This window comes from Dipodomys spectabilis, unplaced genomic scaffold (genome assembly GCF_019054845.1).
Source record: "Dipodomys spectabilis isolate Male_0828 unplaced genomic scaffold, ASM1905484v1 ptg000028l, whole genome shotgun sequence".
In the NCBI taxonomy this organism is placed as follows: domain Eukaryota; kingdom Metazoa; phylum Chordata; class Mammalia; order Rodentia; family Heteromyidae; genus Dipodomys; species Dipodomys spectabilis.
In genome coordinates this window covers 2,985,975-3,058,063 of record NW_024870705.1, presented here as the reverse complement: position 1 = coordinate 3,058,063, position 72,089 = coordinate 2,985,975, and positions in this window count along the sequence as shown.

Here is a 72,089-nt window from a genome sequence, read left to right as displayed (position 1 = left end):
ATTGACGATTGCCCTAATATAGTGTCCTTGAACGGTATTGATTTTGCTTTAATACCCGAAGCAGAAGAAAAAGTGGAGAAACACAAGAAAAGTGGCAACTCCAGGTATCTCAACTCCCACTCATGATAATCAGGCAATAGAGCAGTTAAAAACCCAAGGGGCCTTCCACAAATGGTCTACAACACTGATAAAAACTAATAAAAATGCTAAATAAAAAGATTGAACACCTGCAAAAGACTCTGGGTAAATGTGATAGGAAAAGGCGTGAGTGTGATAGGAAAATTCATGAGCATGATGAGGCTAATCAAAGATTAATTGAGGAATTGTTCAGGTGGGATGGGAATAGATACAAATTAATATAGCATTCATGGAGTCCACAATCAGAAATCTGGAAGAATCCGAGGCCAGAAAAGGTATGCTGAATGAAACCCAGCACATGGAAAGAGAGTCCAATGAAAGTATAACCCATCCTTGCATTCACGTGATATATACATGGTAATTGTCAGACATAATTGCAGATAATCAACAATCCATGCAATATAAGCATATTTATAAAAGCTCAAGCAATACTTCTATCAGAAAATACTCATTGATAGTGATATTGACTATAGAATTTCACCAAATCTGAAATTAGGAAACAGATAATTCCATTGACAACTCTCAGAAATCCACATAGAACATCAAATTGCAATCATTTTGAGGAGAGAAATTTAAAAGGTATTTGAATAGATGCACATTCTTCATATTCTGATTTCATATAAAGGCTTGCTCTGTCACGTCTTTCTTGATCTACCAAGATTCCTTAATTTCATGGAACAGTAAACTGAGATGGAACAAGATAGTTAACTGTCAATCATGAGAGGGCCAAGAATAGAACTTAGGTTTGTAGAACCACTAAAATCAAGTTTTTTACGTTGGGAGAAGTAGGCAAGTGTAAGAATCATGGGTAGAAAGAGGTGGCTTCTTTTTTCAAGCAACTCTAAATTCTATTGCTTGTATAATAATGAAAGGGCTATGTTTCATAAAACCCTATATGTCTCAATCAGTGTAGATTTTAAGTCTTGGCAGCCAGCTCCCATGAATGTCAGAGATAATTTGTTCAAATTATATGACTTTTTATGCAATGCTCTGGATATTCTTTTTCCTCTCTCATAAATAACACCTGTCATTTCCTGTTTGGATTCCTTTATTCACTTGTTAATTTTCTTGACCAGGAATCTGCAAATAGTAGTCTATGATCTTTATATCGTGCTTTGATTTGGAGCTAAGAATGTTTTTCTACAGTTTTACGTGATGAAAAAAATAGACAAATAACCGACAGTACTAATTATTATAAACTATAGGGAATCTGTATCTTTTATTACATTTTACCATGCCTAGTTTTATCCTCTTTCAGGTTGTCTGTAGCTGCTTTAGCACCACAATGTTCAAGACTGAGGTGCAGGTAAGAGACTATGTGGCCTGCCATCCCTAGATTTTTTACAATCTGCATCCTCTATAAAAAGTTCATTGCCTCTGCACTCTGTTCTCTTCTGTTTTCACATTATGCAATTCCAGAATAACCACTTGATGTAGGTTCTTGTCTCTATGTATATAATTACTTGAGTTTTCGCTTTGAACCTTCACCAACAGAAGTCCAGAATAGATCAAATCTATGCTGAAACCTTTTTCACATAATTAAAAAAATTATGACTTTTGAAATAAATTCCCAATTTAGTAAAAATTCATTCACTTTTCTATTTAAAATATAGTAGTTACTTTGTAAGTAAAACATGCTTCCCCAAAAAATTATGCCCTTATATGGTATTGTTGAAAAATCTGTGTTGGTCTGGGAGCTGACTTGACCATCTCCTCTTCTAACTTTTCTCTCCTATATTATTTCTTAACATGCTTCTTAGCATGAATAAACAATTAATTGGTTATTGCTGACACTTAATATAGACCACATTTGAAATTATTGGTAAGCTTGCTGCTGTTCCCTACCTGCCTAAAATAACTCAGGAAATTCCTCTAGCAATTTTTAGACACAAAGAGGGAAATTGGTTGATTGGAGAATACTGAATCAAGCTTTCAAATACATTGCTTGTTCTTAAATGGGGAAGCTTTATGTCTTAACTCTTCTTTATTAATTTCATTAGTTCCAATACTGCTCAAATTCACAAAATTTGGGAATTGAAGGAATTAAACATATGATATTAAAAATTATATTGATTACAAATTTGATACTTCCATTCATAAATTTACAAAAAAAAAAGCCCTTAATAGGTTAAAGACCTCTGGTTATCTAAAAGAAACAACACAATAAAAACTCCACTATGGGAAATTATGCTATGACATACTCAAGACATAAACCAAAAACAGGAATGGACATGTTTTAGATATAAGAGAGGATATTATTTATGTCAATGTACCTCTTTATTGTAAATCCAGGTTGTACCAGAGTTTGAGTGTTCCTGAAAATAAAATTAATCACAAATTAGTCTTGGATTTCAGAGGCTTTACAGTTATTAAGAAATCCCATAAACTGATTATTGTTTTGAATCTGTTATAGATCAAAGGGGTATGGATAAAGACAGTGACAGAGAGAAAGACAGAGATAAAAGGGAGATAATCGAGGAAAAATTGACACAGACGATAGTGAAAAAAGAATTGAGAAGGAGAGTTAGAGAGAGTCTACTAAATTGGGAAAAATTAGAAATTTGTTCAATTCAAATTTAGGATTACTATTGAAAGATAATAATCTATGTTTACTCTGACAATTTTATAAAGCTAACAAAATACTGCTTTTGGAAATCCAAACCCTCCAGATTCTATAACAAACCTGCTATGACCAGCTAAAACTATGAGCACCATTTTGCAGAAAACATAAATTGAAATCCAGACAATAGACTAATTTACACCAGCTAGTCAGTGGAGGGTTCACAATTTGAAGATTTAATTTCAGTATCCCTACTGTAAATCACCATAAGATGCTTCTTTGTCAACAAAGTAATCACACTCAGGCTTCAATTAATGTAATCTGTTTTTGTCACAAATAACTTTGTATTTTTAATACATTTTGCAAATACACACCACGAAACTGTACATTTTAAAAACATTTTTCATAGCCAGCAAGCTTTTTAAAAAATAATATGGAAGATGGTAAATGAGGGTGGCAATATTATAATGCATTTAGTATATCAACAATGTTTTATTATGAACTAAGGGATAGTATGTGATACATTGACATACTTAAACACTACTGTGATAAACACAGAAAAGATCAGTCAAATATGGCTTTTGTTTACCTCACGTAAAGTTACCAAAAAGCTTACTAAATATTACCACACGTAGTATGATTGAGGAGAAAGATGCAAATTTATTAATTCATTCTGAAGTGGAGAGAGTAGGTCTGGCCAGAGACATCTTGGCCACGTGGTGGATGGGAGGGTCTGGCTTCTTGTCTTCATAGTGAAGGAAGGAGAAGCCCCTACCTCCTACATGATGTGCAACCTTGAATTCCTGGAGACAGAGGCTGGGACCTGAATGATAGTTACTAAACCTGTCAGGCCCAGTTCCTGGAACTGGGAGTTTCCTGTGACTCTGCTCCTTGACCTGGACCAGCTCAGGTGCCTTTATGTCATTCCATGTGCTTCTGTGTTTGTGTCCTGTGGCCTGGTTCCTGGCTCCGTGCATTCTCTGGTCACCCTGGAGTCCCAAATCAGTTCCCAATTGGATCCTGAATTGGTTTGATGGTATTGTTGTTGTTCTTTTGTTCCTCTCCAGCCTTCAAGGCTTAGTGTTAAGTACATTTGCTTCCTGCTGGTCTTTGAGACATTAGTCCACCATTCAATCACTGGCCTTTTAATAGAGACTGAGATTTAACATCTCAAAATATGGCTTCTCAGTTTTCTCACTGTATGAAAGTTCCTAAGAAGGAATAGGAATTCAGTCTATATATGATATTCAGCAAATGAAAAATTAGGAAGCCCAGTCAATCTAAAGATGAAGGAAAGAAATCACTAGCTGGGATATCTTGCTTTGGAAATCAACACTGGCTAATTTAAACTCATGTCCGAACGATTCTGGCACCAAACATCCTTACCATTGGAGTCAGTACTTAAAAGCATCTTCTGGTTAGTAGAGATGCATGAGGGAAACTTGTGAGATGCCAGAAAGGCATGTCACTTATTTCTTACTTTTTCCTTACACTGAGTGGGAATATCAAGTCATGGTAAATGTATTATGTAAAATATCAAAATCACGAGTTTATATTAAAAATTGTCTTAGTTATGCTATTATTGAAAAGAAATAAGACAATGTAAAAAATATAAAACTTTAAGTATTTTAAAACTGTTTGATTGAGGCACCCCTCAAGCACTATAGTATAGCTTAGTTCAGGCCCTCTACCATGTTCTCCTTAGACACAAAAAATGAAGGAAAAAAGAGAGAAAGAAAGAGAGAGGGGGAGAGAGATGAAGAAATGAAAATAGACAGGAAGGAGGGAGGGAGGGAGAAAAGACAAAAACAATGTATTTCTGTTGATTGTGTATTAAAAGGATATTATATAAAGAGTTCAGATGGAAATGTCTCTCAGAAAATGTATGTTGTTATGTTATTTGGAAATATTTTTCTACTTCCAATTTTTCTCCAGACTTCATGAATCATATTCTTCTGTCTTCCCTCAATCATTATTTGCTTTTACTCTTTCTGACAGGAAGTTTCCATTTTAACTCTAATACCTCCATTTCCTTCCTAGCAGCTTCCACTCATGTGTAGTCTTATTTTCCATGATAGCCTCTTGAGCTATCAAGGCTGCATCTCTGAAAGGATGAATTTTAGTTTAGTTTGTTTGTTTCTTTCTTCTCAACTGAAATATTCCCCCACAATTCTCACACTTGTATCTACAACTTGCTGGAAGGCACATCTGTGTTATTTGTAACTGTTTCATCAATTCCTACCAAATTTACCTCTATGAAGTTTTCTCAGCTCAATCCCTGTGTCAAAGTAATTTAAAAAATATATGCGATTTTTATTGTTCAATCTTCATAGTACAGTTATTCACAGGAAAAGCATAGTCAGTGATCAAATAAATGCACATTAAAAATAAATGACATCACAAAACATGTATGATAATTAATTCACATAATATAACAATGACCATGTTAAATGCAAGAAACAGACAAACTGTATGCTGACAGGAATGTCAAATAGAAAACACAGTTCTGAAAACAGTTTGACGGGACCTAGAATATGAAGTATGCACCCACTGTATACCACAGAAATTGAGCTCTTCAGGCTTTCTCTCATATAAATAAAATGTAACATTCAGCAAAAGTCCAAAACAGGTTTAAACAGGTTTATATAGCATTATTTCCTCTAGACATAGAAATGGAAATCAATTCAGGCTTTCTTCAGGTGAATGGGAAATGAATTGTGCTACATTACCTAATAACAGAACCAAAAAGCAACTCGAGTTGCCTTACGGCATACAACTGAGAAAAATCTATCATAGATTTGAATCCTAAAAAGTTATTTACTGCATGACCTAGAAGTTGGAGAAAAGCTATCCGTTGCCAGGACGAAATAAGTTTTAGATGGAACCAAGAAATAGGTTTAATTATAAAAGGGGAGCATGAGAGATACTAATTTTGGGGAAAAATAAAGTTTCTGAAAATATAGAGTTGATACAAAATTATATAGGACTTAATATGTGCCCAAATAAAACAACTGAAGTCTGCATAGGTACTTGTGAAATATTAATGTCCTCCTTCTGATATCATACTATAAACATTTAAAGACACTCGAAAAAAATATTCAAGGCATTTCTCTATGCTCTTCTGCTAACATCAGAAAAATACAGAGTAACCTCAATAGAATTTAAGGATATCTAAAAAACAGAAGTCAATATTGACTGTTTCATTGAAAAATAGTCTGGGTCCAAGCTTGAGATGAAATATGCCTTCCTAATTAGAAGGCAGAGATTTAGAAGACTGAGATCCAGGGCCAGTTCTGACAAAAAAAATAGTGAGAAACTATAACAACAGAGAAAGTTAGATTTTGTGTAATTTCCCTGTTATCTCACATTTGTGGAAGCCATAGTTAAGAAATTATTAAGGGAGGTTTGGCCAAAAAGTAAGACCACATCTGAAAAATAGACTAAAGTAGTCAGAGACTCAGCAACTTCAAGCACCAGTCATAACAAAGGAAAGAAAGAAAGAAGGAAACAGAAAAGGAAAAGAAAGAATAGACAAGGCAAACTATTTCCTCTACATTCTTGCAGTTTCATTTCATTGGGTACAAGAGTTGATATTATTTTGTTTACTGTTTGAGGATTCAGGCCTCCTTAATATGAAAGCATTTATTCCAAGTAATTATTGTATTCATTCTTACAATTTATTAACTGATTATTTGGCTTTCTTTGGGATTGAACCCATGGCTTTGTACATATTAGATAATTCTATAACAAGCGTGAGTGCATCCGCCAACATGTCAAAACTTCCAAAAATCCTGAATCACAAAACTCGCAGTAAATCTGGATAAATGGGATTACATCAAACCAAATCAATCAGTGTTTAGACTCTAAAGCCATGGAGGAAAAAAAACCAGTTATTGTGTAGCACAGATTTACTAGGGAGCAAACCTACACATGTGAGCCTCGGCCAATGCTAAACCTTTACTCGCTTTTATAACTAGGATATTTTTAGTGGGTTTATATGAACATAAGAGTTTTCCGGCAGAGATTAGTAAGAAAATAACTGATGGTAAAACATAGATAACATGTGAAAAGAATTGAAGCACAAGAAAGGAGAGATTAAGGCAGGGGCTGAAGCTCGAAGCCTTGCTAGGTGCCAGCTAAGGAAGGTATAGTTACACAAGGGAAGGACAGTAAATCAGGCCTGTTTATCAATAAAAGTACTGGTCTGAAACCTCAAAATAAGGACCTCTGTCTATGTGGACTGAACAGTCTCTAACATGATGTTTCATTTAAATTAAGAAGCACGATTTTAGATTTTTGCAGTATGGGATGGTGCATAGTCACAGGCAATCTCTGCTATGCCAGCTAATCCAATCTACTCATTGGTGTGTAACCTAATAGCCAGGTTTCAACACAAACCAGTACAATGAGATTGTACAAATGAAACTTTGACTTTTCCCTCCACTGAATGAAAATTCTGCGAAATAATTTATCTTCCATGTATTTACAAAACATTTGTCATGATCTTTTCTACTATTTTGGCTTGATTACTGATGTTCATAGAACTTTTCTTTGCTGGGGGCGGGGGAGTCCGATCCTGGGGCCTGAACTGGGCCTGTGCCAGGTCCCTCAGCTCTTAAGCTCAAGGTTAGAGCTCTACCCCTTTAACCACATCGCCACTTCTGGTTTTTTTCTTTCTGTTTATGTGCTGCTGAGAAATCGAACCCGCAGCCTCATTCATAAAGGCAAGTGCTCTACCACTGAGCCACATTTCTGGGGCTTAAACTCAGTGTTTCATGGTCTCCTTAGATTTTTTTGCTAATGAATGATGACACTCTATTCTTTGAGCCATATCCTCACATTCTTCTTCTTGCGGGATAATTGGAGATGTTTTCACATTTTTGTCTGTTTAGACTGACATTGAACAAAATCTTCAGTTCTTATCCTCCTGATTTACTAGGAGTCTACACAAGAGGCCACTAACATCAAGCTTTGTGTTACTGTTCTTTAAATTATGTAGTAGAAGAATGTGGAATTATATTTGTGTTAAGTATGTAATTGTCAAAAATAAGATTGAATCACCTTGTTATAATGTAACTGTTATCAATTTTAAGTGTTAAACCAATTAATGTTTCACATTCCCACAGAAATATAATTGAAAAAAAGGTATATTTGTTTTCTTAAAACAAGTATTGGACCATGAATTTCTTTCACATTACATTCATGCTTTATACCTTAATTAGCAGTCTTCAATGAATAAAATAAATATATTAATTGTATACCACAATAAGCAAAGTGATTATAGTTAAGAATAGATATTTCAACACAGCCAAAAGACAAGTTTTTTGAGCAGTCTCCTAAAAATGTAATGTGACTTAAAGCAACTAATTGATATTATATAGTTTGATCATTACACAACATATAAATGTATGGGCTACCACTAAATTCTTCATAACTATGTAAAAAATTATTATGTAGCTAGGGGCCATTGGCTAATGCTTATAAACTTAGCTACTATAGAGGCTCAGATCTGGAAAGGCCCAGGCTGGAAAGTCCATGAGACACTTTTCTCCAATGAACCACCAAAAAACTGGCAGTGGCTTAAGTGGTAGAGCACTAGCCTTGAGCTGAAAAGCTGAGGGAGAGCAACCAGAGGCAGATTTCAAGCCGCATGACTAAAATAATTAAAATTAAACAATTAAAATTAAACTAATATTTTGACATGAATGTTAAAATATATATTCTAAAAAAATTTAAATCCTCACTAGATATTAGTTTATATAAATGTAGAGATGTGTTTTCCGGTTTTAGTTGTCAGTGAATTGTGTAAATCATACAATTCTCACTCAATTCACATTTATTTGTTTATATGCTATAAGTATAATTGTTAAGTGATAGGCAGTGCTGTTTTAGGAATCTCCCTTGCCTTTCTAACATTAACACTTCTAAGCTAAAATGGATATACCCTCCAACCTTCTCAGGGTTTTCATTGACTGTAGTCACTCATCTCATTGGAGTAGGAAAGTATAAGCCAAAATCATTGTTTGGAACAACTGTCATATTTTACAGGCTTTTCACTTTACCCAAATGACCACAAACAAGGCCACACTAAAGCTACCAGCACAACTATGTATATTGCAGCATTATTTACCATAGCAAAGATATGGAACCAACCCAGATGCCCCTCAGTAGATGAATGGATCAAGAAGATGTGGTATATATACACAATGGAATTCTATGCCTCCATCAGAAAGAATGACATTGCCCCATTTGTTAGGAAATGGAAAGGCTTGGAAAAAATTATATTAAGTGAAGTAATCCAGGCCCAAAGAAACATAGGTCCCATGGTTTCCCGTATTTGCAATATCTAGTATAGGTATGAGTCAAGTGGAAAAAGTCAGAGAATGTGATGTTAGGAAAACGAACCCTCAAATATGTATTTTAATGTTTTTGTTTCATTCATGCATGTGTTTCTAACGCATTTATAATATTATTTCTTTGTTGCTTTGTATGTCCCTCCCCCACAGTGTAACCCCCGCTTTCACTATATTTGATGTCAGTATAACATGTGGAGGAGACGGGGACAAACAAGTCGTTTAAGGATTCAGGTGGACCTGTTGCAACAATGAGAAGTACAAAATGTCATGTCAAAACCAGCTTTACAATGTCGGTGGGGGGGAGGGAGGGGGGGTATGATTGGGTGGGGGGGAGGGGGGAGGCTGGGAAGGGAGGTGAAGGGTAAACAAAGGAGGAGGCTGCAATGCTTGGTAAGAAATGTATGCATTTTCCTGCCCATGTAATTGTAACCCCTTTGTACAGTATGTTTTCAAATAAAATAAAATAAAATAAAATAATAAAAAAAAAAAAGATCTAAAATATCGAAGTCATCTTAACTATGCCAGTAATAGCAAAATGTCTTCTGAGCCTTTCAATCTGTTAAGAGATGAAACTCTTTAGTTATACATGTATTTTTTTTTTATCTTCCCTAACATCCTATTCCTTAGGATACTCTTTTTATTTAACCCATTCCTGATTAGAAGACTGGAATAAAGGCAATAATGAAAATAGCCAAGGCAACCTGTTGCAACAATGAGAAGTACAAGGTCATGTCGAAAATGAGCTTTACAATGTTGGTGCGGCGGGGGGTGGGGGGGGGCGGGATGATTGGGTGGTTGGGAGGGGGGAGGCTGGGAAGGGATGTGAGGATGTGAAGGGCAAACAAAGGAGGAGGCTACAATGCTTGATAAAGGTACGCATTATCCTGCGCATGTAATTGTAACCCCTCTGTACAGTATGTTCACAAAAAAAATTAAATTAAATTTAAAAAAAAAAGAAAATAGTCAAGGCAATATGTGAAACCAATTAAAAAGCAAACACAGACACACCTGATTTCACTGACAATATACGGTAAAATATGACTTTTTTGTTATCATTTAAAGAACAACAAATGAACTTTAATTAGCAGTGAAGAAGTGAAAAGAAAACATTTGAAGACAGTATGACTTTGAAAATTTTAATATAGGCATAATACATTTATCTTGTTTTTCTATGTCGTTGCCAACATAATAGAGAGCAATACCCAAAGGGAGGAAAGCACCTAAATCACAGCAGTAAAATTTTGTCTATAAAATAAATGGGAGGGTGTGAGTCTATTAAAGATCAGGCTTACAAAGAGGAAAAGTGTATTTGCTTTAATTTAAACAACACAATATAAAATCATTTATTAATGTTTTACATATCTTGACTAGGATTTCTCCTGTTGGAGAAGAGGAACGATACGAAAAAGTTAAGTATTTTTTTTTACTGTTTCCCAAGATCATTCTTATTTATCAGTTATAGCAACAGAATTAATCTTGATGACTCTTAGTATCATGCTTGTTTACATCTAGAAACATTATTTGTTGCTGAGGTACGGGGTGCAAACACTTGCATATTAATAAAGAGTCATTTCCTTAGGAAGGACAGTTGTTGTGTAAAGAAACCTAATAAATAAAAGGCAGCATACTGGAAACTATTTTCTAGCAATATCAGTCTGTAGGTGTAGATTTTGTTTCCCATTGTTTCAGGGGCCACATTTTTGTTATCTTCCTTTTCTCCATCTGGTGAACCTATAATATCAAATAACATCTTGGAATTGATGTATCTTCTCTAGATTCTCTCATTTCTGTTGGAAGGGCTGGAAGGATAAAAAATAAATTTGTGTTGGTTTTACCTTTTTTTTTTATTATATTAGGAACTGTCACTCAAGATGACATATAATATCAGGAGACTGATTTCATTTACATATTCCTACCCTAGTCTTTGGTACTTAGTGATCCCCAAATGTGAAAATAAAGATAGGGAGCTACTTATTTAGATATTCTTTAGAATTTCAAGACTTCATTAATGCAAAGGACTTAGTATGTACATCATAAATGGGTACAAAACTGGTGGCAATTTTTACTTATTCTCAGAAACTAGTATATGTGGTGTCCCTGTAGTTGCATCAGGAAAACTGTGTAGTTGAGTTTAGTTTACTAAACCAAGACTGCTGTAACAAATTTCTTCAAGTTTAATGGATTGCATTATCCATATTTATAATTTTACAGTTCTAAAGGACAGATATCTAAAAGAAGTCTCACTAGATTAAAAACTAGCCACAAACAGAGCTGAAATATTTTCAGATGATTCTAGGGGAAAAGGCATTTACATTTTTTTTTCTTTTTTTTTTTAATTTTGAGAATACCATACAGAGGAGTTACAATTACATGGGCAAGATAACGAGTAGATTTCTTATCAAGCATTGTTGCCTCCTCTTGGTTTCCCCTTCCCATCCCTTCCAATACTCTCCCTATGCCCCCACACTCAGTCCTTACCCGAACACCAAAGTTGTAGTTGATGTTGGTATAATTTGTGGAGGGGAAGGGCAAAAACAAATCATTTAACTAGGGATACAGGTGGACCGATTGCAACAATGACATGTACAAGTTGTAATGTCAAAAAACGAATTTTACAAAGTGTTTATATTCTGTTCCACTTTCCAGAAATTTCACAATATGGTTGTCTTTTCCTTTATTTTCGATTTCACAATCTGATTGTTCTCCTTTCCTTTATTTTCAAATGTACCATCTTTACACCTTTCTGATTGTTAGGCCCCAATCATTGCCCGTTCCAACTAAATCTGGGACATTTAAGCACTCATTTGAGTATAGTTCCTCTATGTGATAATTATTCAAATTTGCATTCCTTAGGTAAGGAAAGCTGGTTATTTTACTGATATCCCAAATCTACATTTGAGGGATTACATATTTGGGGACCTTAGATGTTTTGGGAATGTATTTTTCTGCCTACCACAATGAATTTGTAGCATTCTTTCTACTATGTCCTGTTATATTTTCCTTAGATTTGAACAACGTATTTCTTCAATGAAGTCCAACTACAAAAAATTAAAATTACTCCCTGAAAATAATACTGATTAAAACATTGTCACCTCCTAGAAACTTTAAATCCCAGAGAGCAGCTCCTGAAACAATTCTGGCACTGTCACTTTTTATACACTCTGTTTAAAGAGTTTCTCTTTTCAAGAGCATTCGATTGCTCTTTTTGGTAATATGGTTTATATTTATTTGACTGCAATTTTAAAGAATGCATCACTCAATACTTGTTCTCTTTTTCTACCTTTCTTGTGCCTAATCTATTTCTGAAAGAAATATAATTATTTGAATTATTTGAACTGCTTATTGAAGTTGAATCAGTATGGAGAGGAAAAGAAAAAAAATGTCTCTTTGTGTATGTCACGTTCAAAAAGTACCTGCAACTATTTATCTTAAAATCATGTATTTTTCATTATGTTTAGATTCTGATAAAATTTAGCCTCTCAACACACAATGTAATTGCAAAATTATTTCAGATCTCTCAGAAGCAAACAAAAATTTCCTATTTATTCCTTTTAAAAGCTTAGCCAAAGCCAATGGCTTATTAGATATTTAGAGTCATGTTCAGACACTATGGTGGAAACCAGAGAAGGAAAGAATATCATGTTTTTATTCTTATATGAACCAGTGTGATTTATTTAAGCAATTTCTGAAAGAATGAAATTCTTGCAAGGATGCCTTTTGCTTAATATCCAGAATGTGTCTTTCATCCTTTATTACTAGGAGATTTTGGAGAAAGGATGAAAATTCATATTAGAAAAAGGAGAAGGTGAATATGAAGGAGAAATGTAAGCATTTTGTTTCTCCATATCTCAGTCACAATGTCTGGATGATCATTGTGGATATTAGATATCATGCTCAAGAGTGATTAAACTCATCTATAGAAAATATAACCCCACATGCAAGAGATCACATGGAGAATGCTTATTGATCGAAAAAATATAATAGCATCAAGCAGGAAATTTTATCTATTTGTTTACTACTTGTTTAGAATTTGTTAAATTCTGGTGTTCTATAGTCAATTCTTATGAAGGTATACAAGGATGGTGAGAAACTAACATCTTAATATTATGTTCTAATATTAGCTTAGTTTTTGCTGTGTTATATGAGGCTGCATTTGAGTTTTGCCTTTACTTCATATGCTTTAGTCTTCTAGAATATAATTTGAAGAAAGACTCCCTCTGGAAATATGCTACTTTTATTTTATTTTTTTTTAAATTTGGGTCTGGGTCGTGGGCCTGAACTCTGAGCCTGGGCGCTGCCCCTCAGCTCTTCAGCTCAAAGCTAGCACTCTACCACTTGAGCCACAAAATATGCTACTTTTATATGGGAATGCAATCATCTGTTAGGAACTGACAATGGAATAAAAATCTTCCTCTAGAAATAGTTTTTTAGCACTTGCTTCTGGTTCAATTTTGTAAGCTGAATTATGTCACATGACCTATCTTGACATTCCAGATTAGAGGGAAATCTCACTTACTGGTAGCTGATGTAGGGGCGGGGAAGGTGGCTCAGTGGTAGAGTGCTTGCCTTGCATGCTGAGGCCCTGGGTTCGATTCTTCAGCACCACATAAGCAAATAGAAAAAAGCCGTAAGTGGCGCTGTGGCTCAAGTGGTAGAGCACTAGCCTTGAGCTGAAGAGCTGAGGGATAGAGCCCAGGCCCAGAGTTTAGGCCCAACGACAGGATCCCCACCCCCCCAAAAAAAGAGAAAGGAAGCTGATGTAGGTCATACAGTTATTTGCAAAGATATGTTACATTTGAGAAAAAGAGAAATAAAGAGAAATAAAGAGAAAAAAAGAGAATAAAGAAGAGTATTATAATACAATCAACAATACTTTCCATCACATGTCTCTGCAGGAATGAAGCTATTATAACTTTTGTTTATAAAACTATTAGAATTTCAAATAATGTTTTCATGCCTTGGATGTTACAGGAATTAGAGAATATTGTGATATTAAGTTCATAAAATCTCAAAGAAAACTGGAGCAATCTTTTCAATACTAGGAGAAGAACTTTATATTTAGTAATGTAGTATCTTTTCTTTTTATATAAATATATGTGACTATCCACAAGAATAAATTTCTATATTTATCTGCGTGTTGTGCAGAGAGCATAGTCATTTAAATAAAAATGGGAGTTAGTCAGTAGCACTTTTTAAAATGGGAAATAAGTGGAGAGCAAGCTAATAGACATATTTTTCCCCTATCGACTTCAACCTCTTCCTCCTTCCTTCCTAGAAAGCACTCCCAACCAAAAAAAAAAAAAAAAGGTGTAAGTATTTGGCTCTTGACCTTGAAAGTGGAAGCAGAGTGATATGGATGTCTGAGCTGACTATTTATGCTGTTTTACATAATAATGCTACATGCAACGGTTCTGAATCCTGAAGGCCTTAACTGTACTTTCTTAGTGATCTGACATGAATGTCAACCTTACTGGAGTTAGTATTGTTTTCTACTTCCTTTTCAGCACCTGGCCAAAAATTGTGATACCGTGTAATGGAATGAAAATGTAATACCATCTTAAGAAAGTCATTTAGGGCTCCGGAAATGTGGCTTCATAGTACAGTGATTGCCTAGCATGCAGGGAACACCAAATTCAATTCCTCAGTACCTCATAAACAGAAAAAGAAACACTGGGAGTGGTGCTGTGGCTCATGTGGTAGATTGCTAGCCTTGATGGGGGAAAAGCCTTGAGTTCAAACCCAAGAACTGGCAGAAAATATCATTTAATTAGTAAAAGCAAAATAAAGAACCATACTTTGAATATATAATTGCTCCATCCATACTGATACCTGACAAGAGTCCCTAATTCATGTGCTTCCCTATATTAGGATACTGTGTTGAAAAAAATTTATTGTTCATTAGGTCATGGCAATTAATGCCAGGAATGTGCTTAGATAATAGGTGAAGATTAATCCTAGATATCCAAAGATTCCAGGTTTTTTTCTGGTCACATCTAATTACAATGAAAAGGTTAATCGCAGTGAGATTTAGAAAACTTTTTGGTCAGGCACAGCACCAAAAACACAGAAGGTAGTTAATAGTTATGACAAAAGAGAAGGAATAATTACAGATGGAAGGAATAAATGATAGTAAGTAAGGTATACCAGATACTGTCCTATGGAGCCATTTTTGGATATTGAAGAATTAGTCTAAATTAGGCTTATTCCTCATTGCATTTAGCATTCTAAATCTCTTATGCTAGTTCTTAACCTCTGTGTACTATGTTATATCTCCTTCTATGCTGATCTTTCATACCCGATCTCTTTTGCTTTCTAAAAATCTGCCTTTCTCTATTTGTCTATGAACATTTTCTGATATAAAGTCCACTTATCTAGTAAGCAGACGATGATAATGTAAGGGTCGCATAGCTAATCAGTCATTAAGTTAAAACCGAAAAAGAGGACATATTTATTGCTATTTAAATTATTCTGAATAGATGCAATGTCATTATTTCATTCAAATTTCCATGATTTGTCTACATAGTGTCATTAAGTGCACACAAATGCAAATATGAGCTGGGTGCCAGTGACTCGTGTCTGTAATCCTAGCTAATCAGGAGGCTGAGACCAGAGGATTGAGGTTCAAAGTGCCCCTGGGAAGGAAAGTCCATGAGAATCTTATCTAAAATTAAGTAGGTATCTGAAAACTGGAAGCAGTGAGGTACATAAAGTGATAGAGCAATCATCTTGAGCTGAAGATTTGAGGGATAATGCTCAGGACCAGAGTTCAAGTCCGAAGACCAAAAATTTAAAAAAGAAAATATGACTTGGGTATCCCCAAAAGAAAGTATGATGTCAATAGTAATCTTCCCAAGTGGAAAAATATAATTTATTGCACCTGCTTTTGCTGAGTTAAAGCTATGGCTTCTTTGCTGGACATATTCTCCTTCAAAAATTGTCAAATATTAGCTTTATAATAAATTTCTAATATTTCTCAGTTCAAAGCAGAATTCTTGATACAATTGGTGTCACTTGTCTTAGTTATTATCTCATTTCACAGCCAACCCAGGATGGAAAGTCTGTCAAACTCATACTTGTAATTAAAACCAAAAAACCATAATTGGAGTTGTGGTTCAGGCAGAAGAGTACTAGCTTTGGGGGCTGGTGGACAGAGAAGTCAACTCTTCCAGGACAGGGTCCAGATTCTGAGTTTAAGCCCCAGAACCTGCACAAACTAAACAATCATACAAAAAGAAAAACAAAAAAACCATCAGATATATCTTTGTGACCCTTCTTAAAGCAGCACTAGTCTGAGAAGAGTCTCATTTTGCTAATTATATTCACTGGATCCTGCTTGTTTGGAATCCTTGCTGCTATGGAGAACCCAGGGCCAGACTATAGGAATTAATAACTTATTCCTGCCACAAAAGAATCAATTCAGGAGAGAAATATCCACCCAAAAGCACTTTTAAACCTCCATGTTTTTGTTTCTCTGCAGTAGAACACTTTCAAAATGAAGTTATTTCCTTTTTTTCGATGTTGTCCTTCAAATTGCATAAAGTTTCCTTTTGTAATACTCTCAACTAGAAGTTTACAGACAAGTTTTATATGAGTAATGAACATACTCGAATAAGTCAGGAACAAAGTTTCCTTTAAGCCTTCGATTCTTTTCTTGTACAGTAAAAAGGAGAGCACAAATAACCTTGAACTTTGTCATCCTCTGTGTTCAATTCCTCTCCTTGATCAGTTTCCACTTCCAGTAAGAATTCCTCCCAGTTACTTCCAATAAAAATCTATGGTGCTGCTCTTTTAAAGGTGTTAATATACAATGAATGTTTTCTTGCTTCACTGAGATAGCTCAAGGATATCGTTGGACATGAGATAACATGTGTTTCAGAGACAACTTAGTAAAGAGAAAATATGAAATTTAAATGGCTTATAAAACATTAACCAGGAGTACATTGAGTTCAAATTTTGTAAGTGCTCCGTAAATTAATCCAATTTTAAGTAGAAAAAAGATTCTCAGAAAATTGTGTGTGTGTGTGTGTGTGTGTGTGTGTGTGTGTGTGTGTTGTGCATTATTTCCCAAGTGTACATGAGTTAACAGTAGGGGAACAAGAGGAATAAAAGAAAAAGAAGTACAGTCTTAAAATATAAGGTTCAATACACTATAGAAGGCTCTATAAATAAGACAACATTGAAACTGTAAAGCCAAGGCCAGTATGTTTATGTACGGGAGTGATATTAAGAAAGTATTACTAAGAGGAACATAAAGGATGAAGCCACCCTCTTTCATCTCCTGGCTCTAAATCATGGTTGCTAATCACACAAATTAGTAAAAAGTAGGAAGGAAGAATAATTCTGGTTCCAAAGCAAGTCAGATAGAAGAGCATGGACTTAACTGCAAAAAAGGCCATATTGAGAAATCAGGGATTATACAAGCAATGAGTTGGTGGCAAAGATCTTTTTTCCTGTCCTTTTCTTCTCTTTCCTTTTCTTTTCTTTTGTTGGTTCTGGGGCCTGAAGTCTGGGCTTAGATGTTGTCCCTCAGCTCTGCAGCTCAAGTCCAAAGTCCTACCATTTGAGCCACAGTGCCACATCCAGGTTTCTTGTGATTAATTGGAGATAACAGTCTAATGGAACTGCCCACTGGTGGCTCATGCCTTTAATCCTAGCTACTTAGGAGGCTGAGCAGTGAGGATCTCGGTGCAAAGCCTGTCCAGGAAGGAAAGTCTGTGAAACTCTTATCTCCACTAAACTACTTAGAAATCCAGAAGTAGCACTGAGGCTTAAGTGGTAGAGTGATGCCTCAAGCTGAAGAGCTGAGGGGCAGTGCCCAAAGCCAGAGTTCAAGCCCCAGGACTGAAAAAGGGAAAAGAAAAACAAAAATTAAAAAAAAAAAAAAACAAGTCTCAAGGACTTTTCTCTCCGAGATGGCTTTGAACTCCAATTCTCAAAACTCAGTCTTTTGCATAGATAGGGTTACAAGTATGAACCACTGACACCCGGTTTAAGATCTCATTTTGAACAGTGTACACTCAGGATATGTAATGTGTATGAACATCTTTATTTGTATGAATTCTGGGGTTTAAAATTAGGGGCTACAACTTACACTTCACGTTCACAGTTTAAAAATTGACACTCCTGCAAAAATTAAACCTAAGTATGTAAAGAGGGATGGGAAATGCAGTTTGCAGGCAACGTTGGCAGAACAGTCTTTGAGACACTACCTATAATTAACTAGTCAAAGCTGCTTTGGAAGAATGGCTCAAGTGATGGAATACTATTCATGAGCAAGATTGCTTAATAAGAGCTTGAGGCTATTGCTTACATACATACAAACCTACACATACACACAGAGGGACCTTATATGTGCAAACACACATACACAAATGATACAACTCAGAATGTGTAGAAATGTTAGAAAACAGTAGAAAATATGTCCTGAGTAAGATTGGAATCAATTGATAATTTTGAATACTAGAAAGTCCTCATGTGAACTGTCCTCCAAAAAGTTTGAGAATATTACATAGCCAGGGAGCAGAGATAGTCAGAAATTTGTGTAATGGTTATTAAAATTATCAGATCCATGGAGGAATCAATCAGAGACCACTGCCGCTCCATCTGAAAATATTCATTTGCTGTGTCCAATGTTAGAATATCTTTGAAAATAATACATACAGCCTGAACAGTCATTCTAGTGGATAAGATCATAGGAGAAGTTCAGAATTGCAAATTTGTATCTAGATTAAATAAACCAACAAACTATGGCAGGGCAATGTAATACAAGCCTGGAATTCTAGCAGTCATTCTGAGACAGGTGATTAAAGATTGGAATTACATAGTGATACCCTCCCTGGAATAGGTAGTATAATTTTGTCTCAATAAAATAAACCAAACAAGAAAGAGATACAGAGTTGGAAGTTTGGGTTAATTAATGTATGATGTCATTTTAGTTCAGTAATGTAACAATGAGTAGTAAAAATGAGGTGTAAAAATGACAATATGATCTCAAAATGGTGTTGTCTCATAGGAATGGTGAGCTTACAATGGAATGTATAATCTCATTTCAATAGTTTACATTTAGACTAAGGATATGCAAAGAGACTGATGTCACAAAGAGTATTTGTGTATTTACAGATGCTAAAACATCACAATAGTTTTAGGATATCACAATGGGATCATGATATCATAACAGCAATGTGATATCACAATGGGTTTGTGATGTCACAAATAACTTTGAAATATCACAATTCCTTGTCCAAATTCAATTGCTATGAGGATACAAGTTAACAGAAGGACCTTGAAGTCCTAATGGCGAATTTTCTAAAAGATTATAAGGTCAAAATTTATGAAATCACAAAGGAACAGTGACATCATGATGGCAACTTGTCAACATATCATTTTATAATAATCTTTTTATGTCACAATGAGTTGGTACTACCCTACTGTTGATGCAGTTACAAGAGGTTTGTGATGTAACAATATGTTGATGTCACAATTGCATTCTGGATCTCAATTTTCATTTTCACAATTGGTATATGGGTTCAAAAATGGACCCTGATGTCTCTAAAGACATGTTTTGTTACAAATGTGATGAAGTCCTAACAAGTGTGTGATGCACTAGGTGGCACAGTGATGATGTCTGACAGTGTGGAGTCACAGTGGGCATGATGTTACAGTGGATTTCTGAAATCACATATCATATCAGGAATATTATGAGGCTGAAAACAGATTATGAGCTCACAAAGGCCTAAGATATCATAATGGAAACATTTCAACAAAAATATTGGGAGAGGAGAGGTTTATGACATCACAGTGTGTTAGTGATATCACAATGGCTTGTAATATCACAAAGAGATTTTAATGTCACAATGGTTATGAGGTCACAATTGGTTTCTATTATCAACCAATATGTATTACATTTAAAACAGAATGAAATTACTGAATAGGTATTCACAATTAATCTATGATCTCACAATGAAAAAAGGGTATGATCTCATTACAGTTTGGTGATGTCACAATGAGTTGATGATGTAATAATGATAATGCAATTTGGCACTGATAATGATGTCACAAAAGTTTTGTGATATTACAATGGCATGTCCTTTGTTCACCATGAATATATGGGTAAAAAAGTTACTAAGATATCACAAAGAACGTGTGTTTTTTTCAAAGTTGCTAGGAGGTCATATAAAGTTTGGAGTTTCACAATTTAGTCGTGGTGTCACAAAGGCAATGTGATTTCAAAATGGGTTTATGAGGTCAGTTTTGGTGAGCTGTTAATGGGTTAGTCACAACTATTGATATTACAAACTTTTTATGACAAGTTTGTAAATCACAATGAGATGTCCAAATTCAATACTTCTAGTTCAAAACGAGGCCACCATGATAACCAAGGGCATATCTAAATTCTGCAGAAACTGAAAATAATTATGGCCCTTTGCTCTAGCTGTCTGGAGGGAGCAGGATATGTTGCTACAGGCAGATGGGCATTCTGCTGGAGGGGGTGGGATATCAAACTCCACATGTTTAGCAATGAAGTAGTGATTGGGCAGTGGGCACTTTGGGAAGTGACCATTGAAATATCTTAGAAAGGAGACTGGTTGGTGTTGGGTAGGGGTACAGACTATGTGTTCTGAGCAACTGAATAGGAGTAAATGCGGGGAAATACCTGGAAGGAAGGACATGGGGAGTCAGCAGGAGGGGAAAGACCTAGGAGGAGAAGAATTGAAGGAAAGTCGTAGGGCAAAAATGGCAACTGTGCAATCCTGTGGAATGTGGAAAGTCCTAAAAAGAAGAAAGGAAAAAGGGAAAGACCTTGGAAGGAAGTTCAAGTCAGTAGAGTGGGAGGGAGGCAGATAAAAGTAAAAGGCCTTTCCTTTTGAAGTATGCAGATTTGGAGATCATAATTGTGGGGGGTGGTGATTTGCAGACCAATAAACAAAGGGTGGGGCTGCCCATTTGAGGTCTGAGGTTTGTTGGTCAAGGCTGCTTTTGTCTCTGGTTATCCAGCACGCAATCAGACATTCTCAGGCCCTTTTTGTGTAAATAAATTTATTTATTCTCTTAAATGTGCCTCTATACACTGTTTTGTGCTTTAGAGGTTATAATTTTTGGAGGCTCCAGTGAGATGGCTGTAGGCCTGGACTCAAGGAAACCCCTCTAAGGTAAGTTTCTCAGGTGTCAGAACTGAAAATCTGCCTTGAGTGTTTGTTTCCCAAAGATCAACAAAGTTGAGACTTATTTAGAAATCCTCTAGTGTTGAGTCTTGGTAAGCATGATAGCCTGTTTTGCAGACCTTTTCTGGAGGTCATTTGGGCTTCCTTGAGAAGCTATCGAGGCCTCCTAGAGAATTTATCTGTTATATTATCTCTGACCTCCTCTAGAGTTCATCTGGTGCTTCCTTGAAAAGCCATCATCGTGATACCTTAGGTCTTTTGTCAGCTCATAATCAGATTATCTGTTTTACGCCTTATAATGTTTCAGTTATAACATTGCTTGTGATACTGATATTGGAAATGTCATTGTTATATTACAAACTCATGGAGACATCACTAACCCAATGTGAGCTCACCGTCATTCACCAACCCACTGTGAAATCTCACTGACATTGCGACATCATGATCACATTGTGACACACCAAACTTATTTTGACCTCCTAGCACTTTTGAAAAAACACATGGTCTTTGTGTCTTCATGGTCTGTGTATCCATATCTTCATTATGACTGGACTTAAAATAACATTTTTAAAGGTATCATCACAAACCCTTTGTGACATCATCTTCAGAGTGACATCAAATTGTTAATATGCTATCAAGAGGTCATTGTGACATCACTGAACTATTGTGACAGCATTATCACATCATATTTTTATTGGGATGTGATAGGCACATTGTGAATGCATATTCTGTGATTTCATTCCATATCACATTTCCATGTGGGTTGATAGCAGAAACTCATTGTGTCTCCATAATCATTGTCATTGTCACATCACAATTCTTTTTGATGTCTCCATTGCATCAGCACTGTAACATTTCAAACGTAGTGAAATCATATTGCCATTGTTCTTTCACAATCACATTGTAACATTGCAAACCTACTATGAACTGTTAGGTTCTTTGAAAAAACACACTGCCTTTGTGACATCACAATCCCTGTCTTTGTCATTATCCTCTTTGTGATCTAATGATAATTGAGATGTCATGTCATACCATGGTAACATCACAACGCATTTGTGTCATCATCACCAGTATAACCTCACACTTTTTTATGACAAAATCAGCTCATTGGGACATCAAAAACTACAGTGACATCGTTGAATTCTCACATCACAGAGTCATTATGATGCCATTGATACATTGGGCATGCCTATTCTGTGATTTCATTCTGTTTCAAATGTCGCAGGTGTTTTGATATCAGAAATGCAGTGTAACATCACAAAAATTTTGATATCACAGTGAAAATATGTTACAACTAACACACTGTGACATCACAAATCTCTCTCCTCATAACTTTTATGATATACTGCCTATGTGATATCAGAAATCCACTGAGATGTCATGACCACACGCACATTACACTGCCAGATTTCATGACCATTGTATCACATGGTGACATCACAAACCTCATAGGACTTCATCATAGTTGTGACAATATATGTATTTTAAGACATCATGGTCCCTATGTGAATTCATATACTTATTGATACTACAAATACATTGTGACTTCACAGATATTGTCACTGCATCATCACTGTTGTATGACAAACCCATTGTGATATCATATTGTGATATCATATTGATATCATACTGCCATATATATATGTGATATTGCCATCATATATGTGATATCATATTGCCATATCAGAAGCACATTGTGACATCCTAAACCTGGTATGACCACTTAGAGACACAATATCTCCTCAAAAAGATCTATGTGATTTTTAAAAATTAAATTGCTTTCAAGTTTTTTTTATCATTTTTATTGAACTTTTGAATTCTTTTTAGTTTATTTCCTATTGGTATTTTTGTTTTTTGGTTTTACATAATTGCTGTTCTACTCATTCCCAAGTAAACACACATCTTATGTAAGACCATTTCCTTCATTGGGTATGCATGCTTAATTGAGATATCAATTACTCAATTCACAAACCCTCAGCCATGACTCCTTTCACTGTAGTATTATTTCCATATATTATATAATTTTTTTCATGTTCCAATGTCGTTATTTTTTATTAATAAGATTTTCTTAATCGTGAAAATACAGAGTGGTTACAATTACATGAACAAGGTAAGGAGTCATATGTTTTCCTTTCTTGCTATAGTTTAACAATTTATATAATTTTTTGTTTCACTTTTAAATTTTTTATTTTTTTATTTCCTTTGTTTGTATCTCTCTTCTTCCTTTCAATCCTTTGCCTCTCTCTGTATATATCTTGGTTATAGTCCCTCTCTCCCATTCCATCTCCACATTCGTCTAATTTTTTCTTCACACAATTCTCCCTAAACCTATCAATTTCTGGTCTGCTGACTCCTTCTTTGATTTTCTTAGTCCCTAGTTATTTGTTGTTGAACTAGATGTATCTACTGAACTTGAATATACATGTATTCATTTTGACTGTTTCAAAAAATCTGTGCCACTAGAGAACTCTGATTGACGATTGCCCTAATATAGTGTCCTTGAACGGTATTGATTTTGCTTTAATACCCGAAGCAGAAGAAAAAGTGGAGAAACACAAGAAAAGTGGCAACTCCAGGTATCTCAACTCCCACTCATGATAATCAGGCAATAGAGCAGTTAAAAACCCAAGGGGCCTTCCACAAATGGTCTACAACACTGATAAAAACTAATAAAAATGCTAAATAAAAAGATTGAACACCTGCAAAAGACTCTGGGTAAATGTGATAGGAAAAGGCGTGAGTGTGATAGGAAAATTCATGAGCATGATGAGGCTAATCAAAGATTAATTGAGGAATTGTTCAGGTGGGATGGGAATAGATACAAATTAATATAGCATTCATGGAGTCCACAATCAGAAATCTGGAAGAATCCGAGGCCAGAAAAGGTATGCTGAATGAAACCCAGCACATGGAAAGAGAGTCCAATGAAAGTATAACCCATCCTTGCATTCACGTGATATATACATGGTAATTGTCAGACATAATTGCAGATAATCAACAATCCATGCAATATAAGCATATTTATAAAAGCTCAAGCAATACTTCTATCAGAAAATACTCATTGATAGTGATATTGACTATAGAATTTCACCAAATCTGAAATTAGGAAACAGATAATTCCATTGACAACTCTCAGAAATCCACATAGAACATCAAATTGCAATCATTTTGAGGAGAGAAATTTAAAAGGTATTTGAATAGATGCACATTCTTCATATTCTGATTTCATATAAAGGCTTGCTCTGTCACGTCTTTCTTGATCTACCAAGATTCCTTAATTTCATGGAACAGTAAACTGAGATGGAACAAGATAGTTAACTGTCAATCATGAGAGGGCCAAGAATAGAACTTAGGTTTGTAGAACCACTAAAATCAAGTTTTTTACGTTGGGAGAAGTAGGCAAGTGTAAGAATCATGGGTAGAAAGAGGTGGCTTCTTTTTTCAAGCAACTCTAAATTCTATTGCTTGTATAATAATGAAAGGGCTATGTTTCATAAAACCCTATATGTCTCAATCAGTGTAGATTTTAAGTCTTGGCAGCCAGCTCCCATGAATGTCAGAGATAATTTGTTCAAATTATATGACTTTTTATGCAATGCTCTGGATATTCTTTTTCCTCTCTCATAAATAACACCTGTCATTTCCTGTTTGGATTCCTTTATTCACTTGTTAATTTTCTTGACCAGGAATCTGCAAATAGTAGTCTATGATCTTTATATCGTGCTTTGATTTGGAGCTAAGAATGTTTTTCTACAGTTTTACGTGATGGAAAAAATAGACAAATAACCGACAGTACTAATTATTATAAACTATAGGGAATCTGTATCTTTTATTACATTTTACCATGCCTAGTTTTATCCTCTTTCAGGTTGTCTGTAGCTGCTTTAGCACCACAATGTTCAAGACTGAGGTGCAGGTAAGAGACTATGTGGCCTGCCATCCCTAGATTTTTTACAATCTGCATCCTCTATAAAAAGTTCATTGCCTCTGCACTCTGTTCTCTTCTGTTTTCACATTATGCAATTCCAGAATAACCACTTGATGTAGGTTCTTGTCTCTATGTATATAATTACTTGAGTTTTCGCTTTGAACCTTCACCAACAGAAGTCCAGAATAGATCAAATCTATGCTGAAACCTTTTTCACATAATTAAAAAAATTATGACTTTTGAAATAAATTCCCAATTTAGTAAAAATTCATTCACTTTTCTATTTAAAATATAGTAGTTACTTTGTAAGTAAAACATGCTTCCCCAAAAAATTATGCCCTTATATGGTATTGTTGAAAAATCTGTGTTGGTCTGGGAGCTGACTTGACCATCTCCTCTTCTAACTTTTCTCTCCTATATTATTTCTTAACATGCTTCTTAGCATGAATAAACAATTAATTGGTTATTGCTGACACTTAATATAGACCACATTTGAAATTATTGGTAAGCTTGCTGCTGTTCCCTACCTGCCTAAAATAACTCAGGAAATTCCTCTAGCAATTTTTAGACACAAAGAGGGAAATTGGTTGATTGGAGAATACTGAATCAAGCTTTCAAATACATTGCTTGTTCTTAAATGGGGAAGCTTTATGTCTTAACTCTTCTTTATTAATTTCATTAGTTCCAATACTGCTCAAATTCACAAAATTTGGGAATTGAAGGAATTAAACATATGATATTAAAAATTATATTGATTACAAATTTGATACTTCCATTCATAAATTTACAAAAAAAAAAGCCCTTAATAGGTTAAAGACCTCTGGTTATCTAAAAGAAACAACACAATAAAAACTCCACTATGGGAAATTATGCTATGACATACTCAAGACATAAACCAAAAACAGGAATGGACATGTTTTAGATATAAGAGAGGATATTATTTATGTCAATGTACCTCTTTATTGTAAATCCAGGTTGTACCAGAGTTTGAGTGTTCCTGAAAATAAAATTAATCACAAATTAGTCTTGGATTTCAGAGGCTTTACAGTTATTAAGAAATCCCATAAACTGATTATTGTTTTGAATCTGTTATAGATCAAAGGGGTATGGATAAAGACAGTGACAGAGAGAAAGACAGAGATAAAAGGGAGATAATCGAGGAAAAATTGACACAGACGATAGTGAAAAAAGAATTGAGAAGGAGAGTTAGAGAGAGTCTACTAAATTGGGAAAAATTAGAAATTTGTTCAATTCAAATTTAGGATTACTATTGAAAGATAATAATCTATGTTTACTCTGACAATTTTATAAAGCTAACAAAATACTGCTTTTGGAAATCCAAACCCTCCAGATTCTATAACAAACCTGCTATGACCAGCTAAAACTATGAGCACCATTTTGCAGAAAACATAAATTGAAATCCAGACAATAGACTAATTTACACCAGCTAGTCAGTGGAGGGTTCACAATTTGAAGATTTAATTTCAGTATCCCTACTGTAAATCACCATAAGATGCTTCTTTGTCAACAAAGTAATCACACTCAGGCTTCAATTAATGTAATCTGTTTTTGTCACAAATAACTTTGTATTTTTAATACATTTTGCAAATACACACCACGAAACTGTACATTTTAAAAACATTTTTCATAGCCAGCAAGCTTTTTAAAAAATAATATGGAAGATGGTAAATGAGGGTGGCAATATTATAATGCATTTAGTATATCAACAATGTTTTATTATGAACTAAGGGATAGTATGTGATACATTGACATACTTAAACACTACTGTGATAAACACAGAAAAGATCAGTCAAATATGGCTTTTGTTTACCTCACGTAAAGTTACCAAAAAGCTTACTAAATATTACCACACGTAGTATGATTGAGGAGAAAGATGCAAATTTATTAATTCATTCTGAAGTGGAGAGAGTAGGTCTGGCCAGAGACATCTTGGCCACGTGGTGGATGGGAGGGTCTGGCTTCTTGTCTTCATAGTGAAGGAAGGAGAAGCCCCTACCTCCTACATGATGTGCAACCTTGAATTCCTGGAGACAGAGGCTGGGACCTGAATGATAGTTACTAAACCTGTCAGGCCCAGTTCCTGGAACTGGGAGTTTCCTGTGACTCTGCTCCTTGACCTGGACCAGCTCAGGTGCCTTTATGTCATTCCATGTGCTTCTGTGTTTGTGTCCTGTGGCCTGGTTCCTGGCTCCGTGCATTCTCTGGTCACCCTGGAGTCCCAAATCAGTTCCCAATTGGATCCTGAATTGGTTTGATGGTATTGTTGTTGTTCTTTTGTTCCTCTCCAGCCTTCAAGGCTTAGTGTTAAGTACATTTGCTTCCTGCTGGTCTTTGAGACATTAGTCCACCATTCAATCACTGGCCTTTTAATAGAGACTGAGATTTAACATCTCAAAATATGGCTTCTCAGTTTTCTCACTGTATGAAAGTTCCTAAGAAGGAATAGGAATTCAGTCTATATATGATATTCAGCAAATGAAAAATTAGGAAGCCCAGTCAATCTAAAGATGAAGGAAAGAAATCACTAGCTGGGATATCTTGCTTTGGAAATCAACACTGGCTAATTTAAACTCATGTCCGAACGATTCTGGCACCAAACATCCTTACCATTGGAGTCAGTACTTAAAAGCATCTTCTGGTTAGTAGAGATGCATGAGGGAAACTTGTGAGATGCCAGAAAGGCATGTCACTTATTTCTTACTTTTTCCTTACACTGAGTGGGAATATCAAGTCATGGTAAATGTATTATGTAAAATATCAAAATCACGAGTTTATATTAAAAATTGTCTTAGTTATGCTATTATTGAAAAGAAATAAGACAATGTAAAAAATATAAAACTTTAAGTATTTTAAAACTGTTTGATTGAGGCACCCCTCAAGCACTATAGTATAGCTTAGTTCAGGCCCTCTACCATGTTCTCCTTAGACACAAAAAATGAAGGAAAAAAGAGAGAAAGAAAGAGAGAGGGGGAGAGAGATGAAGAAATGAAAATAGACAGGAAGGAGGGAGGGAGGGAGAAAAGACAAAAACAATGTATTTCTGTTGATTGTGTATTAAAAGGATATTATATAAAGAGTTCAGATGGAAATGTCTCTCAGAAAATGTATGTTGTTATGTTATTTGGAAATATTTTTCTACTTCCAATTTTTCTCCAGACTTCATGAATCATATTCTTCTGTCTTCCCTCAATCATTATTTGCTTTTACTCTTTCTGACAGGAAGTTTCCATTTTAACTCTAATACCTCCATTTCCTTCCTAGCAGCTTCCACTCATGTGTAGTCTTATTTTCCATGATAGCCTCTTGAGCTATCAAGGCTGCATCTCTGAAAGGATGAATTTTAGTTTAGTTTGTTTGTTTCTTTCTTCTCAACTGAAATATTCCCCCACAATTCTCACACTTGTATCTACAACTTGCTGGAAGGCACATCTGTGTTATTTGTAACTGTTTCATCAATTCCTACCAAATTTACCTCTATGAAGTTTTCTCAGCTCAATCCCTGTGTCAAAGTAATTTAAAAAATATATGCGATTTTTATTGTTCAATCTTCATAGTACAGTTATTCACAGGAAAAGCATAGTCAGTGATCAAATAAATGCACATTAAAAATAAATGACATCACAAAACATGTATGATAATTAATTCACATAATATAACAATGACCATGTTAAATGCAAGAAACAGACAAACTGTATGCTGACAGGAATGTCAAATAGAAAACACAGTTCTGAAAACAGTTTGACGGGACCTAGAATATGAAGTATGCACCCACTGTATACCACAGAAATTGAGCTCTTCAGGCTTTCTCTCATATAAATAAAATGTAACATTCAGCAAAAGTCCAAAACAGGTTTAAACAGGTTTATATAGCATTATTTCCTCTAGACATAGAAATGGAAATCAATTCAGGCTTTCTTCAGGTGAATGGGAAATGAATTGTGCTACATTACCTAATAACAGAACCAAAAAGCAACTCGAGTTGCCTTACGGCATACAACTGAGAAAAATCTATCATAGATTTGAATCCTAAAAAGTTATTTACTGCATGACCTAGAAGTTGGAGAAAAGCTATCCGTTGCCAGGACGAAATAAGTTTTAGATGGAACCAAGAAATAGGTTTAATTATAAAAGGGGAGCATGAGAGATACTAATTTTGGGGAAAAATAAAGTTTCTGAAAATATAGAGTTGATACAAAATTATATAGGACTTAATATGTGCCCAAATAAAACAACTGAAGTCTGCATAGGTACTTGTGAAATATTAATGTCCTCCTTCTGATATCATACTATAAACATTTAAAGACACTCGAAAAAAATATTCAAGGCATTTCTCTATGCTCTTCTGCTAACATCAGAAAAATACAGAGTAACCTCAATAGAATTTAAGGATATCTAAAAAACAGAAGTCAATATTGACTGTTTCATTGAAAAATAGTCTGGGTCCAAGCTTGAGATGAAATATGCCTTCCTAATTAGAAGGCAGAGATTTAGAAGACTGAGATCCAGGGCCAGTTCTGACAAAAAAAATAGTGAGAAACTATAACAACAGAGAAAGTTAGATTTTGTGTAATTTCCCTGTTATCTCACATTTGTGGAAGCCATAGTTAAGAAATTATTAAGGGAGGTTTGGCCAAAAAGTAAGACCACATCTGAAAAATAGACTAAAGTAGTCAGAGACTCAGCAACTTCAAGCACCAGTCATAACAAAGGAAAGAAAGAAAGAAGGAAACAGAAAAGGAAAAGAAAGAATAGACAAGGCAAACTATTTCCTCTACATTCTTGCAGTTTCATTTCATTGGGTACAAGAGTTGATATTATTTTGTTTACTGTTTGAGGATTCAGGCCTCCTTAATATGAAAGCATTTATTCCAAGTAATTATTGTATTCATTCTTACAATTTATTAACTGATTATTTGGCTTTCTTTGGGATTGAACCCATGGCTTTGTACATATTAGATAATTCTATAACAAGCGTGAGTGCATCCGCCAACATGTCAAAACTTCCAAAAATCCTGAATCACAAAACTCGCAGTAAATCTGGATAAATGGGATTACATCAAACCAAATCAATCAGTGTTTAGACTCTAAAGCCATGGAGGAAAAAAAACCAGTTATTGTGTAGCACAGATTTACTAGGGAGCAAACCTACACATGTGAGCCTCGGCCAATGCTAAACCTTTACTCGCTTTTATAACTAGGATATTTTTAGTGGGTTTATATGAACATAAGAGTTTTCCGGCAGAGATTAGTAAGAAAATAACTGATGGTAAAACATAGATAACATGTGAAAAGAATTGAAGCACAAGAAAGGAGAGATTAAGGCAGGGGCTGAAGCTCGAAGCCTTGCTAGGTGCCAGCTAAGGAAGGTATAGTTACACAAGGGAAGGACAGTAAATCAGGCCTGTTTATCAATAAAAGTACTGGTCTGAAACCTCAAAATAAGGACCTCTGTCTATGTGGACTGAACAGTCTCTAACATGATGTTTCATTTAAATTAAGAAGCACGATTTTAGATTTTTGCAGTATGGGATGGTGCATAGTCACAGGCAATCTCTGCTATGCCAGCTAATCCAATCTACTCATTGGTGTGTAACCTAATAGCCAGGTTTCAACACAAACCAGTACAATGAGATTGTACAAATGAAACTTTGACTTTTCCCTCCACTGAATGAAAATTCTGCGAAATAATTTATCTTCCATGTATTTACAAAACATTTGTCATGATCTTTTCTACTATTTTGGCTTGATTACTGATGTTCATAGAACTTTTCTTTGCTGGGGGCGGGGGAGTCCGATCCTGGGGCCTGAACTGGGCCTGTGCCAGGTCCCTCAGCTCTTAAGCTCAAGGTTAGAGCTCTACCCCTTTAACCACATCGCCACTTCTGGTTTTTTTCTTTCTGTTTATGTGCTGCTGAGAAATCGAACCCGCAGCCTCATTCATAAAGGCAAGTGCTCTACCACTGAGCCACATTTCTGGGGCTTAAACTCAGTGTTTCATGGTCTCCTTAGATTTTTTTGCTAATGAATGATGACACTCTATTCTTTGAGCCATATCCTCACATTCTTCTTCTTGCGGGATAATTGGAGATGTTTTCACATTTTTGTCTGTTTAGACTGACATTGAACAAAATCTTCAGTTCTTATCCTCCTGATTTACTAGGAGTCTACACAAGAGGCCACTAACATCAAGCTTTGTGTTACTGTTCTTTAAATTATGTAGTAGAAGAATGTGGAATTATATTTGTGTTAAGTATGTAATTGTCAAAAATAAGATTGAATCACCTTGTTATAATGTAACTGTTATCAATTTTAAGTGTTAAACCAATTAATGTTTCACATTCCCACAGAAATATAATTGAAAAAAAGGTATATTTGTTTTCTTAAAACAAGTATTGGACCATGAATTTCTTTCACATTACATTCATGCTTTATACCTTAATTAGCAGTCTTCAATGAATAAAATAAATATATTAATTGTATACCACAATAAGCAAAGTGATTATAGTTAAGAATAGATATTTCAACACAGCCAAAAGACAAGTTTTTTGAGCAGTCTCCTAAAAATGTAATGTGACTTAAAGCAACTAATTGATATTATATAGTTTGATCATTACACAACATATAAATGTATGGGCTACCACTAAATTCTTCATAACTATGTAAAAAATTATTATGTAGCTAGGGGCCATTGGCTAATGCTTATAAACTTAGCTACTATAGAGGCTCAGATCTGGAAAGGCCCAGGCTGGAAAGTCCATGAGACACTTTTCTCCAATGAACCACCAAAAAACTGGCAGTGGCTTAAGTGGTAGAGCACTAGCCTTGAGCTGAAAAGCTGAGGGAGAGCAACCAGAGGCAGATTTCAAGCCGCATGACTAAAATAATTAAAATTAAACAATTAAAATTAAACTAATATTTTGACATGAATGTTAAAATATATATTCTAAAAAAATTTAAATCCTCACTAGATATTAGTTTATATAAATGTAGAGATGTGTTTTCCGGTTTTAGTTGTCAGTGAATTGTGTAAATCATACAATTCTCACTCAATTCACATTTATTTGTTTATATGCTATAAGTATAATTGTTAAGTGATAGGCAGTGCTGTTTTAGGAATCTCCCTTGCCTTTCTAACATTAACACTTCTAAGCTAAAATGGATATACCCTCCAACCTTCTCAGGGTTTTCATTGACTGTAGTCACTCATCTCATTGGAGTAGGAAAGTATAAGCCAAAATCATTGTTTGGAACAACTGTCATATTTTACAGGCTTTTCACTTTACCCAAATGACCACAAACAAGGCCACACTAAAGCTACCAGCACAACTATGTATATTGCAGCATTATTTACCATAGCAAAGATATGGAACCAACCCAGATGCCCCTCAGTAGATGAATGGATCAAGAAGATGTGGTATATATACACAATGGAATTCTATGCCTCCATCAGAAAGAATGACATTGCCCCATTTGTTAGGAAATGGAAAGGCTTGGAAAAAATTATATTAAGTGAAGTAATCCAGGCCCAAAGAAACATAGGTCCCATGGTTTCCCGTATTTGCAATATCTAGTATAGGTATGAGTCAAGTGGAAAAAGTCAGAGAATGTGATGTTAGGAAAACGAACCCTCAAATATGTATTTTAATGTTTTTGTTTCATTCATGCATGTGTTTCTAACGCATTTATAATATTATTTCTTTGTTGCTTTGTATGTCCCTCCCCCACAGTGTAACCCCCGCTTTCACTATATTTGATGTCAGTATAACATGTGGAGGAGACGGGGACAAACAAGTCGTTTAAGGATTCAGGTGGACCTGTTGCAACAATGAGAAGTACAAAATGTCATGTCAAAACCAGCTTTACAATGTCGGTGGGGGGGAGGGAGGGGGGGTATGATTGGGTGGGGGGGAGGGGGGAGGCTGGGAAGGGAGGTGAAGGGTAAACAAAGGAGGAGGCTGCAATGCTTGGTAAGAAATGTATGCATTTTCCTGCCCATGTAATTGTAACCCCTTTGTACAGTATGTTTTCAAATAAAATAAAATAAAATAAAATAATAAAAAAAAAAAAGATCTAAAATATCGAAGTCATCTTAACTATGCCAGTAATAGCAAAATGTCTTCTGAGCCTTTCAATCTGTTAAGAGATGAAACTCTTTAGTTATACATGTATTTTTTTTTTATCTTCCCTAACATCCTATTCCTTAGGATACTCTTTTTATTTAACCCATTCCTGATTAGAAGACTGGAATAAAGGCAATAATGAAAATAGCCAAGGCAACCTGTTGCAACAATGAGAAGTACAAGGTCATGTCGAAAATGAGCTTTACAATGTTGGTGCGGCGGGGGGTGGGGGGGGGCGGGATGATTGGGTGGTTGGGAGGGGGGAGGCTGGGAAGGGATGTGAGGATGTGAAGGGCAAACAAAGGAGGAGGCTACAATGCTTGATAAAGGTACGCATTATCCTGCGCATGTAATTGTAACCCCTCTGTACAGTATGTTCACAAAAAAAATTAAATTAAATTTAAAAAAAAAAGAAAATAGTCAAGGCAATATGTGAAACCAATTAAAAAGCAAACACAGACACACCTGATTTCACTGACAATATACGGTAAAATATGACTTTTTTGTTATCATTTAAAGAACAACAAATGAACTTTAATTAGCAGTGAAGAAGTGAAAAGAAAACATTTGAAGACAGTATGACTTTGAAAATTTTAATATAGGCATAATACATTTATCTTGTTTTTCTATGTCGTTGCCAACATAATAGAGAGCAATACCCAAAGGGAGGAAAGCACCTAAATCACAGCAGTAAAATTTTGTCTATAAAATAAATGGGAGGGTGTGAGTCTATTAAAGATCAGGCTTACAAAGAGGAAAAGTGTATTTGCTTTAATTTAAACAACACAATATAAAATCATTTATTAATGTTTTACATATCTTGACTAGGATTTCTCCTGTTGGAGAAGAGGAACGATACGAAAAAGTTAAGTATTTTTTTTTACTGTTTCCCAAGATCATTCTTATTTATCAGTTATAGCAACAGAATTAATCTTGATGACTCTTAGTATCATGCTTGTTTACATCTAGAAACATTATTTGTTGCTGAGGTACGGGGTGCAAACACTTGCATATTAATAAAGAGTCATTTCCTTAGGAAGGACAGTTGTTGTGTAAAGAAACCTAATAAATAAAAGGCAGCATACTGGAAACTATTTTCTAGCAATATCAGTCTGTAGGTGTAGATTTTGTTTCCCATTGTTTCAGGGGCCACATTTTTGTTATCTTCCTTTTCTCCATCTGGTGAACCTATAATATCAAATAACATCTTGGAATTGATGTATCTTCTCTAGATTCTCTCATTTCTGTTGGAAGGGCTGGAAGGATAAAAAATAAATTTGTGTTGGTTTTACCTTTTTTTTTTATTATATTAGGAACTGTCACTCAAGATGACATATAATATCAGGAGACTGATTTCATTTACATATTCCTACCCTAGTCTTTGGTACTTAGTGATCCCCAAATGTGAAAATAAAGATAGGGAGCTACTTATTTAGATATTCTTTAGAATTTCAAGACTTCATTAATGCAAAGGACTTAGTATGTACATCATAAATGGGTACAAAACTGGTGGCAATTTTTACTTATTCTCAGAAACTAGTATATGTGGTGTCCCTGTAGTTGCATCAGGAAAACTGTGTAGTTGAGTTTAGTTTACTAAACCAAGACTGCTGTAACAAATTTCTTCAAGTTTAATGGATTGCATTATCCATATTTATAATTTTACAGTTCTAAAGGACAGATATCTAAAAGAAGTCTCACTAGATTAAAAACTAGCCACAAACAGAGCTGAAATATTTTCAGATGATTCTAGGGGAAAAGGCATTTACATTTTTTTTTCTTTTTTTTTTTAATTTTGAGAATACCATACAGAGGAGTTACAATTACATGGGCAAGATAACGAGTAGATTTCTTATCAAGCATTGTTGCCTCCTCTTGGTTTCCCCTTCCCATCCCTTCCAATACTCTCCCTATGCCCCCACACTCAGTCCTTACCCGAACACCAAAGTTGTAGTTGATGTTGGTATAATTTGTGGAGGGGAAGGGCAAAAACAAATCATTTAACTAGGGATACAGGTGGACCGATTGCAACAATGACATGTACAAGTTGTAATGTCAAAAAACGAATTTTACAAAGTGTTTATATTCTGTTCCACTTTCCAGAAATTTCACAATATGGTTGTCTTTTCCTTTATTTTCGATTTCACAATCTGATTGTTCTCCTTTCCTTTATTTTCAAATGTACCATCTTTACACCTTTCTGATTGTTAGGCCCCAATCATTGCCCGTTCCAACTAAATCTGGGACATTTAAGCACTCATTTGAGTATAGTTCCTCTATGTGATAATTATTCAAATTTGCATTCCTTAGGTAAGGAAAGCTGGTTATTTTACTGATATCCCAAATCTACATTTGAGGGATTACATATTTGGGGACCTTAGATGTTTTGGGAATGTATTTTTCTGCCTACCACAATGAATTTGTAGCATTCTTTCTACTATGTCCTGTTATATTTTCCTTAGATTTGAACAACGTATTTCTTCAATGAAGTCCAACTACAAAAAATTAAAATTACTCCCTGAAAATAATACTGATTAAAACATTGTCACCTCCTAGAAACTTTAAATCCCAGAGAGCAGCTCCTGAAACAATTCTGGCACTGTCACTTTTTATACACTCTGTTTAAAGAGTTTCTCTTTTCAAGAGCATTCGATTGCTCTTTTTGGTAATATGGTTTATATTTATTTGACTGCAATTTTAAAGAATGCATCACTCAATACTTGTTCTCTTTTTCTACCTTTCTTGTGCCTAATCTATTTCTGAAAGAAATATAATTATTTGAATTATTTGAACTGCTTATTGAAGTTGAATCAGTATGGAGAGGAAAAGAAAAAAAATGTCTCTTTGTGTATGTCACGTTCAAAAAGTACCTGCAACTATTTATCTTAAAATCATGTATTTTTCATTATGTTTAGATTCTGATAAAATTTAGCCTCTCAACACACAATGTAATTGCAAAATTATTTCAGATCTCTCAGAAGCAAACAAAAATTTCCTATTTATTCCTTTTAAAAGCTTAGCCAAAGCCAATGGCTTATTAGATATTTAGAGTCATGTTCAGACACTATGGTGGAAACCAGAGAAGGAAAGAATATCATGTTTTTATTCTTATATGAACCACTGTGATTTATTTAAGCAATTTCTGAAAGAATGAAATTCTTGCAAGGATGCCTTTTGCTTAATATCCAGAATGTGTCTTTCATCCTTTATTACTAGGAGATTTTGGAGAAAGGATGAAAATTCATATTAGAAAAAGGAGAAGGTGAATATGAAGGAGAAATGTAAGCATTTTGTTTCTCCATATCTCAGTCACAATGTCTGGATGATCATTGTGGATATTAGATATCATGCTCAAGAGTGATTAAACTCATCTATAGAAAATATAACCCCACATGCAAGAGATCACATGGAGAATGCTTATTGATCGAAAAAATATAATAGCATCAAGCAGGAAATTTTATCTATTTGTTTACTACTTGTTTAGAATTTGTTAAATTCTGGTGTTCTATAGTCAATTCTTATGAAGGTATACAAGGATGGTGAGAAACTAACATCTTAATATTATGTTCTAATATTAGCTTAGTTTTTGCTGTGTTATATGAGGCTGCATTTGAGTTTTGCCTTTACTTCATATGCTTTAGTCTTCTAGAATATAATTTGAAGAAAGACTCCCTCTGGAAATATGCTACTTTTATTTTATTTTTTTTTAAATTTGGGTCTGGGTCGTGGGCCTGAACTCTGAGCCTGGGCGCTGCCCCTCAGCTCTTCAGCTCAAAGCTAGCACTCTACCACTTGAGCCACAAATATGCTACTTTTATATGGGAATGCAATCATCTGTTAGGAACTGACAATGGAATAAAAATCTTCCTCTAGAAATAGTTTTTTAGCACTTGCTTCTGGTTCAATTTTGTAAGCTGAATTATGTCACATGACCTATCTTGACATTCCAGATTAGAGGGAAATCTCACTTACTGGTAGCTGATGTAGGGGCGGGGAAGGTGGCTCAGTGGTAGAGTGCTTGCCTTGCATGCTGAGGCCCTGGGTTCGATTCTTCAGCACCACATAAGCAAATAGAAAAAAGCCGTAAGTGGCGCTGTGGCTCAAGTGGTAGAGCACTAGCCTTGAGCTGAAGAGCTGAGGGATAGAGCCCAGGCCCAGAGTTTAGGCCCAACGACAGGATCCCCACCCCCCCAAAAAAAGAGAAAGGAAGCTGATGTAGGTCATACAGTTATTTGCAAAGATATGTTACATTTGAGAAAAAGAGAAATAAAGAGAAATAAAGAGAAAAAAAGAGAATAAAGAAGAGTATTATAATACAATCAACAATACTTTCCATCACATGTCTCTGCAGGAATGAAGCTATTATAACTTTTGTTTATAAAACTATTAGAATTTCAAATAATGTTTTCATGCCTTGGATGTTACAGGAATTAGAGAATATTGTGATATTAAGTTCATAAAATCTCAAAGAAAACTGGAGCAATCTTTTCAATACTAGGAGAAGAACTTTATATTTAGTAATGTAGTATCTTTTCTTTTTATATAAATATATGTGACTATCCACAAGAATAAATTTCTATATTTATCTGCGTGTTGTGCAGAGAGCATAGTCATTTAAATAAAAATGGGAGTTAGTCAGTAGCACTTTTTAAAATGGGAAATAAGTGGAGAGCAAGCTAATAGACATATTTTTCCCCTATCGACTTCAACCTCTTCCTCCTTCCTTCCTAGAAAGCACTCCCAACCAAAAAAAAAAAAAAGGTGTAAGTATTTGGCTCTTGACCTTGAAAGTGGAAGCAGAGTGATATGGATGTCTGAGCTGACTATTTATGCTGTTTTACATAATAATGCTACATGCAACGGTTCTGAATCCTGAAGGCCTTAACTGTACTTTCTTAGTGATCTGACATGAATGTCAACCTTACTGGAGTTAGTATTGTTTTCTACTTCCTTTTCAGCACCTGGCCAAAAATTGTGATACCGTGTAATGGAATGAAAATGTAATACCATCTTAAGAAAGTCATTTAGGGCTCCGGAAATGTGGCTTCATAGTACAGTGATTGCCTAGCATGCAGGGAACACCAAATTCAATTCCTCAGTACCTCATAAACAGAAAAAGAAACACTGGGAGTGGTGCTGTGGCTCATGTGGTAGATTGCTAGCCTTGATGGGGGAAAAGCCTTGAGTTCAAACCCAAGAACTGGCAGAAAATATCATTTAATTAGTAAAAGCAAAATAAAGAACCATACTTTGAATATATAATTGCTCCATCCATACTGATACCTGACAAGAGTCCCTAATTCATGTGCTTCCCTATATTAGGATACTGTGTTGAAAAAAATTTATTGTTCATTAGGTCATGGCAATTAATGCCAGGAATGTGCTTAGATAATAGGTGAAGATTAATCCTAGATATCCAAAGATTCCAGGTTTTTTTCTGGTCACATCTAATTACAATGAAAAGGTTAATCGCAGTGAGATTTAGAAAACTTTTTGGTCAGGCACAGCACCAAAAACACAGAAGGTAGTTAATAGTTATGACAAAAGAGAAGGAATAATTACAGATGGAAGGAATAAATGATAGTAAGTAAGGTATACCAGATACTGTCCTATGGAGCCATTTTTGGATATTGAAGAATTAGTCTAAATTAGGCTTATTCCTCATTGCATTTAGCATTCTAAATCTCTTATGCTAGTTCTTAACCTCTGTGTACTATGTTATATCTCCTTCTATGCTGATCTTTCATACCCGATCTCTTTTGCTTTCTAAAAATCTGCCTTTCTCTATTTGTCTATGAACATTTTCTGATATAAAGTCCACTTATCTAGTAAGCAGACGATGATAATGTAAGGGTCCCATAGCTAATCAGTCATTAAGTTAACACCGAAAAAGAGGACATATTTATTGCTATTTAAATTATTCTGAATAGATGCAATGTCATTATTTCATTCAAATTTCCATGATTTGTCTACATAGTGTCATTAAGTGCACACAAATGCAAATATGAGCTGGGTGCCAGTGACTCATGTCTGTAATCCTAGCTAATCAGGAGGCTGAGACCAGAGGATTGAGGTTCAAAGTGCCCCTGGGAAGGAAAGTCCATGAGAATCTTATCTAAAATTAAGTAGGTATCTGAAAACTGGAAGCAGTGAGGTACATAAAGTGATAGAGCAATCATCTTGAGCTGAAGATTTGAGGGATAATGCTCAGGACCAGAGTTCAAGTCCGAAGACCAAAAATTTAAAAAAGAAAATATGACTTGGGTATCCCCAAAAGAAAGTATGATGTCAATAGTAATCTTCCCAAGTGGAAAAATATAATTTATTGCACCTGCTTTTGCTGAGTTAAAGCTATGGCTTCTTTGCTGGACATATTCTCCTTCAAAAATTGTCAAATATTAGCTTTATAATAAATTTCTAATATTTCTCAGTTCAAAGCAGAATTCTTGATACAATTGGTGTCACTTGTCTTAGTTATTATCTCATTTCACAGCCAACCCAGGATGGAAAGTCTGTCAAACTCATACTTGTAATTAAAACCAAAAAACCATAATTGGAGTTGTGGTTCAGGCAGAAGAGTACTAGCTTTGGGGGCTGGTGGACAGAGAAGTCAACTCTTCCAGGACAGGGTCCAGATTCTGAGTTTAAGCCCCAGAACCTGCACAAACTAAACAATCATACAAAAAGAAAAACAAAAAAACCATCAGATATATCTTTGTGACCCTTCTTAAAGCAGCACTAGTCTGAGAAGAGTCTCATTTTGCTAATTATATTCACTGGATCCTGCTTGTTTGGAATCCTTGCTGCTATGGAGAACCCAGGGCCAGACTATAGGAATTAATAACTTATTCCTGCCACAAAAGAATCAATTCAGGAGAGAAATATCCACCCAAAAGCACTTTTAAACCTCCATGTTTTTGTTTCTCTGCAGTAGAACACTTTCAAAATGAAGTTATTTCCTTTTTTTCGATGTTGTCCTTCAAATTGCATAAAGTTTCCTTTTGTAATACTCTCAACTAGAAGTTTACAGACAAGTTTTATATGAGTAATGAACATACTCGAATAAGTCAGGAACAAAGTTTCCTTTAAGCCTTCGATTCTTTTCTTGTACAGTAAAAAGGAGAGCACAAATAACCTTGAACTTTGTCATCCTCTGTGTTCAATTCCTCTCCTTGATCAGTTTCCACTTCCAGTAAGAATTCCTCCCAGTTACTTCCAATAAAAATCTATGGTGCTGCTCTTTTAAAGGTGTTAATATACAATGAATGTTTTCTTGCTTCACTGAGATAGCTCAAGGATATCGTTGGACATGAGATAACATGTGTTTCAGAGACAACTTAGTAAAGAGAAAATATGAAATTTAAATGGCTTATAAAACATTAACCAGGAGTACATTGAGTTCAAATTTTGTAAGTGCTCCGTAAATTAATCCAATTTTAAGTAGAAAAAAGATTCTCAGAAAATTGTGTGTGTGTGTGTGTGTGTGTGTGTGTGTGTGTGTGTTGTGCATTATTTCCCAAGTGTACATGAGTTAACAGTAGGGGAACAAGAGGAATAAAAGAAAAAGAAGTACTGTCTTAAAATATAAGGTTCAATACACTATAGAAGGCTCTATAAATAAGACAACATTGAAACTGTAAAGCCAAGGCCAGTATGTTTATGTACGGGAGTGATATTAAGAAATTATTACTAAGAGGAACATAAAGGATGAAGCCACCCTCTTTCATCTCCTGGCTCTAAATCATGGTTGCTAATCACACAAATTAGTAAAAAGTAGGAAGGAAGAATAATTCTGGTTCCAAAGCAAGTCAGATAGAAGAGCATGGACTTAACTGCAAAAAAGGCCATATTGAGAAATCAGGGATTATACAAGCAATGAGTTGGTGGCAAAGATCTTTTTTCCTGTCCTTTTCTTCTCTTTCCTTTTCTTTTCTTTTGTTGGTTCTGGGGCCTGAAGTCTGGGCTTAGATGTTGTCCCTCAGCTCTGCAGCTCAAGTCCAAAGTCCTACCATTTGAGCCACAGTGCCACATCCAGGTTTCTTGTGATTAATTGGAGATAACAGTCTAATGGAACTGCCCACTGGTGGCTCATGCCTTTAATCCTAGCTACTTAGGAGGCTGAGCAGTGAGGATCTCGGTGCAAAGCCTGTCCAGGAAGGAAAGTCTGTGAAACTCTTATCTCCACTAAACTACTTAGAAATCCAGAAGTAGCACTGAGGCTTAAGTGGTAGAGTGATGCCTCAAGCTGAAGAGCTGAGGGGCAGTGCCCAAAGCCAGAGTTCAAGCCCCAGGACTGAAAAAGGGAAAAGAAAAACAAAAATTAAAAAAAAAAAAAAAACAAGTCTCAAGGACTTTTCTCTCCGAGATGGCTTTGAACTCCAATTCTCAAAACTCAGTCTTTTGCATAGATAGGGTTACAAGTATGAACCACTGACACCCGGTTTAAGATCTCATTTTGAACAGTGTACACTCAGGATATGTAATGTGTATGAACATCTTTATTTGTATGAATTCTGGGGTTTAAAATTAGGGGCTACAACTTACACTTCACGTTCACAGTTTAAAAATTGACACTCCTGCAAAAATTAAACCTAAGTATGTAAAGAGGGATGGGAAATGCAGTTTGCAGGCAACGTTGGCAGAACAGTCTTTGAGACACTACCTATAATTAACTAGTCAAAGCTGCTTTGGAAGAATGGCTCAAGTGATGGAATACTATTCATGAGCAAGATTGCTTAATAAGAGCTTGAGGCTATTGCTTACATACATACAAACCTACACATACACACAGAGGGACCTTATATGTGCAAACACACATACACAAATGATACAACTCAGAATGTGTAGAAATGTTAGAAAACAGTAGAAAATATGTCCTGAGTAAGATTGGAATCAATTGATAATTTTGAATACTAGAAAGTCCTCATGTGAACTGTCCTCCAAAAAGTTTGAGAATATTACATAGCCAGGGAGCAGAGATAGTCAGAAATTTGTGTAATGGTTATTAAAATTATCAGATCCATGGAGGAATCAATCAGAGACCACTGCCGCTCCATCTGAAAATATTCATTTGCTGTGTCCAATGTTAGAATATCTTTGAAAATAATACATACAGCCTGAACAGTCATTCTAGTGGATAAGATCATAGGAGAAGTTCAGAATTGCAAATTTGTATCTAGATTAAATAAACCAACAAACTATGGCAGGGCAATGTAATACAAGCCTGGAATTCTAGCAGTCATTCTGAGACAGGTGATTAAAGATTGGAATTACATAGTGATACCCTCCCTGGAATAGGTAGTATAATTTTGTCTCAATAAAATAAACCAAACAAGAAAGAGATACAGAGTTGGAAGTTTGGGTTAATTTTGTCATTATGTTTTGGGAAGTCAAGTTTCCTATTGAAATGCAATTCATGTGTAATCCTTATTTGTATTTTGAATACTCTCTTCATTAGCGAATATTTGTAGATCTAATATCACTCGTGGTTACCAACCAAATTGGGAAAACCTAAGCAGCCTTCTCTTGTACTTAAATAAATGATTGCTTACAGAAGCTGAAGCCTAGAGAAATAGCAAACTTCATCTAATGTAGAACTTTGTAGACCTTCCTGAATTAGAATATAGATTTAAATAAATATTTTGGTTTTGTTTGTAATTGTGTATTATATAGGACACTACAAAATTCTTTTTTAGTAGCAGATTTAATTTACAAATTCAAAAATGATTCTGGCATGCTGTTTGCCTAGAATATTCTTTCAAGAGAGGAGAAGTTAGAACTTAGTTAATAGATAATTTAAATAGTTCATGTAAGATTTGATAATGTGAAGAATCTAGACAGAGTTTCCAACACATGGATATTAATTTATAAATTTAGAAAAATTGTAATATTTCAGGGTTTGATTTAACATGATATGAAGGGAATATTTGTGTGAAAACATGGTTCTTCTACCAACATGTAACACAGGAAGAAATTTCCTTAATTACGTGACTCTATATACAATAAGAAAAATGCTAGGTATGGGGTTTGTTTTCATTTTTGTTTTTGTGTTTTGTTTGGTCCTAAGGGTTGAGCTCGGCCTGGACGCTGCCCTTGAGTCTTTTTGTGCCTAATTCTAATGATCTGCCAATGGAATGGCAGTGCCACTTTGGTCTAGCTTTTTCTGAGCAGTTATTGGAGATAAGAGTCTCAGAAAACTTCGTTCCTGGGTGGTCTTTGAACCATAATCTTCAGATCTTAGTCCCCAGAATGTCTAAAATATTTAAAACGATAAATATAAATAATATTTTGCAATTGTTCTCATCTCAAGAATATCAGAGGGGAAAAATGATGCAGCAAAGTTAGTGCAGTATTCTTTCCGTAATTGGAAGGTCATCACATTAGCAGAGGTGTAGTATTTTTTAACAATTGTGATAAGCTAGTAGTGATGTGAATTAACAGAATTTAAAGGTGCAGCTTACAAGTTGGAAAATGATGAGCTAAGGTGAGATTATGGCGTAAAAGCTTGGGATTGATTGTCATAGAAATAACAGCTTATTCTTTCACTAGCCATACAACAGGCAAGGATCTTATATCTAAAATATTCCTGTAACTCAAAAAATTAAATCGCCCAACAACAAATCCTCAAAGAAACAACTACCCAATAAATAAGCGGGCTAAAGACTTAAAGAGAAACTTCCTGAAGAGGAAAGAAGGATGGCCAATAGACATATGAAGAAATGCTCACCTCTCTAACTATAAAAGAAATTCAAATCAAAACAACATTGAGATATCACCTCACCCCAGTAAGAATGTCTATAACTAAGAAATCTAATAACAACAGTTGCTAGTGGGATTGTGGACAGAAGGGAACCATAATGCATTGTTGGTGGGAGTGTAAACTTGTTCACCCACTTTGGAAAATAGTAAGCAGGTGCCTCAAAAATCTCTGCATAGAGCTCCCCTATGACCCAGCAATCCCACTTGTGGGCATTTACCCACATGATCACAAACAAGACCATACTAAAGCTCCCAGCACAGTTATGTTTATTGTAGCATTATATACCATAGTTAAGATATGGAAACAACTCAGATGCCCCTCAGTAGGTGAATGGATCAAGAAAATTTATATATATATATATATATATATATATATATATATATATATATATATATATATATATATAATGGAAATCTAGGCCTCCATCAGAAAGAATGACATTACCCCATTTGTTAGGAAACGGAAAGACTTGGAAAAAATTATGTTAAAAAAAGTGAGCCAGGCCCAAAGAAAGATAGGTCTCATGGTTTCCCTTATTTGTAATAACTAGTGTTTGTCTGAGTCAAGCAGAAATGGTCAGATAAGTTGAAGTTAGGGAAATATATGTATTCAATATTTTCTTTCATCCAATTGTCTCTAACATGTTTTTAAGATGATTTCTTTGTTGCTTTGTATGTGCCTCTCCAACATTATAACCTCTGCTTTCACTTTATTTGATGTAGCCATAATTTTTGGAGGGGAAGGGGAAAAAAATTCGTTTACATAGGGATACTGGTGGACCTATTGTAACAATGAAATGTACAAGTCGTTATTTCCAAAAATGAACGTTACAACTTCGATGGGGGGCATGATTGAGGAGGGTGGAGGGGGTGGGGCGGGAGGGGGTTAATTGGAAGAGATGAGAAGGAGAAACAAAGGAGGAGGCAACAATTCTGGATAAGACATGTATTGGTTATTTTTCCCATGTAATTGTAACTCCTATGTATGGCATTTTCACAATTAAAAAAAGATAAATAATCACTTATTCTAATGAACAAGTGCTTATTCTTGAGGAATTATTATGTTTCAGAGTTATATCCTCTACCAGAATGTGGCTATTTTTCCATCGAATTTTCAATATGTAACACCTGCTGGGAAACAGCATCTATTGCAGAATTATATAACATGCAAACAGGTGATGTTTTGTATTTCTCTGGTATGGAATGTGGAGAATTTGAGGAAATTTTAAGAACACATCTATTGTGTCCTCTTAACAACTTATCTACTTTTTAAAGTTATGAATTTCCAAAGAATTAAACTGTTTTCTGGTTTACAATGAGACAATACTAAAATAATCTTTATTTTTCAAAATGTCAAATGTGAAAATATTGTGAAAATATTGTATAGTTGATACAATTCAAGTTGATGAGCCTCTGATAAAGAAGGGGTGATTAATTCAAATTAGATGGCAAATAGTATTAATTTTTAATAGGAAATACACTTAGAATAATATTTACTAATAGGAAATACACTTAGAATAATATTTACTAAACCAATAGAGTGAAATTATATTTTATGTACCTAATTTTTTAACTTTAATATTATTGTCAACGTGATGTACAGAGGGGTTACATTAAAAAGGTTTGACAATATATAACTTTTAAAATTTGTTACCTCCATCCTCATTTTTCACACTTTTCCTCACCCTAAGACCCCTCACAATTTCTACAGTAAATTTCCAAAATATTGTCTTCTGAATATTGTTATTGAATTGCTTTCCCCTTTTTCCTTTTTTCACGATTTTGTTGTTCTTCTTCCCTTCTCTAATTAAGATCAATGTATATACCATACACAATGTACCAAAATCAAATACAGCAGAGGATAAAGCAAAGGGGGAAAACACTCACTCACACACACACACACACACACACACACACACACACACACACACACGAACGCAATCACATATTACACCAAAAACAACTGCAAAGAAAAACCTCGGTTAATCTATCTTGGAGTTCATTTCGCTCAGCATCAGCTTATCGCGTCATATATACATAGGTATGGAGCCATTCTGCTCATCTGCTAGACTCTCTTAAACATTTCCTAATTAATACAAATGAGGAAAACCATGCAATCTGTTTCTTTGTGTCTTGCTTGTTTTATTCAATAGGATTTTTCCATGGCTTTCCATTTCCTTATGAATGGTGTTATATCATTCTTTCTGATGGGAGCATAGAATTCCACTGTGAATATATATAACACATTTTCTCGATTCATCCATTGAGAGGCAGATGAGTTTTAAAGATGCTTATGTGAAAGTATCACTTAGGAACATTCAAAAATGACAGATGCCAATTTCACAGACCTTCTAAAATCATGATTTCTAAATCAGATAGTATTATGTGGTGGTAGAAGCATTGAGATATCTGAACGATTCTAATTTATATGTTGCACTGAACTACACAAGAAAATATCCAATATAATATAGGATAAAACTAGAAGTGATAAAATATTCACTTGAGAAAGATATGAGTCTGCCAGAAGGATAAAGTTCAGATAATGTTGAAGAATTTAGAAATGAAAGGTCAACTATGTCTCTTTAAATAAAATCATGTACATGAAAGGGCAAAAGAAGGGGAGGAGAAGAAAATAACTGACGGCAGATCATTGTCCCTAATAAGAGTATAAAAAACAAACAAACATAATCTATAGCTTCCAGGTTAAAAAGAGACCAATATGATATGTCCCCCTTAATTTAGGTACATGTGAAATATTGACTTGGTTTTCCCAAAATAAATGAATACATAAAAAATAAAACAAATGAAGACATAAAATAATTTTTTTCCAGTCTTTCCCTTTCCTAACTAATGGAGCAATGCCATAGAAGTCATTAGAATTTCATTGTGTATATGTAGCATATTTTCTTGATCCAATCATCTACTGAGGGGGATCTGGGTTGGTTCCATATCTTAGCTCTGGTAAATAAAGCTGCTTTAAACACAGTTTTGCTCATAGATTTAGTGTGGTCTTGTTTGTAAACATTTGGGTAAATATCCAAAAGTGGGATTGCTGCATCATAGAAGAGCTCTATGTGTCTTTTGAGGAAACAACATATTGGTTTCCAAAGTGTTTGAACAAGTTTACAATCCCACCAACAATGCAGTAAAGTTCCCTTCTCTCCACATACCCTCCAGCCGCTGTTGTTCTTAGATTTCTTGATTTTAGCCATTCTAACTGGTGGTTTTGCTTTGCATTTCTTTTATGGATAGAGAGGTTGAGCATTTCTTCATGTGTCTATTGGCCATCCTTCTTTCCTCTTCAGATAAGTTTCTCTTTAAAGTCTTTAGACCAATTATTTATTGGGAACTTGTTTCTTTGAAGATTTGTAGTTGGGGGGTTTTAATTTTTTGGGTTGCAGGTATATTTTAGATATGAGACCTTTGTTTGTTTTATGGCTAGTGAAGATCTTCTCCAAATCCAAGATATTTCTATTGATCTTGCTAGCTATGTCTTTTGCCATGCAGAAGCTCTGCAATTTCATGCAATCCCACTTGTCCAACTTTCTTTGATGTGTTGTATTTCTGGGTCTCTATTAAGAAAATTTTGGCTTGTGCCAAGGAGACCTAGGGTTTCTCCTATTCCATTCTGTAATGTTATCAGAATGTCTGCTTTGACTCTGAGAACTTTAATCCATTTGGAGTTGATTCTGATACAGGGTGATGCATAAGAGTCTAGCTTTAGTTTTCTACAAGTAGTTAACTAATTTTGCCAGCACCATATATTGAAGAGGCTGTCTTTCTTCCATTTTTTTTTTAGCTTCCTTATTGAAGATTAGATGGCTATAAGTCTTTCTGTTCTTTTCGCGATTTATATGGAACAATAAAAGGCCCCAAATAGCAAAAAAACGATCCTAAACAGAAAAAACAGTTCTGCAGGAATATCTATACAAATTTTAAACTCTATTGTAAAGCTATAGTATTCAAAACAGCTTGCTACTGGCACAAGAACCGACCCAGTACCATTTTTTTTAAGAATTTTATTTTATTTTTTTAGTTTTTAATGTCTCCTTTCTATCCCTCCCCCACTCTCATCCAATCCCTGCTCTTCTCTAAATTTCATCTTTTAAATTAGATAATTTTTGTTTCACTATTTAAATTTAAAATTTTGTTTTTCCATTTTTCTTGTCTCTTTTCTTCTCTCTCTAACATTCTGTCCAGTCCATTTCCCTCTTTGAGATTAGGACTTGGTTAATTTCACTCTCCTTTTACCTTTCCACATCCCTCTAATCCTATATTTCTGATTTTTCCCTAACCTAAAAATTTCTGGTTTGCTAAATCTTTGTTGTTCTTAGCCCATTAATACATAGTTGTCTGATATTGAATAGATTGTTATCTGTTGAACTAGATTGTATCTGCAGCCCTTTAACTGTGTATCTATAGGACTTTGGTTGAAACTTTCCTTAAAATAGTTTGCTAGCAAAAACTGGTTTTAGTTTCATAGCAAATGGACAGAACAAACTGGAAAAACAGGAGAAAAATGACAAGTAAGGTTATCTCAACTCCAACTCATGATAATCAAGGGACAGAACAGATAATGAATAACCCAGAGGAGAATTCCCCAAAAGCTTACAAACACTAATGGTAAACATGGTAAATGAAAAGATTGAAAACCCATAAAGGACTCAGTGTGAGCATAATAGGGAGAGAGAGGAGGCAAACCAAAGGTCAATACAGGAATATCATGAGTGTGAGGAAGCTTCTCAAAATTTAATATAGGAATTGTGTGAGGAGGTTTAGAAGACTCAAAGAGAACTAAAGGAATTGCATGAGCAGTCTGAGAACAGACAAAGAGATAGACCAGAAATATGTGAGCAGCCTGAGAACAAACATAAAGTCAGGAATGGCGTCAGCAGGCTGAGAACAGTCAAGGAGAACTACAGGAATTGGGTGAACATGAGGAAGCTAATCAAAGAGTAATACAGGATCTGAAAGAGCAGGATGAGAATAGGCAAAGAACAATAGAGGCATTCATGGGATCCATAAACAGACAGATGAAAAAATTCAGGGAGACCACAAAGGGAATGCTGAATGGAGCCCGACAGAAGAAATGGGAGTCCAAGGAAACCATAACCAATCAACTAAGTGATTTTAGAATAAACATTGAACACCAAATTAAGGAAGTAGAGAAATTCACACAAGATCTAAAACAAAGTTACAAAAAAAACGAAGCCATCAAAGCTGACCAATTAGAAGGAAAAGAAATTAAAAAGAAAAAAAACAAAGTATAAAGTCTTGACAGTAGGTTAGACCATGCAGTAGATCAAATCTTGCGGGTTGAAGACAGCCTAGATTTTATAGAGGAAGAACATACAGCTATCCAAGACAAATTCAAGAAATACAACAGATGTATTCAACATTTGAAAGACATGAGAAGGCATAATCTGAGGATAATTGGTGTAGAGGAGCACCTAGAGACCGAAGTCAATGGGCTAGGAAGTTTGTTTAGCAGGATCCTAGTAGAGAACTTCCCAAACATGCAAAAAGATAGGCCTATTCAGATACAAGAAGCTTTTGGGAACCCAAAGAGACCAGACGAGAAGAGGACATCCCACTATCACATTACAAAGATCAATTCAGACCAAGGAAAAGATGCTTAAAGATATCAGTGAGAAAAGATCAATCACATAGAAAAGGAAACGAATTATAATCACCTCAGATTTCTCAGCAGAGACAATTAAGTGTCTTGAATGATGTATAGAATGCCCTAAAGACAAACAACTATAAACAAAGAATAATGTACCCAACTAAACTCTCCTTCATAACCAAAGGTAAAATAAAAACCTTCCATAGCAAAGAAAAAGTGAAACCACATATTTCAAGCAAACATCCTACAAAAGGTATACAGATGACCTACACATAGAAAACCAACAATACCACAATAAAGGCCAAGGAATCACACTCAAACTGAGAATCCAAGAACCATAGGAAGAAGCCAGTTGCCACAGTCCCAAGAAGGTGGATAAAATGGCTGGACCTTCCAAATACCTCTCAGTCCTATCTCTCAATATAAACAAACAACTCTCCAATTAAAGGACATAGACTGTCTAGTTGGATTAATAGCCAGATCCTCTATCTGCTGCATTAAGGAGTCACACCTTGCCCATAAAAACAAACACAGTTTGAAAGTGAAAAGTAAGAACAAAATCAATCAAGCAAATCGTCCCCATAAACAGGCAGGAGTTGCAATCCTAATATCAGCTAAAATAGACTTCAAATGAAAATTATTGAGAAGAGATAAACAAGGAAGCTACATACTAATTAAGGAATCTGTCCTTACGGAGGATATTACAATTCTATATTTCTATTTGCCAAACACTGGAGCACGGAAATTTATACAAGAAACACGATGTTCCTTCAAACCTTACACAGATCCAAAGACATTAATTGTTGGAGAGTTTAACACACCACTATCCCCACTAGCTAGATCAACTCTGCAAAAACTAAACAGAAAATCCGCAGATCTAAACAACTGCACAGTTCAACTACATTCAACAGACTTCTAACGAATATGTCATCCAGCAGCATCAAAATACACGTTTGTCTCAACAGCACATGGAACATTTTCCAAAATATACCGCATTTTAGGTCACAAAACAATTTTGTCCTAATTATGAAACATTGAAGTTATACCTTGCATTCTCTCACACCACAAGGAAATAAAGTTCAAACTCAAGAGAAAAAGCCAACAAAGAAAGTCTTGTATCATATAGAGGCTGAACAACACACTGCTGAATCACGAGTGAGTCATACAAGAGATTAGAAAGAAATTCAACTGTTCATGATATTCAGTAAAAATGAACATATAAATAACCAGCTCCTCTGGGACAGAGCAAAGGCAGTATTCAGAGGCAAGTTTATCGCTCTGATTTCCTTCATCAACAAATTGGAGAGAACTGAAACCAACAATATAATGAGACATCTAAACTTCCTTGAAAAAGAGCAGCAAAATAAACCCCAATCCATTACCCCGAAAGAAATAATTGAAAATCAATCAGAATTACATAAACTAGAATTTTAAAAAATACACAGAAAGAATCAACAAAACCAAGATTTGGTTCTTTAGAAAAATTAACAAAATTGATAGACCTTCAGGAAATCTTATCAGAAAAAGAAGAGAACACCACGAAATAATTAAACTCAGAGATGACAATGGAAACATCACCACAGAAACAATCAAAATTCAGAACATTACAAGGGAATACTTCTCAAAACTTTATGCTAATAAGTTTGAGAACTTGGCAGAAATGGACCTTTTTCTAGCAAATATTGACATGCCAAAACTAAACCAAGATGAGTTAAACCATCTTAGCAAGCCCATATCAAGCATTTACATAGAAACAGCAATAAGAGACCTGCCAGCTAAGAAAAGTCCAGGATCAGATGGTTTTACAGCAGAATTCTACAAGCCCTCCAAAGCAGAGCTCACACCAATACTCCTCCAACTCTTCAATGAAATTGAAAGAGAAAGTTCACTATCGAACACATTCTATGAAGCCATCATAACCCTCATCCCAAAACTAGGCAGGGACTCATCAAAGAAAAAGAAATATAGACCCATTTCTTTGATGAATATTGATGCAAAACTTCTCAACAAAATTTTGGCCAATCGACTTTAACAACTCATCCTAAAATCTTACACCACGATTAAACAGAATTCATATCAGGGATGCAAAGCTGGTCATCTTTGCAGCTGACATAATTTTGTATTTAAACAATCCCAGGGTCTCCACTCCCATATTATTCAAGGTGATTCAAAACGTTGGTAAATGGCAAGATATAACATTAACCCTCAAAAATCAATGGCTTTTCTGTATGCCAACAATGAGAAAAGCATGACTGAAATCTAGAAACTCTATTCTTAATGGTTCAACAAAAAATAAAATACCTAAGAATCAAAGAAATGAACCAAAAACCTCTACGATGAAAACTTTAAAAACCGGAAAAAGGAAATCAATAGAATTTAGAAAGTGGCAAAACCTCCCATGCACCTGCATTGGAAGGACCACCACCGTGAAAATGGCAATACTTCTCGAAGCTTTCTACAAATTCAGCACGACACTTATCAATATTGCAACCGCATTCTGCAAGGAAATAGAAGAGGCAACCCTAAAATAAAAACGGAACAATAAATGACCCTGAATAGCAAAAACGATCCTCAACATAAAGAACTATGCTGGAAGAATATCAATACCAAATTTCAAACTCTATTACAAAGGCATACTCATCAAAATAGCTTATTATTGGCACAAGAACAGACCTCAGGACCAATGAAATAGACTTGAAAACATAGAAATGAACCTACAGACCTATAGCCATCTCATCTTTGATAAGGGAGCTAAAAAAACAGAATAGAAGAAAGACAGTCTCTTCAGTAAATGGTGCTGGCAAAATTTGTTAACTACTTGTAGAAAACTAAACTAAATCCGTATATATCACCCTGCACCAGAATCAAATCCAAATGGATCAAAGACCTCGGAGAAAAACAGACACTCTGAAAGCATTACAGATTGGAATAGGAGAAACCCTAGGTCTACTTGGCAAAGGCTGAAAATTTCTTAATAGTGAAACAGAAACACAGCAAATCAAAGAAGTTTGGCCAAATGGGATTGTATGAAATTACAGAGGTTCTGTATGGCAATGGACATAGCTTACAAGATCAATAGAAAGCCCACGGACTGGGAGAAGATCTTCACTGACCATACAATGGACAAGAGTCTCATTTCTAAAATATATCTGGAACTAAAAAATTAAATACCCCAACAACAAATCTTCAAGGAACCAACTGTCCAATAAATAAGTGGGCTAAAGAATTAAAGAGAAACGTCTCTGAATAGGAAAGAAGGATGGTCAATAGACACATGAAGAAATGCTCAACCTCCCTACCCATAAAAGAAATGCAAATCAAAACAACATTGAGATACCACCTCACCCCAGTTAGAATGGCTATAATCAACAACTCTAATAACAACAGATGCTGGAGAGGATGTGGAGAGAAGGGAACATTACTGCATTTTTGGTGGAAGTGTAAATTTGTTCAACCACTTTCGAAGGTAGTATGAAGGTTCCTAAAAGACTCCACATAGAGCTTCCCTAGGACCCAGCAATCCCTCTTTTGGGCATTTACCCAAATGATCACTAACAAGACTCTACTAAAGCTACCAGCACAACTATGTTTATCCCAGCATTATATACCATAGCTAAGATATAGAATCATCCCAGATGGCCCTCAGTGGATGAATGGGTCAAGAAAATGTGTGTATAAACACAATGGTTTTCTATGCCTCCATCAGAAAGAATGACATTTCCCCATTTGTTAGGAAATGTAAAGACTTGGAAAATAGTATGTTAAGTGAAGTAAGTCAGGCCCAAAGAAACATAGGTCCATTGGTTTCCCTAGTATATGTTTCAGAAAAGCAGAAAAGTTCAGATAAGTTGATGTTAGGTGAAATGAACCCCCAAATAAACATTAAAATATTTTTTTCTTTCATGAAATTGTTTCTAACATATTTATAAGATGAATTCTTTGCCGCTTTGTATGTCTATCTCCTCCATATAACCCTTCTTCTCACTATATTTGATTTTTATATAATTTGTAGAAGGGAAGGGAAAAAAAACAAATCGTTTGAATAGGGACATATCTGGACCTTTTGCATCTATGAGAGGTACAAGCCATTGTGAAAAATTGAACTTTATTTTCTTCTTTGGTTTGGGGTGTGGGTGGTGTGTTAGGGGGTGTCTGTGGGGATTAGCAGGGTAGATAGGAAGGGGAAACAAATGAGGAGGCAACTATGTTTAATAAGAAATGTAGTCATTACATTTGCCATGTAATTTGTAACCCTGACCCATTGGAATAAAGATATTCACAAGACACTATATGGAAAATAAATTTTGTAGCTTTGGGGTAGAGGAAGAGTTGTGAAGGTGGATGTAGTAAAAGATAGAAGAAAAAAGGAAATAAGGGATAATAGTGCTTGACAAGAAATGCACCATTACTGACATGAATATAGTTTTTTTATAAAGCATCTTTTGAAGAAAATGATTTTAAATAAAAGGCAAAAAAATTGCGACAGAAAACAAAAAACCAATTGATTATGGTTTTCAAATGCCCTACTATCTGTATGAGGTTGAAGTAGCTTTATCACATGTGACTATCATTGCATTGTGAGATTTTTGTTCTTTTTAAGTTCCCCAACGAAATTAGCATTTCCTGAAGGATACTGAAAATATGAGCAGGAAGTAAATTTGATATAAATATACTCTTTGACATTATACTGAATGCTAAGTTGACCAAACTGTGTTAAAGAATGATGATTATTTTTATATTCTCAAGGGTGGAATTTGATTTATGAAGAAAAGTGAAAAGCAATTAATTAAAAAATAATGTTAACTTCACCTGTATTAATATTCAGAATGACTTAATCCCATGAATACTTCTTGTGGAATACAGTCTGATTTGAAATACAAAACAAATGTTATGAATTGAGAAGATTATATTGTTGTTTGGAAACAAAAGTGGCCTAAGACAAAAAGAAAAAAATAAAAACAATAATAATACTAACAACAATACACTTTTATTAGAGTGGAATGTTCATCCAAAATTGGTATAGTTTATCATCTTTAATATAAGCAGTAATTCATTCAAGTGTCAATAAAATGAAAGAAAGTAACTGAGATATAGTGTTAAAATTGTGATTCATACTTGGCTGAAGAACTTCTCAGGAACTTTGTTTTATATACCATTCTTTTTTGGTGGTCTGTTTGGGTGGAAGTTGAACTTGCCCATAGTTGTTTTGGGCTGTAAAATATATTCTAAAATTTGTGAATTTCACCACATAGTATAAATATATATATTGCAAGGTTCAATAGAGGTTTTCACAAATCACCTTATTAAAATATTTGATATGTGTTCTATTTGTAGCTCATATTTTACTATGAGTAATTACTGCAATCTAAAGAGATCATACAACTTTCACCATTTACTCAGTGATCACCTGAGATAGAATAATTCTTTCAAAACCCTGGAAGTGGGGCTGGCAAGGTGGCTCAGTGGTAGACTGCTTGGCTTGCATGCATGAGGCCCTGGGTTCAATTCCTCAGCACCACATAGGCAAAAAGAAAAAAGTGGGAAGTGGCACTGTGGCTCAAGTGGTAGAGTGCTAGCCTTGAGCTGAAGAGCTGAAGGACAGCGCCCAGGCCCAGAGTTTAGGCCCCACGACCAGACCGCCCCCCCCCAAAAAAAAAAACCTGGAAGTTTATTCATTTTAAAACTTGCATTGAAAGTTATTGTTCCATTATCAGTGTGCATTGAGAGTGGAGCATACATATGCATATGAAATTTCTGTACAACTTCAAATTTTTTAATGGGTAATTTGGTACTAAAGAATAATACATAAATGGAAGAATACTATTCACTGTTAACAAAACCATATTTATATAGTGTAAAAGACCTTACTATAACTTCTGTAATCAGGAAATAACTGATAAGGATATTCATAGAGATTGTTATAGATAGAACAATTCTAAAAATAACAGTTGTTTAATTAGCCTAAAATCATTTTTTCCTCTGTTCATTTTGTATATGCAAAAAGAAGCTAATTGCAAAATTAGAATTCAAGGAACTGATGTATATATATATATATTTTTATATCATCTGTATGAAAGTGTGAAGATGTGATATGTAACACTAGTGTTTCCACCAATTCTATTATTTACATCGATTTTTTCTTACTTATTTAAATTTTATTGTCATAGTGACCTAAGTTGTAGTATAGTTACACAAGTAATGAGTCCAATCCTTGTTGAAATTGTTACCCCCTTTCTAATTTTTCTCTCTCTTTCCCATTAACCCCTAATGTTGTACAGATCCTATCCAACACATTGTTTTGTGAGTATTGCTGTTGCACAGAATCCCGCGTTTTTATTTGTTATACAATGTTATTTTCACACTAGTCATTGCATAAGTTCAATGTTTATATCTAACTTTTCACACTAGTATCATGGTGAACACACAAGCCTCCACAGAGTTTTATAAACCATTTGGAAATGGTTTTATCACATTGATAAAACCGAGTGTATTCTCAGGAATTACAGACTTTCAAAAATCAGGATGTGATGAAGAAATACAATACAACTTTACTAGCTTTGGAAGTACTTTATTCATGATTTCATGTGACTACTGTACTCATTTGCTCATTTCCTAAGCTCCTGCACATCACAGTGTCAAGCGATCTGTGTACTTGGATGAGAATACTAAGATGAAATCTTCAAGAATTATATCAATATTCAAAAAATTTGAAGTGATATGATCCAAAGCCTTTAACATAATATCAACAGATGTGTCATGCATAACCATGCCCCTATGTTTAATTTTTATATATGTGAAACATGCAAATTTTTAAAGTATTAACGTCACATACATAGTGATAATAGGGAGACATATAGAACGGTGTAGAATTAGTTTTATTTTCATAAATATATTAATATCTGTCGATGTGAGTATTGCAATTGGACAGTGAAACTTTAGGAGTTTCTAAAGACTGGCTCTTGTTAAAAATTGTTTTTAATTTACCTGTTTCATCAGAACTCTGGTGAAAGGGAATATCAATATGTGTAAGCTCTCTATGTGTTAGAGAAATTAACAGTTATTCTAATTGCATGATAAGAAGTGAGGAATATAGGTAGAAGTCATGCCAATAATGATTTAGTTTAAACTTTGTGGCAAGGTGCCAAATTGCATATTTGTACGTTTGGGTTGATCACATTAAAATAATGGGAACATTCATGCTTCCCAAATTAATGTAACAAAAATTTTGTTTTTACCACCAAGGAGGCATAAGTTGAAACAAGATTGCACCAGGTCCAACGAAATGCTTCAGATATATGCATGAGAGAATTACATGAAGAAACTGACACATAGAAAGGTTTGAATATACGAGGCTGGAAAGTTGGCTCAGTGGTAGAGCGCTTGCCTTGCATGCCTGAGGCTCCGGGTTCGATTCCTCAGCATCAGTAAGCAAAATCAAAAAAGCTGGAGTTGTCACTGTGGTTCAAATGGTGGAGCACTAGCCTTGAGCTGCAGAACTGAGGGACAGGGCACAGGGCCAGAGTTCAAGCCCCACGACTAGACCCCACACCCCATCAAAAAAGAAAGAATTGAATATATACACATTAACACAGTAAACAACTTGTCAGCAATTTTCCTTTGTACGACATTTCTTTGAAGCGGTGGGGCATGCATGTTGGGTGGGGCAACAGGTTGTGGAATATTTTCTAAAATTTGTGATTTCAAAAATTTCACCAGGCAGTATAATTTTATGTACTTCTAGGTCCGACAGGGAAAAAAACCCCACAATCTTAAAATACTCAGCATATGGGTTTTTTTTTTTAAGTTTTATTGTAAAGTTGCTGTACAGAGAAATTCCATTTACATGAATTAGGCAATGAAAACAGTACTTTTTGACCAATTTTACACTTTCACTTGTTGATAGCCCCTATCACTTCCCAACTCAACTTCTTCACTCCTCCGCATATCCCACCCGAAGTTGTAATGTTCATTTCTAATATACTGCCTTGTGGGTATCCTGCTTGCAATGTATCCTTATTTCAGGGACTTATTACACCCTTTCCCTTCCCAGATCAGACAAATATATATACAAGATGCATGGTACCAAAATTGAGTACAGTGTCAACAGGGAATATGCCATAGGAAACAACAATAAAATAAAATCACGGAGTATATTTAAAACAATAACTATAAAGAGAGATCGCTTGTCTTCATATATTGGAATTCATTTCAATTAGCATTATTTTATATGATCATATATACATCACTTTTGATCTTTTCAGTTCATCTAACAAGATTATCTTATATGTATATTATTATTGCAAATAAGGGAAATCATGGGACCTAAATTCTTTGGGACTGTGTTACACAACTTAATATTATTTTTCCAAGTCATTCCATTTCCTAACCAAAGTGACAGTGCCATGATTTCTGTTGGAAACATAGAATTGCTGTCTATACTTATGTACATACAAATGTTTATATTTACTATATTTTTGATACACTCATCTAACTCATTTATTGAGGGTCATTGGGGTTGGTTCTATATCTTAGTTATTGTGAATATTGCTGCAATAAATATTGCTGTGCTGGTAGCTTTACGAAGGCCCTGTTAGTGATCATGTAGTTAAATGTCCAAAATTAGCATTGCTGAATCATACCAGAGCTGTATACACAATCTTTTAAGGAACATGTATACTGATTTTCATAATGTTTGAACAAGTTTACTCTCTCACAAACGGTGTGGTAGGGTTTCTTTGGAGCCACATCTCCAGCCCAAGCATCTGTCATTATTAGACTATTTATTATAGTCATTCTAATTTGTAAAAAGTGGAATATTAATACTGTTTTGATTTACAGTTCTTTTATGGCCAGAGAAGTTGAGCATACCTTCAAGTGTCTATTGACTATTCTCATTTGCTCTTCACAGAAGTAATTGCATTTTGGCATTAAAGTAATTATGAAGACCAATTGTGTGAATCCCTGAAAATAAGAAGTGTACCCATTCAGAGAATTGTTCAGATTTATTGCATAATAAATATAAAACTTTTCTGATCTTACTCATCAACAATTTATATATTAAAACTTAGTTTTGCAAAGGAGAAATGTTTCAAATCAACAGTACCTTTTGGACTGGATCATCTTTTCCAAAGGAATATGACAAAAAATATTTATATAATTTCGGTGAAAAATAACTTAACACACATTCTGCAATGTGGAAATAACTAACAAGGCTAATCATGAGGGTTGTTATGGACAACAGAATTTGTAAATAGCACTTGACTAATTACACTAAAACTCTTTTCTGACAGATTGTCATTTAGTGGTCTAGACATTCTATTTAAGATATATGATTAATAAGAAGAGTTTATCACCTCATGTATGATTTTATGCAAGTATTTACTTAAAGTTCAATCCAAATTATTGCTGCATTTAGGAAGGAAGAATTTTGCTTTTTAGTCATTTTATATTTTCTTTTTCACTTCAAGTAAGTAAATGAGTTCCAAATGAAAACGGTATTTCTGTTGCCTGTTGTGACAGTACTTGATTGTGTCCACAAATTTTGGGACTAATATATTCTCAATCATAATTACTGGGAGAGATACAGATATTCATTTTAGGTGCAAGATGAGATTTGAGTTCAGGACCTAGGACAGCATATTTTACTTTGAGCCAGGTATAAGTAGGTATATTGAAGACACTAATCTATTGCCATAAAACAATTAATAAATTAGACAAAAAATTACATCAATGGTTGTGCAGCCTCAAGGAGAAAGTAATTATGCCACTTTTTGACATGTTTTGTTCACTTCAATTCAATTGCCATAATTCATGTAAAAGGATAGATAGAATTTTAAATATTTGCACTTAAAAGGAAGAAAGGATTGAACAAATTATTTGGTGTATAAACATTACAAAAAAGGTGTCAACATTGAAGATAGATTTATGCCTGATAGAGTGCAAAACTGAAGGAGCTCCATTTACTAAACTAAGTCATTCTAAGAGAAAAGACAATGCCATGTTACCAAGAAATGTTGACTACACCATCAGAGAGATAATACATCTAGCATAGTAATGGACTAAAAGGTCGACGTTATTGTAGGACTTGTGATACAAATGAAGCTTACCTAAACTTCCTAATTAGACTTTGGTTCCATCAAATTAGAATATGCTTATTGGTTTGATTCCATGGGACACATTCATGAATATTTTGAGGACACACAGCTAAATTGACAGAAAGATAGGGTTGATTCTATGCAACCAATGTCTCATACAGAAAAAAAAATACTTGAGCATTTTATATTTTGATGATGAATGAACCTTGTAAAATATTTCTAGATTATAGATAACAGCATTAAAGAATTGAAAATACCACAAAGTTGTCAAAAACCCATTGTGGCCCAGTATACTTATAAATAAAAAGATTCCTTTACCAGTTAAATGCCATTTACTGAAAATATACCATGGTCTTGCAACTTGGTTAACAGCTAGTAAATATGACTTAACAAGTCCTTATGAAAAATTTAAAATAAAAATATGAGGAAATTGAGGAAATATTGAGGCTCATATTGCAAGATTTCATCGTCAGTTGCATAGGTAGAAAATATCTTAACAAGTATGTAGTTGCTTATGTAGTTGTTTAGAGTTATAAAAAATACAGTAAAGTTTAGGACAATTAATTTGTCAAAAGCCAAACCACTAAATTTTAGAGACATGAAGGAAAATGTATGTTATTTAGAGCTAAGAGAGAAGTGAAGAAAATAAACTAGTACATGGTACAAACTGAACCTATCATATATGTAAGAATATAAAGAATTTTCACCAAGGAGAGCAAACACCCTATCCTCTGAACAAAGAAGCCTATATTAAGAAGGTGTGTCAACTGGTGTTGTCCCTTGCTTCCAGTGTGCCTTCGGGATGGGGAATCTATGTATTCTATTATTTATATAACCATAATTTCTATTTTTTTATTTTGAAAATACCAGATGGAGGGTTTACAATTATATTGTCACGTTAATAAGTACATTTCTTATCAAGCATTTTGCCTCCTTTCTTTCCCATTCCCATCCCTTCCAATCTCTGCCCCCATAAACATAATTTATTTGTCAAGGTTACTCAGTTCATTGAACACCACCCCACATTATGGCATGTGAATGGCTCCTAGAAAGAACTAATTTCAAAAGCAAAGATACCACAGTACCCCTTAATTTTTCTCTTTTAGACTTCCTGAGAATTGTGCTGTGGTTCAGTAGAATTGAACTCTGGGTGGAATTCTTACCCATTTTAACTCACATATAAAAATATCCTACTGCTTATATTTATTTGCCCTTGCCTACCCATCATCTAGGTTCGATTGGTACCCTCGTTTCATGTGAACTTTTGATTCTTTTTATACCAGTGTTCAAATAAATAGAAATCATAAATCTGGACATTATATATTAGGTTTCAATCAGGGTGATTCTAGGGCAGTAGAAGAACCTTCCTCAAATGACCTTTCCATATTCACGACTGCCTATTGAAGAAATGCTCTCATACGAAGAAGCCTTTACCACTATCATGTCATTTATCCAAATCTTACCATAACAAGAGGCATTACTTCAGAGTTTGTTAAGGAGGTTGTGATGGATGAATGTGGAGATATTGAGAGATAGTAAAACTTTGAATTAGTAAGTTTTTCCTGAGGCCGTGAGTAAAAGTACATGCTTACAAGAAATTATCTTCAAAAACAGAATATAAGTTCAAAAATATTTTACTGTGTACAAAGCAAACTGTACAGTAGAAAGTGTGTCTAACCTAATAAAAATAGGCAAATGATACCATACTTTTAGAGGTAAATCTGTTCTTTAAATGCAATCGTTAAAAAAGAAAATCACTGGCTTCGAAAACAATCTTATTTCCATGAATGAATCCCAATCAATACAAAGGAAGAATTTTCTACATGATTTTTTGCTCTATGGATTTCTGAAAATTTTCATTTCCCTTTCTAACTGATACCTGGGTTTTCTCTTCAGGTGGAAGCAACATGAAAGTTGGGAGGAAAATTTCCATGAAAGTCTTCTCTTTGGAAATGATGCAAAATTACTTCAATGTTGTTTTAATATTTCAGCATGGTTTTAAATTTTCTATTTGTTATTATATTTTCAAAGTAAGAAGAGCCAAGTGTTGGTGGCTGGTGGCGTTTGTCTGTAATCCTAGATACTCAGGAGGCTGATATCTGAGGATTGTGATTCAAAGCCAGCCTGAGCAGGAAAGTACATGGGAGTCTTATGTCCAAATGACCCCTCAAACCAAATAACCGAAATTGGCCCTGTGACTCAACTGGCAAAGCTCAGGCTTTGACCTGAAGAGGAAAGGGACAGCCTGCAAACCCAGAATACAAACCCTATGACAGGCATGTTATGAATAAAAATAGCAAGAGCAAAGCATTCACCATAACCCTCTGTAACATTGAAAATCTACAAACCTTGAATTAGGCATAAATGCTTCAACATACTCACTGGCTTATGATGAGAAGCTATTTCATGACGGCATTATATAGTTATGCCAAGTTAGAGTTCAAAACCAATCAATTCAAAGTTTTCCTTCAAAAATTTCCAAAGACATATCACAGATTTGTTTTCCTATGAAGGAGAATGTGTGAGATCAATGTCCTTTGCCTACATATACCTAGATTCTTACCAGTTTGCTATATATTATCAAGAGACTTCCATGAATGACATACTGACAAGAGATATTTACTATAGCACAAAGAAATCTTTGTGAATATTGAGACTTGCAGATGGACTAGGGAAATCTCTCTCTTCTGAAAATACTACGTACCCATTACTTAGCAGGCCTAGGCTGCTCAAAGAAAAAAGAAAACTGAGGAAAAGTTTATTTCTAATTGTAAGTGGACCCATTGAAAAAGGTACATTTGCCTGCGAATAATATCTTCCATATTATTTATTATTTCTGCAGAACATAATAAAATATGAGAAAAATATAGTGATTTTTATCCCTCATATAAATTTCCTATCAACTTCTATGTTCCAAACAGAAGAATAGGTAGGAAAATTTTATGGGTTTTATAAATCAAATAATTTTGCAATGTGTTTTTCAAACTAGAAGAGGCTAATATATCTCAATATTTTTCATGTGTTATCTAATTTGCAGAAGAGTTCTGTGACTTTTTCACAAGGCCTGTGGCATGGCAAAAAATAGTTTATTTCATGTATCCCTCAAATATCAGCCAATATTTATTAGTTTGGGAGGTAATTATACACATTAGGAAGACACCATACTTTTGCAGAGAATCTGCCATTTATAAGGCAAGAACACATGCATCATTTCAGAATTTGCCGTTATATTTCTGAAATGTTCAAAGAAGATTAAGCTGTAAATTTTGACTATAATTTATGACACTTCGTAAAACCATATCCAATGAATCTAATGTTGTTTACAACTTGTGTGTAATTTGCCACGCATATTTAAGTCACGAAATGTCATTGTATAGCTGATATTGCATTCCTTGTCTACGACATTCCTACTCTAAATAAAATAGTTTTTGCAGGATATTTTACAAAAATACGCTTTGCAAAAAATACATTAGAGGTCTGGATTCTAATTTAATCAGTAGAGTTGAAGTATTTGACCACAGAAAAGGAACTTTCACAAGTGAGAATCTTGCTCATATTTAGGATAGGTGTGGAAATATGAGGGTTTCTAATTTTGGACATATTTGGACACCAAGATTTCTCCTATTTTATAATTTCATTCATTGTGAAGAATTCGACATAAATATCTGAAAAAATGATTTCAACATTGCTTCATAAATGATGGCTTATAACCTGGAGACTGAGGAAAACCTATGTCTTTTGACTGATGTAGGTATGTAAAGAAAAGGGAACTATATCCACAGGTCAGTATACGTACGACAATCCCGTCAACATAATATTGTGAAAAATATACTTTCAGAGAGTTTATTTATGAATTGTCTTCTTATTAATAGAATCTTATTATCAATGTGATGCATAGAGGGATTAGTTACTTATGAAAGGCCGTGAGTAAATTTCTGGTCATATGTTCTTACCCACTCCTCATTTCCTCATAATTTTTTCTTCTGCCTCAAATCTCCATCCCCTCCCATAGGTATAAAGTTTATTACAAGAGGTTGTTTTGTGAGGATTGCAATTGCATTGGTTGAATCTTGGTCCTTTGTCTGAGATATTGTTATTCCTTTCCCTTCCCTAACTTAGATTAATGTACATATAATATACCAGATAAGAAAAGCAAATACAGTGACAACCCTAGATAAGCCATGTGAAAATAAAGGAAAAACACAAGGAAGAGCTTCACATAGTATACTTTAAAAAGAATCATCAAGTAGATACCTATTGTTTCTATATCTTTGAGTTCTTTTTGCTTAGCCCAATCTTCCCTATATATATGATATATATACATATATGTATATGTGTATATGTATACATATATATGCACACATATATACATATGTACATACATATGTACACATATGCATACATATGTGTACATATATGTATATACACATGTCATATATATGTATATATACATATATATGTGTATACATATGTATTGCTGTATTGTGATCCTTTGCAATGTATAAATAGAACAAATATCAAGTTTTACAAATAAGGGAAACCATGGAGCCTATGTTTGTTTGGATCTGAGCCACTTTATTTCACATGATTTTTTCCAAGTCCTTTCATTTGCTTAGCAATTAAATGATGTCATTTCCCCTCCATGGAAACCATTGTGCATTTATCCCACATTTTCTTGATCCATTAATCTACTTTCAAGTATCTGGGGTGTTTCCATATTTTCCTGTGGTATATAATGCTGCAATGAACATTACTTTGCATTCTAATAGGATGTGGTGGAATTTCAATGGTGACTTTATATGCATTGATTTTATTGTCAGAGATGTTGATCATTTCTTCATAGGTCTTTTGGCCTTTCTCAGTTCCACATCATTGAAGTCTCTCTTTAAATATTTAGTCTTCCTATAGGGTGGTATATTGTTTGGAATTGGGGGATGGGATTTAACTTTTTAAATTTTCATTGTATTTCAGCTCTATGATCTGTTCTGTGTCATGGTTAGTGGAAATATTTTCCAGTCTGTTGGATTTCTATTTACCTGCTTAGCTATGTCTTTCATCATGCAGAAGCTATGCAGATTCACAAAACCCCATTTATTTGACTTGCATTCATGCGTCTATAATAACAAAGTATCATCCTGTTTCAAGGAACCATAATATTCCTCCTATTATTTCCAATAATAATCTCAACCTATCTTCCTTTACCCCCACGACCTTGATTTATTTGGTATTGATTATGGTACATGGTGATATATAATTACCTATCTTATTTTTAATTAGTGTTTCACTAATTTTGTCAGCACTTTTAATTGAATATTGCTTTTTCACATTTCTGCGCTTTTTCTGTTCATTTTCAGCTGATCTAGGGATGTCGTATACATTTTCCTCTACAAGTGTCATTTCCAATGTAGGTACGATGGTTTTCCTTATTGTAATAATTGGTATATATCCAGTTTCACCCTGGAAGAGGACTGCAATAGCTTAAGGTTGCAAGATTAGGCTAAGCAAAAGGATCTCCAAGATATAGAAAGAAAAGTATTATCAATGTTGGATGTTTTCCTTACAATACTATGAAAAGCTGTTGGTTGTTTTCTTGCTTTCTTCCTTTATTTTCCTATAGTCTCTCTCTCTATCTCAATGTATTTGATTTTGTTTGCCTGTGGATTGTATACACGTTAATCTAATTTTGGCAGGGAACAGGAACAAAATATCTTGAGACAGAGGACATTGAGTGAACTAATGCCACAACACTCCTCACAAGACAATGTATAAGAAATGAAATCAATGTCTGAGCAGGGATTTGAGGCAGAAAAATGAGGAATAGTATAACTTGTGACAAAAAAATCAACTCACTGCCTTATGTACATAATAATAATCATTTGGTACATCAACTTAAAAATAAGATTAAACTAAAAAGGAGAGTATTGATATTTACCCTTATCCTATGTTTTATAAGTTTAAACATGGATATATAGGTAGATTTATTTTTTTACACCTTACATCCCTACATGTTTAGAAAAGAGGGTTTCCATGAGTCTACTTGTTCCCAAACATCCTTTACAAGTTAATATGGATTTAAATCCTGCAGGAAAAACAAAACTATTTGAAATTACAAACTACGATGAACCTGCTGCACTAATATGTCCATAATCAGAAACTCTCCTATTTTAACACTATTAATAAATATGAGTAACATTCTCACACCCTTAACTTCCTCACCTGTACCCAAATAATTCAAAACATTTGATTGCTTAGGAATTCTATCAATAATTTTGGATATGTTGGATTTATATAAATTATGCTTCAAAGCCTATTCCAATTTTCATTAGGATTATTGTGGACCACAGTGCCAAATCAACTATTAATATGTGGCGGCATTTATATATGTGCGGTAAATTACACACAACAGTAAACAAAGATAGAATCATCTAATATACTTTCCTGAAAGTGTCTTTTGTTACATTTGACAGAGTACACTCTTCTTTCAACATTACAAGATACATACTGAGAAGTTATGAAACGATGCATATCCTCTTACCCTATAAATATCAGATTCTCAGCAGAAAACTCTGCTGTCTTCACAAAGAACATGTTTTCCAAAATTAGTTTTTGATAATATTTTGTTTCTACATGCAAAACCTGCTTTTTCCCTGCCAGCAATGTAGCAAAGAAGTCAGTGTCCTTCGACAGATCAGGTTACACATGAAAATTATTGGGATGGATGAGAAACTTGCTTAGTATGAAATATATTTCAGAATCCTACGTTGAAACAAACCATCAAAATTTGCATGGCCATTCTTTATGGAACAAATAAGTTGATGTAAAATTTGTTAGGAATACAGTATCATTGCACTTTTGTTACACATTCATTATGCTCTACAAGTATAAGAAGAAATGAAATGGAATATGATATTCACAGGAAGACTAGTACAATGATATATGTAGTGTGATTTGTTCTCTATAGGGAAACATAAGCACATTTCGATTTGATGATTGAGGTTTCTATACTCCAAACTTACAACATGTATATAGAAAAGGACATGGTGAATTCCAATAAAGATATAAAACATGAGTTTATTTCTGTATTCAAAGAAAACCATGTATAACCTAATAAAATCAGATAGGGTCATTTGGCAGTAGAAAAAAAATTAATTCATTTGGTTTAGCCAGTTTCACAATGTATTTATTAATGTAAGTTATAAGTGAAATGATGACAAATATTTGAACTCATGTTGTGTCGCCTGAATGGTTTCTGTAAAGAAATAAGAGGAAACAATAGTATATATATATATATATATATATATATATATATATATATATATATATATATATATATATATATATATATATATATATATATATATTGGAAAAGATCTGGAACTATATTTCTTAATTCTGCCTATCATCAACAAGAACCTTTACTGGTTGTCCAAGAGATAATAAAAAATTAATAATAGCTATTGCAAGTAATTTTGTAGAAATTTCATTCCTGCTTCGATTTCTCCTCAATTGAACCTTGCTGATTGTATGCACACCTTCTCACAAATTATACTTGGACACTCTCACCACATTAAATGCATTGAACATTTGAAATCTTACCCTAGTCACTCTATTAATTTAAGGATAATGGCCCAATTATTCAAACTTTAAGGTCTTACACAGTATTCATGGATATCTATCTATCTATCTATCTATCTATCTATCTATCTATCTATCTATCTATCTATCTATCTATATCTATATAAATATATATCTATATATAGATATATATCTATACATATACCTATATAACTATATATAGGTATAATTATGTATATATATATATATATACATATATAACTATAGATATACCTATATATAGCTATATAGATTTATAGCTACATATATATCCAGGAAAATAAAAAAAGACATTTTTACGTGGTTATTTAGAAAGAAAAACTATAAACGATTTACTACGTGTTATTGTTATGAACTTAAAACAACATAGTTTTAATCTCCATTTCAGTTTGTGAAAGGATGCATCAAAGCAAGGCACAACCATTGATTATGTCATGAGACGTATCCTACTCAAGGATACATGCATAATGTAATGTATAAAAAAGGCTTGAAGGGATAGGTACAATTAAGAGGAATGTGCCATGGCTCTTTATGTACATCAGCTCCAACAAAAAACTGCTTATCCATTCTTAAGTGTGGACAAAACAAATGCCATAATGAAGTGACAATTACATTATGAAGTGATATCTAGTCAATATATTCAGGGATCAGGAAAAAATTAACATTTAAGATACCTGCATGTCACTCTGTATAAACACTGAAATTTGGGATTTTGATAGCAACATTGAAAAGATTACCATTCACGTAGGTAGCATTTCTTTGTTAATACTACTTTCACAAATATACATGCCTTGGAGAATTCTCTTCAATAGGCACACCAACATTGGGACTGAGATCAAGCCCAGAGTAAGACGCTTGGATACGAATGGCACCATCATGGTATCAATCCTCCTGACCAAGGAAAAAAACCTAAGAAATAAAATCCTGAAAAAGCTGTGATAAAAATTTATCAAAATTGAATTAAATCAGGAATTTAAAAAGGCAAAAAATCACCTCAATTTTGAATCCAAAAACATAGTAATGTGTCCTGACACACTGTATGGATGTTGAAACAGAGTAGGGAAAAATTGTAACATAATTTCAGTTAGTTCACACACACACAAACAATTATTGCCTGTACAAATGGACCGATAACAGAAATATATTATTAGACATACAAAACTGCTCACATATGTGTAATGATAAAGATACGGTTTGCAAAATATTATCCAAATATAAGAGACAAATCAGGAAAGAATAGCATGTGTCCTAAATTGTCACAATTATCTAATCAATTCACAAATTCTCTAGTACTATCCTCTTCTTAGGAGACAGAATATTATGATTCCATAAGTAAGACATATTAGGACAAGGAAAGAGGATTCATATCACCATGGGGTTATATTTAGTGATTTAACAACTTTTGGAAGTAGGGAAATATCACATATCACATTACTCTGTTGATGTCAAAGAGAAAATACAAGAAGTTCCATACAGGGAGTGAATAACATCTTAAAGGCTCTTATGTGGACAGAAATAATTGAGACACTTTTTCTAAAGTAAGTATACCAGTGAGTATTGTGCATTGTTGACGAACATTACATTACGTTTGTGTTTATTTTTCCAGTTATTTTGGTCATTGGCCTAAAAATCAGAGGTTGGTGCAGTCCCTGATTTCTTCAGATCAAGAATAATTCTCTACCACTTGACCAACAGGGCCATTTTGAATTCTGAGGTCCTTAATTGGCCATGAGGGACTCATAGAGACTCCTGCCGGGCTTCCTTGAAACCTGATCCTCAGATCTCAGCCTCCTGAGTTGGTAGGATTGCAGGTTTCTAAGCCACACGCATTAGGCATTTTTTTCTGTTATTCCTACGTGTGTTGATAGATTTTGGTGTTTGTTTTTAAGGACTTTCATCCACACCGCAGTTCTATGATGTATCTATGATTTTTCTCAAGCATAAGACTCTTTGTTGAATTTTGTGGGGATTCATTCTAGAAATGAATTCCAGAGAAAAAATACTCCAGTTTATGAATCTGTATGGAGATCCTCATAGGTTAAATGCCTGAGATACTAGGATTACCATCAAGATCATCTGGCCTGGCTCAAGTGGGGTTTCCAAACTCAACAATCCTATGTCTTATTCATTTTCTTCTGCATGGAGGTTGATAAACTCCTAACCACAAGGATAAACATATAATATTGATTGAATTTTGTATTGACCTCACATCCTTATCATCTTCATGAATGAGAAAATTAGTTATAGGATGGAAAGGTGAAGTTTCCATTTCCAATAGTCCTCTTCAGTAAGCACATTCTTCATTATATGAATGGCAAATTCATCATTCATAGCATTGAAATACTTTTGACATGAAACAGAGAATTGAATTCTAGAATGTATATTACTTTTCAGGGACAGTATACATGAAGCCCATTGCAGCGACAGGCTAACATAGGTACATCATAGTCTGAAGTAGAAAAGGCTTGTGGTTTTAAGCATTGATCTGGAAAAAAAAATAATTGAATGAATAATAAATGAATCTAGAATGGGTTGTCTTGCTCAGAAGAAAGTTGAGTGCCAATATTGACAAGCAACACAAATTTCATGATTACAAATGGAATATATGCTTACAAGAAATTCCTAGGAAGTCCAATTTGCTGTTCATTGTTGTTGTATTTGCCATCTTCCTATTTCAGTAAGAGAGACTTTGGTTTGGTCATTCCATTAACTACAAAGTACAATTAATATTGTGAGCCTAGATGCATAAGTTCATTATAGCAATTACAATCCTTTGAATATTTTCCTAAGGACTCTAATTGAGATGCAGTAACTTTTGCAGTTTTATATCTTCTGTTGATTTTTCTATCTTCATCTAATTAAATGCATATCATATTTTATTCAGAAATATGTAATTTGAAATCTATGTATGTATAGCCGGTTAAAAATAAACTCTAAATGCATTTCATTAATAGAGATATCAGGATTTATTTCACCAAATATTTTGTTTTTGTCGGTGTGGGGCTTGAATTCTGGGCTTGGGCACTGTCCCTGTTCTTTTCAACGCAAGGTAGGCACTGTATCACTTAATCCATTGCACCACTTCTGGTTTTCCAGTATTAATTGGAGGTCAGAATCTCACAGATATTCCTGCCCAAGCTGTCTTTGTACCGTGATCCTCAGTTCTCAGAGTCCTGAGTAGGTAGGATTACAAGCAGGAGCCAACAGCGCCTGGCTTCATCAAATATTTTTATAAAAATGCCATGAAGGAATTCAGCCAACTAATTATATATGCAATATTTCATTAATCACTTTGAGAATGATGGTACCCATCGCAACTGTATATATTGATCAATAACCAGGAAAAGATTCTTCAATTCACATTTCATTATTTATGAGATGAGTGAATGTGAAGTGATGAAATGGGAATAAACATTTTTATCCAAAATAACAGTGTCATTTATTCCTTCCCAGAATTGAAATTGAGAATAAGAGAATGAGAACATTCAGATAAGATAATTCTAATTTGACATATTTTGGGTGAGGAAGTTACTTATTTTTACCTAGTGAAGCCACACCAATCAGTGTTGCTAGGTCAGAAAGCAATTCCAAAGCTCCTTTGTAGCTTGCAAAATATATGGGTATGTAGACCAGAAAGTTGGTTGTTCATTTATCCTATTTCTTTACTTTCAATTTTGAAAGATAATTGCATGCCATTGGAAAACAATATTTTCTTTACATGTTACCAGAGGATTTGATTGTTTCCCAAACAAAACTTGGGATAGGATATTCCAAAGACTTTGACAAAGGGAAAAATACATGCTTGGTTGAGATGCTAGATTAGAGTGGTACTAATCTTATACATGGATAAAAAAAAATAAAAAAAAAAAAACAGGAAGATTGACCAATGTAAGAGTGATACAGGAGTTTGTGTTCAGTGCTTGAGCATAGTTTTTCTGTGGGCTAGTCTTCTAATAATTTGGCCCTACCACCTCTTATACCTTTTTATTTGATAATGGAGATAGGAGTCTCTGTGACTCTTAAGCCCTGGCTGGTGACAAAATCTCTTACACAGATCTTAAACTCTTGCATTGATACAATATCTTACATGAAGAACAAGTGCTAGGCTCTATAAACGTATTTTATCAAAGTTTAAAAACTTGCATGTATTCGCAAATTTGACCTCCGTTTACTAAAATATTGAATCCCCATACATAATTGATCTATGAATACAAAGGATGATTGAAAGAATATTTGAATCATACGGAATGTCAGGTCATGATATCTGTCTTTTTCACAAAATATAAAAGAAGAACTATATGTCCTACAGCACTAAAACTTACATTGGATTAAATTAGGACACATTTAATTTTCTACCCACAATTCTATCTACCTTCAAATATTGTGAAGTTTTCCATCAAACTAAGAGGAACAATTTTGTTATCAGTACCCTGTATATAGAAAAGGGACACATTGAATCTTTTCATATTATCAGTTTATTACCAAGGCAAGAAAGTTAAAAGATTCAAGATGCATACCAGGTCACATAATAATACAGTGGATGTCTTAATATATTAAACATTTAAGAATACAATTAATTTACATTTTGGCCATTAGGTAATAGTGAGAAAAAGAAACCACCTCTAATGTTTGGGAAATATGGCACACACAGTGTGACATAATTACCCATACAAAACATCTTGCCTATGCTCTTCTTGGAATAAAACTCTAGAA